General features: G+C 43.9%; 1 protein-coding gene and 1 long non-coding RNA gene across 5 annotated transcripts; both read left to right on the forward strand.

The window, feature by feature from the left end:
• The first annotated feature begins 30,448 nt into the window (after positions 1-30,448).
• LOC125534314 lies at positions 30,449-31,206 on the forward strand. The gene has a single exon (XM_048697570.1). It carries the CDS (start codon positions 30,639-30,641, stop codon positions 30,903-30,905), a length of 267 nt encoding a protein of 88 aa, XP_048553527.1. The 5' UTR covers positions 30,449-30,638; the 3' UTR covers positions 30,906-31,206.
• An 8,244-nt stretch (positions 31,207-39,450) lies between these two features.
• On the forward strand, positions 39,451-44,575 carry LOC125540076. 4 transcript variants are annotated; one of them, XR_007297182.1, is made up of 7 exons: positions 39,451-39,937; positions 41,450-41,697; positions 41,780-41,855; positions 41,984-42,055; positions 42,794-42,888; positions 43,443-43,517; positions 44,240-44,575. It is a non-coding gene; the product is annotated as an uncharacterized LOC125540076 (long non-coding RNA). The 4 variants fall into 4 exon arrangements; XR_007297185.1 differs by having other exon boundaries at positions 42,797-42,888; XR_007297183.1 differs by having other exon boundaries at positions 41,450-41,569.
• The last annotated feature ends 27,514 nt before the right edge of the window (positions 44,576-72,089 follow it).

Below are 72,089 nucleotides of genomic sequence, written 5' to 3' on the forward strand. Positions count from 1 at the left end.
ATTGTATACGGGATTGATTGAATCCTCGACATCGTGGTTCATCCGATGAGATCATCGTGGAACATGTGGGAGCCAACATGGGTATCCAGATCCCGCTGTTGGTTATTGACCCGAGAGTCGTCTCGGTCATGTCTACGTGTCTCCCGAACCCGTAGGGTCTGCACACTTACAAGTCTCCGAATACAATAGAAGATTAGTCTCCGAATACAATTCATCATATTAGTCTCCGAATTCAAAAGACTGAACAAAGATAAAACATTACAAGTCTCGAGACCGCGAGTATCGAGTTTGTCAGAAGTAATACTAATCCTAACAAGTCCTACTAATCATCATCATACAACTTCTACTCATTATTAATAACAAGTCATACGATCATCATCTTGATAGTCATCGAACCAACCCTACTTAATTGTTCTTAGAACATGATCATCAGTATTAGGCAGGACCTAAATACCCTATTTAAGCTAAAATAGCATAAAACAATATAGACCCTGAATCTCCATTATGGAGAATGGAGAACATCCTGTCTCCAATTCTTGCGCTTCGCTTCCTTTTGCTTCCAAGAACCTCCTTACGACTGTCCATACATTTTTTCCATCCTTTTATTTTCATGTCTCCACTTCTTTTTAGAAATCTCGTATGGACAGTTGAGATTCGTAGGATGACCTGGCTGTATGTTCAAAACATTAAGACTACCTTTCTTATACATCAAATGAGGCACACAATTCTCTGGGATTATCTGTTGAAAAACATAGTAATAACTTCATAGTTGGCAATGATGTACTAGTTTTAGAAGTATGCAAAAGATGCACGGATGTCGTAATAGTAAAAATCTTACCAGGGTATTTCCATGGTAGTTACCGTAGTTGAACACATGCACTAGTGGCACGTATTTACCATAATGTTGAGGAGTTTGATTGTGGATATTGTAATTCTCAATGTCAGTACAAAATCCGACCAGATGATTTTTCTCCTTGTAAGTTGTTAATTCGGAGCCATCGGTGTAGTGGGTTTTGTCTATCATCTCCCGCACATTCTTTGAACAATAAAAATAAGCTGTGAATGGAAATAAGCTGTCAACTATTTTGAAATAAACAATATTAATTAGTTAATAATTAACTATGTTTGAGAAACTCACATAGCGGTAGAACTGGAGGCGTATCAACAAGGACCCAAATGTCCATATTGTCTTGGTTGATGTCAGGATTACCAAGATCCATGGTGATAAGCATACCCTCATCAAAACCATACATCTTGCAAAATGCTTCCTAATGTTTGCAACCAAAATGGGTTACGCTCTCAGAATTATATAGATTTACTTCAAAGTCCACATCGTGATGAGTCCTTAGGTGAATTTTCTTTGTTTCAGAAATTTCATGGTCTTCAAAATCCATCCTCTCCAAGACATAGCGTCTTGCATGGCATGGGATAAGCTATACTCGAATTATAAAAGATGAAAATTACACGTTGAAATAGTTGAAGTCATGCTTAATCATGAAAATAACACTTGTCGTCGTTGTGTACCGTTTCAACTTCGAAGGTCTCCTCGAGCTTAATGCTGAAGCGCCGATCATCGTCCAGGTGAGGCATGTCGCACAGACCTCGATCGTCGTGGCACCAGTCGCACTCCCCCGGGAGACTGTCATCGTCCGATGACGACATATCCTACGTTCATAATTCAAAACTACATCATTTAGGGTTTGTCGACACCGAGGCATCCTAAAAGCTAAGCTTCTATCATTTAGGGTTTGTCGACGCCGAGGCACCCTAAAAGCCTAAGCTTTCATCATTTAGGTTCTTATCGACACCGAGGCACTCTAAAAGCCAAGGTTTTATCATTTAGGGTTTGTCGATGCCGAGGCACCCTAAAAGCCTAAGCTTTCATCATTTAGGTTCTTATCGACACTGAGGCACCCTAAAACCTATGGTTTAATGCAGCAAGAATAAAGGGGCAGTTGATCCTACTTAATTAAGTACTAAGATACCCCGGCCCATGCATTAGTCACAAGTACCCCATATGTCCTATTTTTAGCAAAGTCATGCTAAAATTCACGGAAAATTTCAGCATGACCTTTGCTGAAAATAGGACATATGGAGTACCCGAATTTGCCGGAACAGAAGTTAATTGACATTCCAGCAACCTCAAGGGCCTCTCGGGGTACCTGCAAATTCTTCACGACACGATGGTCGGAGACAAAACCCAGAAAACTAGCAAAGTTACTGACGTGTTTACAGAAATTGTTTTCTGTAAAAGATGATCATCATCTTTACAAGTCTTTCTCAATGTGATCACAAGTAATTCAGAGGCATCACAAGTAATTCCCTGTCCATTTGTCCCTCCTCAACTAGATACTAGAGTAGCACTGTTGATGCCCTGTTATTGCTGAACTTTATGACAGTATATACAACAACTTATCCTAAATGCGGCTAGAACTGCAGATTTACAAATTAAGGGACACAAACTCAAGCAAGCTTCCTGAACAATACCCTGATAGAAAACATAGGACAAGCAATGAATTTCTATAACCAGTAAGAACAAGGGGATGATTTTAGCAAGTTAAGTGCAGCTCTAGCACCCTGTGCATGAAATATATCATGTATCAAACCATCAATTAACTGCTGAACCTAATTGGCTACTACTCCCTAATGCACTCCAGTCTGTCAAAGTATAGCACAGGAGCAACGATATTAAACCTAGTAGCACTACTGAACCTAATTGAACCTAGGCAATACTCCAACTGAATGATGGACCATGCATGTTCTATCTCACTACTAAACCCCAAGAGAAAAATTCAGTAACAAATGGAGTAACAGATTAACAAATTACAATACACAAGAACTAAACTTTGGTTAACTGAATGCATTAGCTACTGAGTTGTCCAGATTAACAAACTACAGTGCACAAATCGCATGTCATCATCAGTAACAAAATTCAGATTAACAGATTACTTCCATATGTCAATTTTAGAAGAAAAGGAACGAATTACTAGCATTGCATCTCTACTGAACTGAACATGTGGCAAATGACAAATGTTGTCTGATGTTGAACAAATGGCATGAAAGACAATGTCTGTCTAAACCTAGAAACACAGTCATTACTGTCTGTCTATCTAAACCTAATTGAACCTAGGCATTACTATCTGTCTAAACCTAGTGCACAAACCTAATTGAACCTAATTGAACCTATGAACAAATGGCACTACTGAACCTAATTGAACCTAGGCATTACTGTCTGTCTAAACCTAGTGCACAAACCTAAAGTGTTGAGACACAAGACACGGTCGAGGGGAGGGAGGGATGGAATGGGGCGGAAGGGTGGAGAGGGAGGAAGGAGGAAGGAGGAGAGGTACCTGGGCGGGCGCGGTCGGTCGCCGGAGGGGTCGGGGTTGGGGTCGGGGTCGGCGGCGGCGGTGGCGTCGAAGGGATGGCTCGAGGGCGTCCGAGCTCGTCCGGGTCCTCGTAGTCGAAGAAGAAGACGGCGAGGGGCCGACGCGGGGAGGTTGTCAGTGATGGCGAGCTCGCGGAGGCGTCGGCGATGGCGGAGCTGCAGTGGTGGGGGGCGCGGGGGCGGCGGCGCACGTAGGGGCGGCGGCGTCGTGGGTCGGGGCAGCGCGCGGAGGGGGGGGACTGGATCTGGCGAGAGGGGAGGATGAAGGGGTCGGGCGAGTTGGAGCTAGGGGGAAGATTACTAATGGCGCACCCCCGAGCGGTGCGCCATTAGAATGTTTTTTTATTATTTTTTATTAGAATGTTTTTATTATTTTTATACTAATGGCGCACCGTGGCACAGTGCGCCATTACTAGTTTAAACTAGTAATGGCGCACTATGCAACGGTGCGCCATTAGTAGTTTTGCAAAAAAGTAAAAAAATACAGTAGTGGCGCACTCTATGGATGGTGCGCCATTAGTAGTACTAACTACTAATGGCGCACTCTGCCCGGATGCGCCATTAGTATGTTTGAAAAAATGAAAAAAAACATTTTGTTAATAGTGGCGCACCGTGTGCCTGGTGCGCCATTAGTGTCTTCCACACTAATGGCGCATCTCCACATGGTGCGCCATTAGTATATACTAATGGTGCACCACACGTCTGGTGTGCCATTAGTGTCATTTCCATCTATAGTCCTTTTCCTAGTAGTGCCTTGGCCGCCCCCCCCCCTTGAGATCCAATCTCTAGGGCCGGCGCCCCCCCTAGGGGCACTATATATAGTGGGGGGGAGGGAGGGCAGCGGTACCCAAGCCCCTGGCGCCTCCCTCTCCCTCCCGTGACACCTCTCCCTCTCGCTGAGCTTGGCGAAGCCTGCCGAGATCACCGTTGCTTCCACCACCACGCCGTCGTACTGCTGGATCTCCATCAACCTCTTCTTCCCCCTTGCTGGATCAAGAAGGAGGAGACGTCTTCCCAACCGTACATGCGTTGAACGCGGAGGTGCCGTCCATTCGGCGCTCGGTCATCGGTGATTTGGATCACGACGAGTACGACTCCATCAACCCCGTTCTCTTGAACGCTTCCGCTCACGATCTACAAGGGTATCTAGATGCACTCCCCTTTCCCTCATTGCTAGATAACTCCATAGATTGATCTTGGTGATGCGTAGAAAATTTGAAATTCTGCTACGTTCCCCAACAGTATGTATGTCTACCAACAGAAGAGGGTGCAGGCCCCCACACATCAGAAAAGATAAGTTGCAAAGGCATGATAGAGACACTAGTGGAAATTGGATACGGTAATTGATGACTTTTGGCCTTTTGACATGAATCACAAACAGTTTCAACATCAGGCTCACCAACATACGGGAGCTTATTTTTCCTAAGCAATCTTTCTACTAAAGAAAATGAAGCATGTCCTAATCGATCGTACCATCATGTTGAAGACACTTTGGTGGCACTGATAACTTGTTTATTCAATCTTCTAATCTCCAGAATCAAGAGGTAAAGCCCACGGACGCATCTACCTCGTGTTGGAAATATGCCCTAGAGGCAATAATAAAATGGTTATTATTATATTTCTTTGTTCATGATAATTGTCTATTGTTCATGCTATAATTGTGTTATCCGGAAATCGTAATACATGTGTGAATACATAGACCACAACACGTCCCTAGTGAGCCTCTAGTTGACTAGCTCGTTGATCAAAGAATAGTCATGGTTTCCTGGCTATGGACATTAGATGTCATTGATAACGGGATCACATCATTAGGAGAATGATGTGATGGACAAGACCCAATCCTAAGCTTAGCTCAAAGATCGTGTAGTTCGTTTGTTGTAGCTTTTCTGAATGTCAAGTATCATTTCCTTGGACCATGAGATTGTGCAACTCCCGGATACCGTAGGAGTACCTTGGGTGTGCCAAACGTCACAACGTAACTGGGTGACTATAAAGGTACATTTCAGGTATCTCCGAAAGTGTCTGTTGGGTTGGCACGAATCGAGACTGGGATTTGTCACTCCGTATGATGGAGAGGTATCTCTGGGCCCACTCGGTAATGCATCATCATAATGAGCTCAATGTGATCAAGTGGGGTATCACGGGATCATGCATCATGGTACGAGTAAAGTGACTTGCCGGTAACGAGACTGAACAAAGTATTGGAATACCGACGATCGAGTCTCGGGCAAGTAACGTACCGATTGACAAAGGGAATTGTATACGGATTGATTGAATCCTCGACACCGTGGTTCATCCGATGAGATCATCGTGGAGCATGTGGGAGCTAACATGGGTATCCAGATCCCGCTGTTGGTTATTGACCAGAGAGGCTTCTCGGTCATGTCTGCATGTCTCCCGAACCCGTAGGGTCTACACACTTAAGGTTCGGTGACGCTAGGGTTGTAGAGATATTAGCACACGGTAACCCGAAAGTTGTTCGGAGTCCTGGATGAGATCCTGGACGTCACGAGGAATTCTGGAATGGTCCGGAGGTAAATATTTATATATAGGAAGTCCAGTTTCGGCCATCGGGAAGGTTTCGGGGTCACCGGTATTGTACCGGGACCACTGGAAGGGTCACGGGGGTCCACCGGGTGGGGCCACCTATCCCGGAGGGCCCCATGGGCTGAAGTGGGAGGGGAACCAGCCCCTAGTGGGCTGGTGCGCCCCCCTTGGGCCTCCCCCTGCGCCTAGGGTTGGAAACCCTAGGGGTGGGGGGCGCCACCCTTACCTTGGGGGGCAAGGCACCCCCTTTGGCCGCCGCCCCCTAGGAGATTGGATCTCCTAGGGCCGGCGCCCCCCCTAGGCACCCTATATATAGTGGGGGGAGGGATGGCCGCGCACCCGAAGCCCCTGGCCTCTCCCTCTCCCTCCCGTGACACTCCTCCGTCTCCCAGCGCTTGGCGAAGCCCTGCCGAGATCACCGTTGCTTCCACCACCACGCCGTCGTGCTGCTGGATCTTCATCAACCTCTCCTTCCCCCTTGCTGGATCAAGTTGGAGGAGACGTCTTCCCAACCATACGTGTGTTGAACGCGGAGGTGCTGTCCGTTCGGCACTTGGTCATCGGTGATTTGAATCACGTCGAGTACGACTCCATCAACCCCGTTCTCTTGAACGCTTCCGCTCGTGATCTACAAGGGTATGTAGATGCACTCCTCTTTACCTCGTTGCTAGATAACTCCATAGATTGATCTTGGTGATGCGTAGAAAATTTTAAAATTCTGCTACGTTCCCCAACAGTGGCATCCTGAGCTAGGTCTATGCGTAGTTACTATGCACGAGTAGAACACAAAGTAGTTGTGGGAATCGATATTGTCAATTTGCTTGCCGTTACTAGTCTTATCTTGATTCGGCGGCATCGTGGGATGAAGCGGCCCGGACCAACCTTACACGTACGCTTACGTGAGACCGGTTCCGCCGACTGACATGCACTAGTTGCATAAGGTGGCTGGCGGGTGTCTGTCTCTCCCACTTTAGTCGGATCAGATTCGATGAACAGGGTCCTTATGAGGGGTAAATAGAAATTGGCAATTCACGTTGTGGATTTGGCATAGGTAAGAAACGTTCTTGCTAGAAACCTATAGCAGCCACAGAAAAAACTTGCAACAACAATTAGAGGACGTCTAACTTGTTTTTGCATCAAGTGTTTTGTGATGTGATATGGCCAAAGGATGTGATGAATGATACATGTGATGTATGAGATGATCATGTTCTTGTAATAGGAATCACGACTTGCATGTCGATGAGTATGACAACCTGCAGGAGCCATAGGAGTTGTCTTTATTTATTTATGACCTGCGTGTCAACATAAAAGTCATGTAATTACTTTACTTTATTGCTAAAGCGTTAGCCATAGTAGTAGAAGTAATAGATGACGAGACAACTTCAAGAAGGCACGATGATGGAGATCATGGTGTCATGCCGGTGACAACGATGATCATGGAGCCCCGAAGATGGAGATCAAAGGAGCAAATGATATTGGTCATATCATGTCACTATTTGATTGCATGTGATGTTTATCATGTTTTACATCTTATTTGCTTAGAACGACGGTAGCTTAAATAAGATGATCCCTCGTAAGAATTTCAAGAAAGTGTTCCCCCTAACTGTGCACCGTTGTGAAGGTTCGTTGTTTCGAAGCACCACGTGATGATCGGGTGTGATAGATTCTAATGTTTGAATACAATGGGTGTAAGCCAGATTTATACACACAATACACTTAGGTTGACTTGACGAGCCTAGCATGTACAGACATGGCCTCGGAACACAGAAGACCGAAAGGTTGAGCATGAGTCGTATAGAAGATACGATCAACATGAAGATGTTCACCGATGTTGACTAGTCCGTCTCACGTGATGATCGGACATGGCCTAGTTAACTCGGATCATGTTATACTTAGATGACTAGATGGATGTCTATCTGAGTGGGAGTTCATTGAATAATTTGATTAGATGAACTTAATTATCATGAACTTAGTCTAAATCTTTACAGTATGTCTTGTAGATCAAATGGCCAATGTTGTCCTCAACTTCAACGCGTTCCTAGAGAAAACCAAGTTGAAAGACGATGGCAGAAACTATACGGACTGGGTCCGGAACCTGAGGATCATCCTCATAGCTGCCAAGAAAGATTATGTCCTAGAAGCACCGCTAGGTGACGCACCCGTCCCACAGAACCAAGACGTTATGAACGCTTGGCAGACACGTGCTGATGATTACTCCCTCGTTCAGTGCGGCATGCTTTACAGCTTAGAACCGGGGCTCCAAAAGCGTTTTGAGAGACACGGAGCATATGAGATGTTCGAAGAGCTGAAAATGGTTTTTCAAGCTCATGCCCGGGTCGAGAGATATGAAGTCTCTGACAAGTTCTTCAGCTGTAAGATGGAGGAAAATAGTTCTGTCAGTGAGCACATACTCAAAATGCCTGGGTTGCATAACCGCTTGACTCAGCTGGGAGTTAATCTCCCGGATGACGCGGTCATTTACAGAATCCTTCAGTCTCTTCCACCGAGCTACAAGAGCTTTGTGATGAACTTCAATATGCACGGGATGGAAAAGACTATTCCTGAAGTATTTGCAATGCTAAAATCAGTAGAGGTAGAAGTCAAAAAGGAACATCAAGTGTTGATGGTGAATAAAACCACTAAGTTCAAGAAAGGCAAGGGTAAGAAGAACTTCAAGAAGGACGGCAAGGGAGTTGCTGCGCCCGGTAAGAAAGCTACCGGGAAGAAGCCAAAGAATGGACCCAAGCCCGAGACTGAGTGTTTTTTTGCAAGGGAAGTGGTCACTGGAAGCGGAACTGCCCCAAATACTTAGCGGACAAGAAGGCCGGCAACACGAAAGGTATATGTGATATACATGTAATTGATGTGTACCTTACCAGTACTCGTAGTAGCTCCTGGGTATTTGATACCGGTGCAGTTGCTCACATTTGTAACTCAAAGCAGGAGCTGCGGAATAAACGGAGACTGGCGAAGGACGAGGTGATGATGCGCGTCGGGAATGGTTCCAAGGTCGATGTGATCGCCATCGGCACGCTACCTCTACGTTTACCTACGGGGTTAGTTTTAAACCTCAATAATTGTTATTTAGTGCCAGCTTTGAGCATGAACATTGTATCAGGATCTCGTTTAATACGAGATGGCTACTCATTTAAATCCGAGAATAATGGTTGTTCTATTTATATGAGAGAGATGTTTTATGGTCATGCTCCGATGGTGAATGGTTTATTCTTAAGGAATCTCAAGCGTAATGCTACACATATTCATAGTGTGAATACCAAAAGATGTAAGGTTGATAATGATAGTCCCACATACTTGTGGCACTGCCGCCTTGGTCACATAGGTGTCAAACGCATGAAGAAGCTCCATGCAGATGGACTTTTAGAGTCTCTTGATTACGAATCATTTGACACGTGCGAACCATGCCTCATGGGTAAAATGACCAAGACTCTGTTCTCAGGAACAATGGAGCGAGCAACCAACTTATTGGAAATCATACATACTGATGTGTGCGGTCCAATGAGTGTTGAGGCTCGCGGTGGCTATCGTTATGTTCTCACCCTCACTGATGACTTGAGTAGATATGGGTATGTCTACTTAATGAAACACAAGTCTGAGACCTTTGAAAAGTTCAAGGAATTTTAGAGTGAGGTTGAGAATCAATGTGACAGGAAAATCAAGTTCTTGCGATCAGATCGTGGGGGAGAATACTTGAGTCACGAATTTGGCACACACTTAAGAAAATATGGAATAGTTTCACAACTCATGCCGCCTGGAACACCTCAGCGTAATGGTGTGTCCGAACGTCGTAATCGCACTCTATTGGATATGGTGCGATTTATGATGTCTCTTACTGATTTACCGCTGTCATTTTGGGCCTATGCTTTAGAGACTGCCGCATTCACTTTAAATAGGGCTCCGTCAAAATTCGTTGAGACGACACCATATGAATTATGGTTTGGGAAGAAACCTTAGCTGTCGTTTCTAAAAGTTTGGGGATGCGATGCTTATGTCAAGAAACTTCAACCTGAAAAGCTCGAACCCAAATCGGAAAAATGCGTCTTCATAGGATACCCTAAAGAAACTGTTGGGTATACCTTCTACCTCAGATCCGAAGGCAAGATCTTTGTTGCCAAGAATGGGTCCTTTCTAGAGAAAGAGTTTCTCTCGAAAGAAATAAGTGGGAGGAAAGTAGAACTTGATGAAGTATTGCCTCTTGAACCGGTAAGTGGCGCAGCTCAAGAAAATGTTCCTGAGGTGCCTGCACCGACTAGAGAGGAAGTTAATGATGATGATCATGAAACTTCAGATCAAGTTACTACTGAACTTCGTAGGTCCACGAGGACACGTTCCGCACCAGAGTGGTACGGTAACCCTGTCTTGGAAATCATGTTGTTAGATAATGGTGAACCTTCGAACTATGAAGAAGCGATGGCGGGCCTGGATTCCGACAAATGGCTGGAAGCCATGAAATCCGAGATAGGATCCACGTATGAAAACGAAGTATGGACTTTGACTGACTTGCGCGATGATCGGCGAGCCATAGAAAATAAATGGATCTTTAAGAAGAAGACAGACGCGGATGGTAATGTGACCATCCATAAAGCTCGGCTTGTCGCTAAGGGTTATCGACAAGTTCAAGGGGTTGAGTACGATGAGACTTTCTCACCCATAGCGAAGCTGAAGTCCGTCCGAATCATGTTAGCAATTGCCGCATTCTATGATTATGAGATATGGCAAATGGTCATCAAAACAGCATTCCTTAATGGTTTCCTTAAGGAAGAATTGTATATGATGCAGCCAGAAGGTTTTGTCGATCCTAAGAATGCTGACAAGGTGTGCAAGCTCCAACGCTCGATTTATGGGCTTGTGCAAGCATCTCGGAGTTGGAACATTCGTTTTGATGAGATGATCAAAGCGTTTGGGTTTATGCAGACTTATGGAGAAGCCTGCATTTACAAGAAAGTGAGTAGGAGCTCTGTAGCATTTCTCATATTGTATGTAGATGACATACTGTTGATGGGAAATGATATAGAATTCTTGGAAAGCATAAAGGCCTACTTGAACAAGTGTTTTTCAATGAAGGACCTTGGAGAAGCTGCTTATATATTAGGCATCAAGATCTATAGAGATAGATCAAGATGCCTCATTGGTCTTTCACAGAGTACGTACCTTGACAAGATATTGAAGAAGTTCAAAATGGATCAGTCAAAGAAGGGGTTCTTGCCTGTATTGCAAGGTATGAGATTGAGCATGGCTCAATGCCCAACCACGGCAAAAGATAGAGAAAAGATGAGTGTCGTCCCCTATGCCTCGGCCATAGGGTCTATCATGTATGCTATGCTGTGTACCAGACCTGATGTAAACCTTGCCGTAAGTTTGGTAGGAAGGTACCAAAGTAATCCCGGCATGGAACACTGGACAGCGGTCAAGAATATCCTGAAGTACCTGAAAAGGACTAAGGAAATGTTTCTCGTTTATGGAGGTGACGAAGAGCTCGTCGTAAAGGGTTACGTCGATGCTAGCTTCAACACAGATCTGGATGACTCTAAGTCACAAACCGGATACATGTATATTTTGAATGGTGGGGCAGTAAGCTGGTGCAGTTGCAAGCAAAGCGTTGTGGCGGGATCTACATGTGAAGCGGAGTACATGGCAGCCTCGGAGGCAGCACAAGAAGCAGTCTGGGTGAAGGAGTTCATTACCGACCTAGGAGTCATACCCAATGCGTCGGGCCCGATGACTCTCTTCCGTGACAACACTGGAGCTATTGCCCTTGCCAAGGAGCCCAGGTTTCACAGGAAGACCAGGCATATCAAGCGTCGCTTCAACTCCATTCGTGAAAGTGTTCAAAATGGAGACATAGAGATTTGTAAAGTACATACGGACCTGAATGTAGCAGATCCGTTGACTAAACCTCTCCCTAGAGCAAAACATGATCAACACCAGAACTGCATGGGTGTTCGATTCATCACAATGTAACTAGAATATTGACTCTAGTGCAAGTGGGAGACTATTGGAAATATGCCCTAGAGGCAATAATAAAATGGTTATTATTATATTTCTTTGTTCATGATAATTGTCTATTGTTCATGCTATAATTGTGTTATCCGGAAATCGTAATACATGTGTGAATACATAGACCACAACACGTCCCTAGTGAGCCTCTAGTTGACTAGCTCGTTGATCAAAGGATAGTCATGGTTTCCTGACTATGGACATTAGATGTCATTGATAACGGGATCACATCATTAGGAGAATGATGTGATGGACAAGACCCAATCCTAAGCTTAGCTCAAAGATCGTGTAGTTCGTTTGCTGTAGCTTTTCTGAATGTCAAGTATCATTTCCTTGGACCATGAGATTGTGCAACTCCCGGATACCGTAGGAGTACCTTGGGTGTGCCAAACGTCACAACGTAATTGGGTGACTATAAAGGTACATTACAGGTATCTCCGAAAGTGTCTGTTGGGTTGGCACGAATCGAGACTGGGATTTGTCACTCCGTATGACAGAGAGGTATCTCTGGGCCCACTCGGTAATGCATCATCATAATGAGCTCAATGTGATCAAGTGGTTGATCATGGGATCATCCATTACGGTACGAGTAAAGTCACTTGCCGGTAACGAGACTGAACAAAGTATTGGGATACCGACGATCGAGTCTCGGGCAAGTAACGTACCGATTAACAAAGGGAATTGTATACGGATTGATTGAATCCTCGACATCGTGGTTCATCCGATGAGATCATCGTGGAGCATGTGGGAGCCAACATGGGTATCCAGATCCCGTTGTTGGTTATTGACCAGAGAGGCTTCTTGGTCATGTCTGCATGTCTCCCGAACCCGTAGGGTCTACACACTTAAGGTTCGGTGACGCTAGGGTTGTAGAGATATTAGCACACGGTAACCCGAAAGTTGTTCAGAGTCCCGGATGAGATCCCGGATGTCACGAGGAGTTCCGGAATGGTCCGGAGGTAAAGATTTATATATAGGAAGTCCAGTTTCGGCCATCGGGAAGGTTTCGGGGTCATCGGTATTGTATCGAGACCACCGGAAGGGTCCCGGGGGTCCACCGGGTGGGGCCACCTGTCCCGGAGGGCCCCATGCGCTGAAGTGGGAGGGGAACCAGCCCCTAGTGGGCTGGTGCGCCCCCCTTGGGCCTCCCCCTGCGCCTAGGGTTGGAAACCCTAGGGATGGGGGGCGCCACCCTTGCCTTGGGGGGCAAGGCACCCCCTTTGGCTGCCCCCCCCCCCTAGGAGATTGGATCTCCTAGGGCCGGCGCCCCCCTAGGCACCCTATATATAGTGGGGGGGAGGGAGGGCTGCGCACCCCAAGCCCCTGGCCTCTCCCTCTCCCTCCCGTGACACTCCTCCGTCTTCCAGCGCTTGGCGAAGCCCTGCCGAGATCACCGTTGCTTCCACCACCACGCCGTCGTGCTGCTGGATCTTCATCAACCTCTCCTTCCCCCTTGCTGGATCAAGTTGGAGGAGACGTCTTCCCAACCGTACGTGTGTTGAACGCGGAGGTGTTGTCCGTTCGGCACTTGGTCATCGGTGATTTGAATCACGTCGAGTACGACTCCATCAACCCCATTCTCCTGAACGCTTCTGCTCGTGATCTACAAGGGTATGTAGATGCACTCCTCTTTCCCTCATTGCTAGATGACTCCATAGATTGATCTTGGTGATGCGTAGAAAATTTTAAAATTCTGCTACGTTCCCCAACACCTCGATATAGCACCTTCCTCGTGTAGGGGAACGTAGCAGAAATTCAAAATTTTCCTACGTATCACCAAGATCTATCTATGGAGAAACCAGCAACGAGGGGAAGGAGAGTGCATCTACATACCCTTGTAGATCGTTAAGCGGAAGCGTTCAAGTGAACGGGGTTGATGAAGTCGTACTCGTCGTGATTCAAATCACCGATGATCAAGTGCCGAACGCACGGCACCTCCGCGTTCAACACACATACGGAAAGGAGACGTCTCCCATGCCTTGATCCAGCAAGGAGGAGGGAGAGGTTGATGAAGATCCAGCAGCACGACGGCATGGTGGTGGATGCAGGGCGTCACAGTAGCAGGGCTTCGGCTATACTGCGAGAGAGAGACGTAACGGGGAGAGAGGGAGGCACCAGGGGCTGGTGTGTGAAGTTCCTCCTCTCCCCCACTATATATAGGAGGGCCAAGGGGGGTGGTGCGCCAGCCTAGGAGATCCAATCTCCTAGGTGCGGCTGCCCAAGGGAGGTTTCCCTCCCCCCCCCCAAGGCACCTAGAGGTGCCTTCCACTAGTGGGACTCCTCCCATATGGAAACCCTAGGCGCATGGGCCTATAGGGGCTGGTTCCCTTGGCCCATATAGGCCAAGGCGCACCCCTTACAGCCCATGTGGCCCCCCGGGACAGGTGGCCCCACCCGGTGGGCCCCCGGGACCCTTCCGGTGGTCCCGGTACAATATCGATAACCCCGAAACATGTCCCGATGGCCGAAACAGCACTTCCTATATATAATTCTTTACCTCCGGACCATTCCGGAACTCCTCGTGACGTCCGGGATCTCATCCGGGACTCCGAACAACATTTGGGTTACTGCATACACATATCTTCACAACCCTAGCGTCACCGAACCTTAAGTGTGTAGACCCTACGGGTTCGGGAGACATGCAGACATGACCGAGACATTCTCCGGTCAATAACCAACAGCGGGATCTAGATACCCATGATGGCTCCCACATGTTCCACGATGATCTCATCGGATGAACCACGATGTCGAGGACTCAATCAATCCCGTATACAATTCCCTTTGTCTAGCGGTATGTTACTTGCCCGAGATTCGATCGTCGGTATCCTTATACCTTGTTCAATCTCGTTACCGGCAAGTCTCTTTACTCGTTCCGTAACACATCATCCCATGATCAACTCCTTGGTCACATTGCGCATATGATGATGTCCTACCGAGTGGGCCCAGAGATACCTCTCCGCTTACACGGAGTGACAAATCCCAGTCTCGATTCGTGCCAACCCAACAGACACTTTCGGAGATACCTGTAATGCACCTTTATAGTCACCCAGTTACGTTGTGACGTTTGATACACCCAAAGCACTCCTATGGTATCCGGGAGTTGCACAATCTCATGGTCTAAGGAAATGATACTTGACATTAGAAAAGCTTTAGCATACGAACTGTACGATCTTTGTGCTAGGCTTAGGATTGGGTCTTGTCCATCACATCATTCTCCTAATGATGTGATCCCGTTATCAACGACATCCAATGTCCATGGTTAGGAAACCGTAACCATTTATTGATCAACGAGCTAGTCAACTAGAGGCTTACTAGGGACATATTATGGTCTATGTATTCACACGTGTATTACGATTTCCGGATAATACAGTTATAGCATGAATAAAGACAATTATCATGAACAAGGAAATATAATAATAACTAATTTATTATTGCCTCTAGGGCATATTTCCAACAGTCTCCCACTTGCACTAGAGTCAATAATCTAGTTCACATCGCCATGTGATTAACACTCACAGGTCACATCGCCATGTGACTAACACCCAAGAGTTTACTAGAGTCAGTAGTCTAGTTCACATCACTATGTGATTAACACTCAATGAGTTCTAGGTTTGATCATGTTGCTTGTGGGAGAGGTTTTAGTCAACGGGTCCGAACCTTTCAGATCCTTGTGTGCTTTACAAATCTCTATGTCATCTCCTAGATGTAGCTACCATGCTCTATTTGGAGCTATTCCAAACAACTGTTGTACTTGGAGCTATTCTAAATTGTTGCTCCATTATATGCATCCGGTATCTCTACTCAGAGCTATCCGGATAGGTGTTAATCTTGCATCGACGTAACTCTTTACGACGAACTCTTTTACCACCTCCATAATCGAGAAAATTCCTTAGTCCACTAGTTACTAAGGATAACTTTGACCGCTGTCCCATGATCCATTCTTGGATCACTCTTGTACCCCTTGACTGACTCATGGCAAGGCACACTTCAGGTGCGGTACACAGCATAGCATACTATAGAGCCTATGTCTTAAGCATAGGGGACGACCTTCGTCCTTTCTCTCTATTCTGCCGCGGTCGAGCTTTAAGTCTTAACTTCATACCTTACAACTCAGGCAAGAACTCCTTCTTTGACTGATCCATCTTGAACACCTTCAAGATCACGTCAAGGCATGTGCTCATTTGAAAGTACTATTAAGCGTTTTGATCTATCCTTATAGATCTGATGCTCAATGCTCAAGTAGCTTAATCCAGGCTTTCCATTGAAAAACACTTTCCAAATAACCCTATATGCTTTCCAGAAATTCTATGTCATTTCTGATCAACAATATGTCAACAACATATACTAATCAGAAATTCTATAGTGCTCCCACTCACTTCTTTGGAAATACAAGTTTCTCATAAACTTTGTATACACCCAAAATCTTTGATCATCTCATCAAAGCATACATTCCAACTCCGAGATGCTTACTCCAGTCCTCAGAAGGATTGCTGGAGCTTTGCATACTTATTAGCATTTTTCAGGATTGACAAAACCTTTTGGTTGTATCACATACAACCTTTCCTCAAGAAAATCATCGAGGAAACAATGTTTTGACATCCTATCTGCAAGACTTCATAAATAATGCATTAATCGCTAATATAATTCCAACAGACTCTTAGCATCGCTACGAGTGAGAAAGTCTCATCGTAGTCAACTCCTTGAACTTGTCGGAAAACATCTTAACGACAAGTCGAGCTTTCTTAACGGTGATACTTACCATCATTGTCCGTCTTCCTTTTAAAATCCATCTGCACTCAATAGCCTTACGACCATCGAGCCATTCTGCCAAAGTCTACACTTTGTTTTCATACATGGATCCTCTCTCGGATTATATGGCCTTGAGCCATTTATCGGAATCCGGGCCCACCATCGCTTCTCCATAGCTCGTAGGTTCATTGTTGTCTAGCAACATGACTTCCAAGACAGGATTACGTACCACTCTGAAGTAGTACGCATCCTTGTCATCCTTCGAGGTTTGGGAGTGACTTGATCCGAAATCTCATGATCAATATCATAAGCTTCCACTTCAATTGGTGTAGGTGCCACAGGAACAACTTCCTGTGCCCTGCCATACACTAGTTTAAGAGACGGTTCAATGACCTCATCAAGTCTCCACCATCCTCCCACTCAATTCGTTCGAGAGAAACTTTTCCTCGTGAAAGGACCCGATTCTAGAAACAATCCCTTATTGCTTTCGAATCTGAGACAGGAGGTATGCCCAACAGTTTTGGGTGTCCTATGAAGATGCATTTATCCGCTTTAGGTTCGAGCTTATCAGCCTGAAACTTTTTCACATAAGCGTCGCAGTCCCAAACTTTTAAGAAATGACAGCTTAGGTTTCTCTAAACCATAGTTCATACGGTGTCATCTCATCGGAATTACGTGGTGCCCTATTTAAAGTGAATGTGGTTGTCTCTAATGCCTAACCCATAAACTATCATGGTAATTCGATAAGAGACATCATGGTATGCATCATATCCAATAGGGTGCAGTTATGATGTTCGGACACACCATCACACTATGGTGTTCCAGGCTGTATTAGTTGTGAAACAATTTCCACAATGTCTTAATTCTGTGCCAAACTCGTAATTCAGATATTCATCTCTATGATCATATCATAGATATTTTATCCTCTTGTCACGAGATATTTCAACTTCACCCTGAACTTACTTGAACCTTTCAATAATTCAGACTCATGATTCATCAAGTAAATATACTCAACATCTACTCAAATCATCTGTGAAGTAAGAATATAACGATATCCACTACATGCCTCAGCACTCATTGGACTGCACACATCAAAATGTATTACTTCCAACAAGTTGCTTTCTAGTTCCATTTTACTGAAACCGAGGCTTTCAGTCATCTTGCCCATGTGGTATGATTTGCATGTCTCAAGTGATTTAAAATCAAGTGAGTCCAAACGGTCCATTTGCATGGAGTTTCTTCATGCATACACACCAATAGACATGGTTCGCATGTCTCAAACTTTTCAAAAACGAGTGAGTCCAAAGATTCATCTACATGGAGCTTCTTCATGCGTTTTATACCGATATGACTTACGTGGCTGTGCCGCAAGTAGGTGGTACTATCATTACTATCTTTTGTCATGAACATGTGTATCACTACGATCGAGATTCAATAAACCATTCATTTCAGGTGTAAGACCATTGAAGGTATTATTCAAATAAACAGAGTAACCATTATTCTCCTTAAATGAATAACCGTATTGCGATGGACATAATCCAATCATGTCTATGCTCAACGCAAACACCAATCTCGATGGTAGAGGGAGCGTATGATATTTGATCATATCAATATTGGAAACACTTCCAACACATATCATCAGCTCACCTTTAGCTAGTCTCCGTTTATTCCGTAGCTTTTATTTCGAGTTACTAACACTTAGCAACCGAACTGGTATCTAATACCCTGGTGCTACTAGGAGTACTAGTAAAGTACACATCAACACAATGTATATCCAATATACTTCTATCGACCTTGCCAGCCTTCTTATCTACCAAGTATCTAGGGTAAATCTGCTCCAGTGGCTGTTCCCCTTATTACAGAAGCACTCAGTCTCGGGTTTGGGTTCAACCTTGGGTTTCTTCACTAGAGCAGCAGCTGAATTGCCGTTTCACAAAGTATCCCTTCTTGCCCTTGCCCTTCTTGAAACTAGCGGTTTCACAAACCATCAACAATTGATGCTCCTTCTTGATTTCTACTTTTGTGGTGTCTAACATAGCGAATATCTCAAGGATCATCATATATGTCCCTGATATATTATAGTTCATCACGAAGCTCTAGCAGCTTGGTGGTAATGACTTCGGAGAAACATCACTATCTCATCTGGAAGATTAACTCCCACTTGATTCAAGTGATTGTTGTACTCAGACAATCTGAGCACAAGCTCAACAATTGAGCTTTTCTCCCTTAATTCGCAGGCTAAGAAAATCGTCGGAGGTCTTATACCTCTTGACGTGGGCACGAGCCTGAAATCCCAATTTCAGCCCTCAAAACATCTCATATGTTTCGTGACGTTTCAAAAAACGTCTGTGGTGCCTCAACTCTAAACTGTTTAACTGAACTATCACGTAGTTATCAAAACGTGTATGTCAGATGTTCGCAACATCCACAGACAACGTTCGAGGTTCAGCACACTGAGCGGTGCATTAAGGACATAAGCCTTCTAAGAAGCAATGAGGACAATCCTCAGTCTACGGACCTAGTCCGCATAATTGCTACTATCAACTTTCAACTAATTTTTCTCTAGGAACATAACTAAACAGTAGAACTAAAGCGTGAGATACGACATAATTTGCAAAATCCTTTTTGACTATGTTCAGGATAATTAAGTTCATCTTATGAACTCCCACTTAGATAGACATCCCTCTAGTCATCTAAGCGATTACATGATCCGAGTGAACTAGGCCGTGTCCGATTAACACGTGAGACGGACTAGTCAACGTCGGTGAACATCTTCACGTTGATCGTATCTTCTATACGACTCATGCTCGACCTTTCGGTCTCTGTGTTCCGAGGCCATGTCTTCACATGCTAGGCTCGTCAAGTTAACCCTAAGTGTTTTTGCATGTGTAAATCTTGCTTACACCCGTTGTATGTGAACGAAAGGATCTATCACACCCGATTAACACGTGATGCTTCGAAGCGACGAACTATAGCAACGGTGCACAGTTAGGGGAGAACACTTCTTGAAATTTTAATGAGGGATCATCTTATTTACTACCGTCGTACTAAGCAAATAAGATGTATAAATATGATAAACATCATATGCAATCAAATAATAGTGACATGATATGGCCAATATCATATAGCTCCTTTGATCTCCATCTTGGGGCTCCATGATCATCTTGTCACCGGTATGACACCATGATCTCCATCATCATGATCTCCATCATCGTGTCTTCTTGAAGTTGTCTCGTCATCGGCATGCAAGTCGTGATTCCCTTGACAAGAACATGATCAATCTCATACATTACATATAACATTCATCACATCCTTTTGGCCATATCACATCACATAGCATACCCTGCAAAAACAAGTTAGACGTCCTCTAATTGTTGTTTGCATGTTTTACGTGGCTGCTATGGGTTTCTAGTAAGAACGTTTCTTACCTATGCAAAGACCACAACGTGATATGCCAATTGCTATTTACCCCTCATAAGGACCCTGTTCATCGAATCCGATCCGACTAAAGTGGGAGAGACAGACACCCGCCAGCCACCTTATGCAACTAGTGCATGTTTGTCGGTGGAACCGGTCTCACGTAAGAGTACGTGTAAGGTTGGTCCGGACCGCTTCATCCCACGATGCCGCCGAATCAAGATAAGACTAGTAACGGCAAGCATATTGAACAAAATCAACGCCCACAACTTCTTTGTGTTCTACTCGTGCATAGAATCTACGCAATAGACCTAGCTCATGATGCCACTGTTGGGGAACGTAGCAGAAATTCAAAATTTTCCTACGTATCACCAAGATCTATCTATGGAGAAACCAGCAACGAGGGGAAGGAGAGTGCATCTACATACCCTTGTAGATCGTTAAGCGGAAGCGTTCAAGTGAACGGGGTTGATGAAGTCGTACTCGTCGTGATTCAAATCACCGATGATCAAGTGCCGAACGCACGGCACCTCCGCGTTCAACACACGTACGGAACGGAGACGTCTCCCATGCCTTGATCCAGCAAGGAGGAGGGAGAGGTTGATGAAGATCCAGCAGCACGACGGCGTGGTGGTGGATGCAGGACGTCACAGTAGCAGGGCTTCGGCTATACTGCGAGAGAGAGACGTAACGGGGAGAGAGGGAGGCGCCAGGGGCTGGTGTGTGAAGTTCCTCCTCTCCCCCACTATATATAGGAGGGCCAAGGGGGGTGGTGCGCCAGCCTAGGAGATCCAATCTCCTAGGTGCGGCTGCCCAAGGGAGGTTTCCCTCCCCCCCAAGGCACCTAGAGGTGCCTTCCACTAGTGGGACTCCTCCCATATGGAAACCCTAGGCGCATGGGCCTATAGGGGCTGGTGCCCTTGGCCCATATAGGCCAAGGCGCACCCCTTACAGCCCATGTGGCCCCCCGGGACAGGTGGCCCCACCCGGTGGGCCCCCGGGACCCTTCCGGTGGTCCCGGTACAATACCGATAACCCCGAAACTTGTCTCGATGGCCGAAACAGCACTTCCTATATATAATTCTTTACCTCCGGACCATTCCGGAACTCCTCATGACGTTCGGGATCTCATCCGGGACTCCGAACAACATTCGGGTTACTGCATACACATATCTTCACAACCCTAGCGTCACCGAACCTTAAGTGTGTAGACCCTACGGGTTCGGGAGACATGCAGACATGACCGAGACGTTCTCCGGTCAATAACCAACAGCGGGATCTGGATACCCATGATGGCTCCCACATGTTCCACGATGATCTCATCGGATGAACCACGATGTCAAGGACTCAATCAATCCCGTATACAATTCCCTTTGTCTAGCGGTATGTTACTTGCCCGAGATTCGATCGTCGGTATCCTTATACCTTGTTCAATCTCGTTACCGGCAAGTCTCTTTACTTGTTCCGTAACACATCATCCCGTGATCAACTCCTTGGTCACATTGCGCATATGATGATGTCCTACCGAGTGGGCCCAGAGATACCTCTCCGCTTACACGGAGTGACAAATCCCAGTCTCGATTCGTGCCAACCCAACAGACACTTTCGGAGATACCTGTAATGCACCTTTATAGTCACCCAGTTACATTGTGACGTTTGATACACCCAAAGCACTCCTACGGTATCCGGGAGTTGCACAATCTCATGGTCTAAGGAAATGATACTTGACATTAGAAAAGCTTTAGCATACGAACTGTACGATCTTTGTGCTAGGCTTAGGATTGGGTCTTGTCCATCACATCATTCTCCTAATGATGTGATCCCGTTATCAACGACATCCAATGTCCATGGTTAGGAAACCGTAACCATCTATTGATCAACGAGCTAGTCAACTAGAGGCTTACTAGGGACATATTATGGTCTATGTATTCACACGTGTATTACAATTTCCGGATAATACAGTTATAGCATGAATAAAGACAATTATCATGAACAAGGAAATATAATAATAACTAATTTATTATTGCCTCTAGGGCATATTTCCAACACCTCGTTGCCTGATCCTTGATCAAAAAGAAGAAGGGGTGAAACTCGAGAAAGACATGATTGTCAATGGCAATGCGATGAACGGAGAGAAGATTTTTAGACGCAGTAGGGACATGCAAAAAATTTCGGAGATGAATATTTCTATGAGGGGTTTTAACAACTGAATGACCAATGTGACTAATTTTCATACCTTCTCCACTTGCAGTGTGGATGTGATCTTTACCACGGTACTTCTCTCGCATAGTCACCTTGTCAAGCTCGCCGGTGATGTGGTTTGTGGCACCGCTGTCAACATACCACTTGGTGTCGACGCCGTAGGAACCATCAGCAGCCCCAGCCACCTTCTCATCTTGAGAGGAATCATCATCATCTTCATCAAAGCGATACTAGCAGTCCTTGGTAGAGTGTCCCGGCTTCCCACAGATTTGGCATCTGATCGTGTCAGACCGAGACCTGCTGTTGGAGGAGCTGCCGTTGAGCCGACCCTTGTTGTTGGTGTAGGAGGGCCGGCCGCCGCCGTTGCGTGCAGAGTTGCTGCTGCTGTTGTTTCCTCCGTCGCCGCTGCCCTTGCTGTTCCATGGAGGGCCTCTATGACGTGATCCCCTGCCACGGCCGCGGGTGGCAGCGTTGCAGAGGATTTGAAGCCGCCTCCTGCGCCTGCTCCTTGGTAGATGGCCACCCTTTGATCGAAGTTGCTCATCATAGAGAACAACTCATCAAGGGTGACCGGGATGACCCAAACATCGAGGGCGGAGACTAGCGGTTGGTACTCCATGTCCAACCCGTTGAGGATGTAGGAGATCAATTCGTCATCTTGCAGGGGCTTGCCTGCTGCAGCTAGTTCGTCGGTGAAACCCCGCATGCATGCGAAGTAGGAGGCCACCGACTGATGTTCCTTCTGCGTGTTCGTGAGCGACGCGCGGATGTTGTTGACGCGAGACAGCCATGTGGACAAGAACATGCTCGCCAACGCTACCCAGAGTTCCTGTGCGTGGGCGATCGAGGTCACCTGCACAAGCACTTCTTTGGAGAGGTTATTCAGAAGGTAACCAAGCACCTGCTGATCCTCTCGGATCCAAACCGAGTGAAGCGGGTTGGGGATGGTCTCCTCCTTGCCATCCTTGTCCTTGTTGACGACGACCTTGGCTGGCTCTGGCATGCTGCCGTCCACATAGCCGAAGAACCCTGCCCCCCGAAGCTGTGGTGTGATCTGGGTACGCCATAGGACGTAGTTGATTCGGGTGAGGCGCTCGGTGATCTGGCCAGAAAGGGTGGAGTTGGCGGCACTCGAAGACATGGCTGGGTTTCGGTGGTAGGAGGAGGTGATCGCTAGATGGGAAGAGTTAGGCTCTGATTACCATGTGGGCAATGTTGTACCCTAGCTCTGGGCGACGCCTGCGTGTTAAATAGCCAGGGGCGCGACTCCCTGGATATCGTACAAGAGGTTGAGATTACAATCTTGGGAGAGAGGGAAGAGATATCTAGTTAGACAAGATAACAGAGAATATAAAGTACCTATCTCTATCCCTGTCTCTAGTCTTCTGGTACAAGGAAAGGAGGCCGGCTAGGCCGGGTGACACGATGCATATGTGTGTCGTTTGACAGATCACATTAAATTGTCAAGGTAAACCATTTTCTGGCAATCAAGACCCTGACCTTTACCGACAGTTACAGGCTATCAATTTCATTGCCCTATGTTGCTTAGCAGATTTGTATCAGCACTTGGCGTCCCCAACAATTACTTTAATCAGGAGAGTAGCCGGAAACCTTTCCCTTACAGAAAGTTTTTTCTTTCAACTTTAAGCAAAAGATAGAAGTCGGTTTTTTTTTTTTTCGGGGCAGATAGAAGTCGATTTGAAGGTGAAATTAGGATAGAAGGAATTCAAGAATTTGTGTGTGACTGATGGAGGTGGGGAATCACGTTCAAGCAACAAAGATTAAGGGCTGGAAAATCTTTGGTTGAACGAAATTGGGCGATCAGGGAGGGAGTGTGTGAGCCGTTCGTGTGCAGAGGACAGGGGAGGAAACTACAGCTAGAGAAAGGGGAGCGGAAGGGATTAGGGGAAGGGGAAAACTAACAAAAGGACTAGATCGGGAAGGGAATCGACTAGTGGGGGAGAGATCAGGACGGAAGTGCTTACAACGATTCTGCAGATCGGAAGGGATTAGGAATCTACTCCGCGAGCTTGTTGCTGGGAAGAACGGATACGTTCGAGGACGAGGTGAAAGGTTGATGGAGCTAGGAGATTAGCCCAATATCGATTTTGAACTGGATGAAGAAGATCAGTGGGAGGGAGGTGTCGGCATCAACGCCACTGACTTCTGTACACCAGTCGCCGGACGATCGCCGAAAATTCTCCACACAGGCAGTCATTCTTTCTCGAAAGGCCAGGTCCGCCACTGACTTCTGTACACCAGTGTACAATACAAATAGAGAGATCCCGAAGTTCAGCACTCAAGCTAAAAACTGCAGAAAAAAGATACAAGCCAATATTGATGCAAAGGCACGTTAATTCCGTGAGACACTATCACATAGTAGCTCCCGTGGATCCACTAGTCGTCGACCGCCGGAGGAACTGCAGCCTTGCTGGTCAGCGACCCAGACCCATATGCGGAGGCTGGAGATGAACCTCTCAAGATGACGGTGCACCTGACGGCACTGCGGTTGACCGCTACTCGCTGCTACGTGTAGAACTGAAGCCTCTATGTTGCTCATTTGGTTAACCACTGCGCTACCAAATATATGCTGCGACTAGATTACCGATATCTCCCAATCCCAATACATTACTTATACCACAATATGCATGCATTGATGCTGATACATGTGACACTGGTCCATTGCTTTATACTGTGAATTCTGACTTATTTGTTTACTAAAGCTCGTGTGCTCTACTATATAGCCCCTCAAACTCTATTGATGTACAGATATTGTACTATGGCTAAGGTTTTGCCAATTATGTCTATCAATTGCCACGATTTAATTGTACCAGTTGATACGTAGCACATGGCATGCATCCTAGTACTATGGTAAGTTGTTCTAAAGCCACAAGCCCACAAGGCTTGCAGTACGCGCGCATATGTGTGTGCGTGATCTAAAGTAAACACGGTTAGGCTGCTTATAATGGGAGTATCATAGGTAGTATCATGCATGCCAATTAAGCAATTTTGATGAGGTGACATAGAAATAAATGAAGAAAGAGAGGCTTGAGTATCATATCATGATACCGTATCATATTAAATGATATGCTACTTTGTGTCATGCATAGCAATAAATATGATCCTCTATGATACCAACTTATGATACTATACATTAGGGATGTAGTATTATAAACTAGTATCATATGCATGATACTAATATATGATACTCCCCATTACAACCAGGATCCTGAATTAAAAATTAGGCAAAAAAATTGATGACGATGGACGATATAATTGCAAAATAGGCGTAATTGGTGATAGGGGGTCATTTGTACAGGATGCATCTATTAATTTCTCACATGCAAATAAGGAAGCCAGTGTGCACATTACGAAACAGTAAAACTGAACCATCTATGAGACATCACAACGTTTTTTTGGACATAAGTGACTTTGTCGAAGCAAGTCCCCGTCACCGAATCGTTTTTCTCTCGTGCTAGCGAGGCGAAGTCCCAGGCGACTCGTCTAGGGTTTCCTTAGCCTCTCGCAGGTGCCACCTTTGGTCCGCTTTGTCTCCTATGGTCCTAGGACCATGGAGGCGCGGTAGATCTCGGCACTTGCCGACGAAAGGGCTCCGTTTTTAGGTGTTTTTTTCCTGTTTTGTTCGGATTTGTGCCATGCTCAAGAAGATGAGACGGGGGCGACTTTTTGAAGATGAAATAAAGTTCTCCCCGTCTAGCCTTTGTCCCGGTGGTGCTTCTAGCGTCTTCAGGGGGCGTGTGGAGGTGTGTCTCCGACGGATCTCGTGGGATTCGGTCGGCGTTTGTCTTAGATATGGATCCGATCTTTGTTCGTCCATGTCAGTGTGTCTGCAGCTTAGATCCTTCCGATCTATGATTCTCTTCATCGGCGGCGGTTGCTGTTCTAGTGCGCTGGTCCTATTGGGCCTTAGCACGACGACTTCCCAATCGACTGTCTACTACAATAAGGTTTGCCCGGCTCCGATGAGGGAGTGGGGATGACGGCGGCGCGTCTTCTGCTCGGTCCAGTGATTGTAATCGTCGCTGGATGGTCTACGGACCTATATGTAATTTTTTTACTTCTGGTGTTCTTTGTACTACCTTCACTAGTAGAAAAATGACCTTACGTTCACCTCATTAGTCCCGGTTCAATTACGGCCCGGTACTAATGGTACCATTAGTCTTGATTCCAACGGCTATGCATTAGTCCCGGTTCATTTGTGACCTATAGTCCTGGTTTGTGTCACAAACCGGGACTAAAGGGGTGGTGGCAAGCTGGCGTCAGACCGGGGCCCCACAAGCCCCTTTAGTCCCAGTTTGTGACACAAACCGGGACTATGGGTTAGACCTTTAGTTCGGGTTGTAGCCACCAACCGAGACTATCCCGGTTGGTGGCTCTAACCCGGACTATGGGTTAGACCTTTAGTCCGGGTTGTAGCCACCAACCGAGACTATCCCGGTTGGTGGCTCTAAACCCCCCCCCCCCTTTTTTCCTTTTCAGTAAAAAAACAAAAGAAAATGATAAAATCTTCAAAAATTAAAATCCTTCGAGATGTAGTTATGTTACTACATCTACTAGTTAGGGAAATTCAAAAACATAAATTTCGACATGTTTTGCAAAAAAGTGTTATGAAAAAGTAAAAGTGTCGAAAAAACGTATAATATATCAAAATGTTCAGCACGAAAATGCAGTTCTGATTTCGACAGCCGTAGACCATTTTGCAAAATTTTAGAATCCTCAAATTTTGAAAGGAAACAAAGTTATGCTCAAATTTTAGTTTTTTTGAATTTTGGTTAACTGTGGTCAAACTACTTATTCAAAAAACATTAGTGTTGCTAAATAATTATTCAAGAATATTAGTGTTACTAAATAATTATTTCATTTTTTTTGAATTTTGGTCAAATCTGGTTAAACTATGGTCAAACTACTTATTCAAGAAATATTAGTGTTACTAAATAATTATTATTTTTTAGAATAATAGTTTCAAACTCAAACGGTGAAACGTGTGACTTCATGCTCAAGCTAAACTCCTGAGGGTTAATAGGATTGACAGCTTACTATTGTTAGAAAAACAACAAGTGCAGACTAAGAAACTAAGGGGAATAGAACTCGGAAGTTAAGCGTGCTCAGATTGGAGTAGTGAGAGGATGGGTGACCGGCCGGGAAGTTAGACGATTTGGAATGAGTGCTCCACACTTGAGCAGTGATGAGCGGTGATTAGAGATTAAATCATCAAATAATTTAGAAATTTGAAAATTGGGAAAAAATTGAAATTTGTTTTCAAAAAAATTCAAAAAAAAATCCTTTAGTCCCAACCGGGACTAAAGGTCCCCCAGCCCCCGGTACGGGCTCGTGCCACGTGGTGGGCCTTTGGTCCCGAGTCGTGTTGAACCAGGACTAAAGGAGGGGACCTTTAGTCTCCCCACCTTTTAGTGCCGGTTACAGAACCGGGACTAAAGCCCGATTCTGCACTAGTGCTTGACAGTTAATGAATAGATTGAAAGTATTTTCCAAAAAAAAAGAGACATCACAACGTTTTAGCATCATCAGCCGTCAGATCAACCATAGTAACGGAGAAATCGCTTCGTGTCACACCAAGCATCGCTTGTTGTTTTCATCTCGTCATGATCCATTCGTCATCTCGTCATGAAAAGAAAGTCACTCGACTTGAAGTATCTAGCCACTGGGAGCTTCTTTAACAGAAGGTTATTGTCCGACCTTAATTACAAGGCTTATACAGATTCGAGGTTCAGCGCATGGTCAAGTGACAACAAGGAAGCGGCGCAGTGCTCAAGCTAGAAACTACATACAGAAAGAAAGATAGAAGCCAGTGTTGTTGCAAAGGCGCGTATTCCGTACCGGAGCAGTGCTACACGGACGATGCTTGCGAGCCGAAATTTACACGACAGGCCATATCCACCATTCATGAGCAAGTCTGAACAGACGCTGGCGCGTATTCCGTTCCATGAATCTCTACCACGCAGTAGCTCGGGTGGCTCCACTACCGCTAGCCCCGCATGCCCCGAGCCCCCGAGGAACTGCTGCCGGTTGTTCCGTGGCTTGGGCGTCTTGGGCCCTTGGCGCGGAGGGTGGATATGCAACTCCCAAGATGCCACAGCTTCTGTCGTTATTGTGGTGAACCGCTTCGTGTACTCAAGAAGGCTCTACATGGGAAATTTGGTTAAGTAATGCGCTACCAAATATATGCTGGCACCAGATTACTGATGTCTCTCGGTCCTAATACATTACGTATACCACACCGTGCATCGATCGACGGCGATACATGCGACTGTGTTCACATTCCTCATGGTCTGAATTTTGGTTCTGTAATAATGCTCTCGTTGCTCTACTATATAGCCCCTCGATCTCTATTGATGTACATGTATTGTACTACCGGCTAAGTTTGTGCCAGCTATGAATATCAAATTTCCACGATTCGATTGTACCAGTTGACAGGTAGCACATGAGATGCATATTGTACGATCAGTCATTCTAAAGGCGCAAGATTCATGATACGTAGGCACATATGCGTGAACTAAGGTAAACATGGAGAGAGGATCTTGAATTAACAATTAGGTAATATAAATTTTGACTAAATGATGGACCGCATGACAGCAAAATGAGGGTAACCTATGAACAAATCTATAACTGGATGGTTAGGAGGATAGTGATATCCCCAACACATCAAAGTTCAAATTCTGGTGCTTGCATTTTCCTGGATTTCTCGCCGCCGGTAACTCCAATCTGTTGCCGCACTCCACCATGTGGCACGGGATGAGGAGCTCGGGCCGCCGCGCCGGGGGTCGGGATTACCCCGAGCGGCAGCGGTGCGTCCAAGCTAACGGCGCGAGTAAGTGAGCCACCCGGAGGTCAGGGCCGGCGAGGCGGGGCCGGCGGCGATGCTGGAACCCTAGCACGCGGCCCTGCTCGAGGTAAGCTGGGAGGTAAGCGATGCGAACATGCATCAACAGGGGCTCGTTCTCAATTTATGTTTGAATTGGAACCATTTTTATTTTAAAATCTAGATAAAAGAAAATATAGTGCACAGTGAATGTACGTAAATTCTTTTGGATATATCAACAACATTTAAGATAGATAAAGGAAAATATAGGTCAAAATGAACATACATAATTTTTTAGGACAAATCATAAAATTATCTCTTTGAATGTGATTATTTAGATAAAAGAAAATATTGTTCAGAATGAATGCGTACAAATTTCTTTCAGATTACGTCCTCGAGCCCGAGGTCTGAACTTTCTTCATAATACTAGTCCAACTGACTTCGGTTTTTGTAATGTAAAATTCGGGCAAATCAACGGAATTTTTCTAATTCAAATAATTTTAAACAAAAAATCTAAATAAGAGAAAATATAGTTTAGAACCTGTACTTTTACACTTGGATATATAACTTAGTAGTCTCAAATAAATATGAAGTAACATTAGGTGGTTGGTTAGGACGCCTACTTAATTGCAACAGGTCGCCGGTTTGAAGCGGGGTTTCCCTTTTTCCTGATTTGACTTTTACTTTAATTCGTATGGTCTATGTTAGTATAAAGCAAATTGTATACATTTAATGTCAAACTTCAGCTGGTCGAGTGGCTGTCTATTCTGGGCGAATCACGGCAGGTCATGGTTCAAATCTCTCAAACGTTCCACGTTTTTCATTTTATTTGAGAATTTTCTACATAAAAAAATAAAATGCAATGGTGCTATCTAAAAAACAGTGCACACGGATTACCACCATCTCAGCCACTGAGAATGGGCCCTGCCACGTGGCACGTATAGGGATATGGCTGGATACGGTAGAAAGCACTGTATATATCCTGAAAAAAAAGCACTGTATATGAAAGAGAGGACAGTTTAAATGACAAAAACACATATTTTACAAGTTTATGCACTAAACTAAACGTTGCGTGCAAGTTATATGACTTCTAGTGTATTTATCTCCCGTGAATTATACACCTAAAAGTAACTAGTAATTGCGTGTGAGCTGAGATCTCAGATCGACCGGCCGAGCCCACTCGCCACGGGTGTATTTCCCAATTCCGCCCTCGTCACAATCATAGCTCTTGCCCAGATCCAACCAAGATGCGTCCTCTCCGTCTTCACTCACAACGATGACGACGATAATAACAACTCATTCATTACATTTCGTTCGCGCTCGCACCCGGGGAAGGCCGCAACCGGCAACCCCGCCACCGGCAAAGCACCCACCCACCAGCGTCCAGGGCAGCATCTAAAGACAGAGCCTCACCGTGGCGAAAGAACAACAAAGGACCTGGAGTAGAGCTGTGGACTGAGCCGAGCTAGCTAGCCACCGATGGGGCTCCACCTGCTGGTGGCGTTCGCGGCGGCGAGGGGCTTCGCGCAGGTGCTCCACGTCTCGGTGCGGTTGCTGTGGCCGCTCAACACCTGGCTGCCGCTCGCCTGCCACATGCCAGAGGCCTGCGCAGTCGTCTGCGGCGCGCTCGCCGCCCACCTCGCCTGGCTGCGCCGCGCCTACGCGCGCGGCGGCACCGTCTGGGGCCTCCGAAGCCGCGACGACTACGACGTCCTCCGCCAGGCGCTGCTGGACGTCTTCTACTGACCGAGTGCAGGCAGAGCGCCGCCCGGTGGTGGCGCTCGCTGCTTCCATTGCTGTGGCGTAGGAAATTCATGGTTTAGACGCTGTTTCAGCTTATTCTATTGGTTTCTTGTTCACTTGTATTTACCGAGATGCGTGGTTTATAAATAATCTGCAATTGTAAAACTGATCTGTAAAAAGAGATGAATTCTGCTAGAACTGGCGGGTCCTCTGTTTCGGGATGCTGCAATCAGCGATTTCTTCTTATGAGATTATATTTTTTTTTCTTCTAAAGATTAATTCGCGACAGAGTTGTGGGCTTGGAGTAGCAACACCGACAATCAACACTAGTTTAAAGATTGGAAAACGTTTAAAGCCGGTCGACCAGCTGAAACTCCGCCGGTCAAGTCCACGCTGACAACAAGCCCACCCACTACCGCTTAAGCCTGTCTCTATTATCCCGCATGAATCAGCGATTTATTCTTATGGGATTATATTTTTTTCTAAAGATTAATTCACTGTCGGCTTGGAGTAGCAACACCGACAATCGACACTGGTTTAAAGATTAGGAAACGTTTAAAGCCGGTTGACCGGCTGAAACTCCGCCAGTCAAGTCCATGCTGGCAACAAGCCCACCCACCACCGCTTAGACTAGCCACAATGGGAGTAACTTCAGAAGTAACATCGAGTCCAACTCAGCAAATTTGCTTATGTGGCAATGAGTTAATGAGGAGAGAGGTAGTAGTAGTAACTTAGCTAGTTACCGTAACCTCACATGTCCCAATGCAATATGAGTCTATAACCTAATAAATGAAGCTATGCATGTTATCACACTTATGTTACTACCCACTATGAAGATAGTAACATGGTCTAGGAATACGTGTATGTTACTCTTCATTATGGCTAGTCTTAAGCCTGTTTCTATTATCCCGCACGAATCACTCCACCATTTATTCCTTTCCCTTATCCTCTCGCCCGTCTTCTCCCTGTTCCTCCCCAAATAAACTCTTGCCGGTGATGACCACCGTCGATGTCACGAGCAGCCGTCATCCACATGCCCCCGCTGCTCCGGCGAGCGGACGCCATCCACTCACCCCCGCGCTACTCCGGCGAGCGGCCGCCATCCACCCGCTCTGTGCTACTCCGGCGAGCGGCCGCCCATCCATCAGCACGGCTGTGCGGCAACCCAGCTTGCGGTGTGGGATAGGGTGCTTCAAACGGCGGCGACCATGCTACAACGGCGACGAGCAGGAGTGGCAACCGGTGGCGCGCGACGGCAGTGACCAAGGATGACCGCATGCTTCCACAGGTGCTGCAAACCACAAGCAATTTTGCTGGAACCTGCCGTTAGAGAAGCTGGAAGCGACAACGCAATGAGCTACAACCAACATCGGCAGCGACTCCAACATGCTACAACCGGCATTTATTCTTGCTTGTACTGGCATCACAATTTGCTGGAACCAGTGTCTTTTTTTGCTGGAACCGGAAACATTTTGTGCTACCATCTTTTTGATTTGCTAGATCAGACCGAGTTTTGCTACTACCGTATTTAATTTTGCTGGAAGTAGCCTGGTTTTTTGCTACAACCGTCTTCTGGTTTTGCAACGACGGCCATTTTCTGCGACCGGCGACGGCGACGGTGGCCATTTTTGATACAACCGTGTCAAATTTTTGGTATTACTGTCTGTGTGTTTTGCTACATCCATTCATGATGCTGTGGTGCTTTTTTACGACTGAGATATGAGCGGCAACTACGAAGATGACATTTTTATTGCAACAACCTTGTTTTTTGCTACTACTGGAGACGTGTTTTGCTACATCCATTCACGAGGCCATGGTGCTTCAAGCGCGGCGGCCAATTCCAGCAGCGTTTTTGCTACAACTGTCTTTGAATTTTGCTACATCCATTCACGGATTAGTTGCAACCGCGGCGAGTGTTGCATGTGTCAATGGCCGGCGGCGACGGAGTTGTGACGGCTTCATCGCCCAGTTGCGGCCGACGGCGGAGGTGGCTAGCTGCCATCTGTGGGGAGGCTGGGGCGGCGAGGTGCAGCCTACTGCGAGGTGAACGACCGGCGGGGGGGGGGGGGGCCCCCCCGGGGGGGGGGGGGGGGGGGGGGGGGGGGGGGGCGTCCCGCGGTGCAGTGCGGCGAGGGGGCGGGTGTTGTGCGGGAGGATTTTCTCGAAGCACTAGTAGAAAAAGGGGCTTTGGTCCAGCCAGAAAAGAGCATTAATCCCGGTTGCATTACGAACCTGGACTAATGTGAGCATTAGTCCCGGTTCAAGCGGCAAGGGCACCATACAAGCATTACTCCCGGTTCAAATGGGACCTTTAGTCCCGGTTTGTGGCACGAACCGGTACTAAAGGGTGCGATGAGACCTTCAGTACCGGTTCGTGCCACGAACCGGTACTAATGGTGCAATTTTCAAATCCTACCCCCCTGCCCCCTTGGTGCATCGCCTTTTCAGTTTTGTAAAAAGCAAAAGAAAATGATAGAAACTTCAAAATTTAAAATCCTTCGAGAGGTAGTTATGTTGGTAGTTATGTTACTACATCTACTAGTTAGGAAAATTTAAAAACTTAAATTTGGACATGTTTTGCAAAAAATATAGGGAAAATGTAAAACGGCTATAACTTTTGCATACGATGTCGGAAAAAAACGTATAATATATCAAAATGTTCGGAACGAAAATCCGCATCCGATGGAGACCGCCTATGGCCTGTTTGCAAATTTTTAGAATCCTCAAATTCTAAAAGGAAAAAAAGTTATGCTCAAATTTCAGTTTTTTTTGAATTTTTGTTAAATCTGGTCAAACTACTTATTCAAGAAGTATTAGTGTTACTAAATAATTATTCAAGAATATTAGTGTTACTAAATAATTATTTCAGTTTTTTAAATTTTGGTCAACTATGGTCAAACTGTGGTCAACCTACTTATTCAAGAAATATTAGTGTTACTAAATAATTATTGATTTTTAGAACAATAGTTTCAAATTCAAACAGTGAAATGTGTGACTTCATGCTCAAGCTAAATTCCTGAGGGTTAATAGGATTGTCATCTTACTATTATCAGGAAAACAACAAGTGCAGACTTGGAAACGAGGGAGAATAGAACCCGGAAGTTAAGCGTGCTCAGACTGGAGTAGTGAGAGGATGGGTGACCGTTCGGGAAGTTTGATGATTTGGAATGATGAGGGGTGATTAGAGATTAAAGGTTAAATTGAGCAGTGATGAGGGGTGATTAGAGATTAGAGATTAAAATAATTCAAAATTTTGAATTTCAAAAAAAAATTTCAAAAAAAATCATAAAATATCCTTTAGTACCGGTTGGTGTTACCAACCGGGACTAAAGATGGACCTCCAGGCAACGGCCACGTGGAGGGCCTTTAGGGCCCTTATGAACCGGGACTAAAGGCCCTTTTTCTATTAGTGAAGGGACCTCGCGTAGATCTGACGGCCCTGGCTCCCGCATCGGACGACTGGTGCTCAACCGGTCCAACAGTTGAGCCAGTGCGCTGATGCGGATCAGCGCCCTTAAAGATTTACAGTCATAGGAAAAATCAAGTTAACTCCATTCATGAGTACACTGAGCCAGTTCGGCGGCTCCTTCACTCAGATCCACTTTTTGGATCATCCTACTATCATCATTAACTAAATGATAACCGAGGAAGGGCATAAAGCCTTTATTTGTCAATTTGTCATGCTACGCAGAGTAATATGAATTATGACCGTGGCCGCATCCGCATTTCATTCTGGTCAATTAGTCAATCAAATGCACCCCTCAACAAAAATAAAAAATAATAATCAATCAAATGCAAGGAAAGTCCACGACCGCTGATCAAATTCATAAACGCAACGGTCCTAGGTCTGACTTTTGTGCTCTTTGTGGCGCTCGGGAATATTCTAACCATATTTTCTCCTCCTGCGATTTGGCAAAGTTAATGTGGAGTTGTATCCAGTCGTGGCTCGATGTCAACTGCCCCCCCCTCTTCTTTTGTCGAGCTTCATTTCGTTGTGGATCAGTTGGTGGGACTGAAAATATGTTTTTTGGTTTGGCTTTTCTAAGATGCATTGGGTTCTTTGTTCTTTGGACTATTAGAAACAAGTTTACTATTGATTATATCTTCCCTACCAAAACTGCTAACTGCTTGTTGAAATTGTTATCCTTTCTTCAGCAATGGAAATGATCGACTAAGGAGACTGATCGTGATGCAACGGAGCTGTTGATCTCTAAAGTTCGAACCATGGCTTCATCCCTTTCTCAGCATGATCAAGCTGCTCCTACATGATGCCGAGTCTGCTTTTATGTCGTTGCTAGTCTTCCTTCTGGCTGTTGGTAGTAGGTAGCTGGCCCGCGTGCCACTTATTTCTGTAAATTGTTTCTGTTGGTCCTTCCTAGTGGCGATGTCTGAACTTCGGTTATGTCTGTTGCTTGCCTGAATTCTGCCTAGTGACTTTATTTATAAAGTTGGGTTAATGCCTTTTTAAAAAGGAACACATTTGGTTTACACACAAATAAGACTTAGACTTGCACAACCACACATTCAATTCAATTCAAGAAGCCAAAAGTGCTTTAGAAAGATCATGTGATTATTTGTTATGGCATAGAAACAAATGGCAGACTCGCCAGCCAGAATCTTATGCCTTCCATGTGTATTGCAAAGTACGTGTAAAATGGTGTAGTATTGAGCCTAGTTTGGTCCAATATCTCAAATACTACATTAGAGTTTTTTCCTCAGAAGATTCATCTATTTTGCTGTGGCAAGAACTACATATACTTTCTTATGAGATTATATAGAGGGAGCAAGCATAACAAAACCAGTAAGTTCCATTCATGTGCATAGCCTTCAGCTTCCTTTACTCACACAACTACTTATGGTTCAGCCCACTGTCATGATTAACTGGTGTTTGGTCCTAATCATGTTAAATGTACTATAGAGGATCATGCTTATTGTGTTAATACAAATGTTTTTGAACTGTCGGTGTGTGTGTGTGGGGGGGGGGGGGGGGGGGGATGGGGGGCACAAAATAAGGTTACCACTGATATTTTGTATGTATTGTATTCACCCCATATTAGTTCCTGGTAGTATATATTTTTGTAATTCTTTTTGAGGTTTATGTATTCATTTCCGTTTCCATAAACAAAAATAAAAAAATTGTCATAGCACTTTGTTTTGCTCATTACCGCTTCGTTTTCATCTCCATCTCAAGATAAATACGTAGCTTCATTGCTAATAAACACAATAAAAATAAAAAATAAGTACGCTTCACGCTTCACGGTTCACGGCTCATGGATTATATTCAACTATACCCGGCAATTCTGTTGCGAGTGGAGAGATCATAAAATATGTTTGGTTTATTAGTTGTTTCTTTTGATTTGATTTAAATCACTAATTACACCATACACAAGAGGATTAAATGAATCCTATGTGTCTAAAAGGAATTGTGCCTCTCCACTTAATTAGGCCGCTTCTAATGCTCCACCTTGTGTTGATGCTAAGCTAAACCAGATAGGCAGAAAGTGAAGTGGCAGGGTAACTAAAGAGGAGAGGGATGGTTTTGGTGTCTCAAAGAAGAAACAATGCCAGCCACCAGGCACTATGTATATTTGGATCCCTTCCTGATCTTCTAGTCCATATTCTCTTTTCCCCCTGCTTCTTGAGTGTCCACATAATATCCTACAACTAACTACTTGAAAGAACCTTACCTACAACAGACTAAGCCCATATGCATTGGAGAGTTTAATTTCTTAGGCCCCTTCATACAGTTAGAACTTACTCTAAGCAGATATGCATTTGGGAGAGTCTTTATACTTCTTGCGGGATCCAATGTTGGAACTAACATTAGGGCGAGCCATCCCTTTTCATGGTAGAGTGTGTTACTTCCATATTCAGACAACATTAGAAATACTAGCAAATTTATGTTTTGGGAACAGTAAGTTCTACTTGGGGTCATTCAACTTGCATAACATCTACATGATAAAATTGACAATGTCAACAAAAGTCTAAACAACTTGCTATTGTCAACAAGTCAACGAGAAAAATACACTGAAGGGAAAATTCAAAGGATGAATCCCGATGTGAAATAAGATCAAGATGGTGGAGAGATGAGTGAGCTGGTCCAGTATGGACCATACTCCATCATCCCTAGCCCATCATGGACTAGTGGACGAGATTATCGTAGTTGTCCCTCCTACCGACCACCTTAAGGGAAACATTGACAATTTGTCAAGTCCACTAGCCTAATCTACCATGTGCATGTCCCGTCACTCTCATTTGAACCAAATCAAGGGTAGAGGCACATAGGTCCTAGACTCATGTGAGAACCTAGGGTCGAGTTTGAGGTTTCCGTTGAATCGGGACGACTTCAAGGAAGAGAAGTTTGGAGCTGACCTCACAAAGTCTCTGAAGACCCCAAGTCTTGGAACAATCTTCCCTCGATACTGCTCCTAATATAGGATTAAGCTGCGATAAAAAAGACGACCTCACATATTAAAAACAGTCAAAGTATCACTTTGATGAGTGTATGGTGATCTTTGGTATAAGACCGTCGTACACACCCCATACTGAATTTGTATCACAACAACACTAAACTAGAGATGTCGCCTAGTAAACATTTTAAATTTGAAAAATTGAAACTGAGAATTCGATAATAAAGAATTAGCATTATTCAAAGAGTTTGAAAGTGGAACACGAGAAAGAAAGAAAGGTTATTGTCACTTCTGAGGCACGAGAGGAGCGAAGAAAGGAGGGAGCACCTCATGGTGGTGGACATGCGATGATTGAGGTTTAATCTTCCCCTAGGAGGATGAAGCTGGTCCTCATGCACACATGTATGATAGGTAGTTTGTTTGGTGTAGGGAATGTTAACATTTGCTCCGGTATTCTTCACTTTGGCTAGGCCGTCAAAATGTAGATAAAGTTTCATAGATTTTCTGATTTATTGAATGTCGTCACCTCTTTCGCCAGAGAAAAACTAAATGAGGTATGTATTTTTTGTAACTTGAACAAAACAAGGACTGTATTATATCAACGCAAGTTACATGCAAGTCTTAACACCACGACTTCACAAAAAGAAAAGATTCAAGTCGCAACACTACCATAGAACAAACAAGTTTGTACAATTCTACATGCAAGAACACCAGGGAACTAGCTAGGGTGCGTGTTCTTGTGCTGTTTCCTCCTCTCCTCCATCGGAAACTACTAGAGCACGGGGTGCTGGTAGCATATGGCCTTTCTTGATGAAGAGAACATAAAGAGGGCTCTCCTGGTACCCCTCCTCGTAGATATCCACGCCGAACAAACGCATGGCTTTCTGCTTGAAAGCCCATATCTCCACCACGTCACCCACACTGAAGCCGCAGTTGTTGATGAAGTCCATGTACCCCTCTCCTTTGATGATGCAGACGCCGCTGCTCTCCCACCGCGTCAGTTGCAGCTCCCTGATGCCGCCGTCGCGCTCGATCACGAGCACGGGAAGGCCGCCGTGCTCCCTTCCCCTTCTCTTCTTCGTCTTCTCCCCAGGAACCTTGGGTAGCTTCGGCAGCCTTGGTCTCGGGGGTTCCACGTGCACCAGGTTGGCGGCCTGGCGATCTAGGTGGGAGAGGACCGGGCGGAGGTTGCGCATCACGCCGTCGATCGGGAGGCGGAACCGGTTCTGCTGCGGATCCACGTCGGTGGCGGTCACGGTCTTCTCGTCGATGAAGTGCACGGGCAGGTCGACGCGGAGCCTCAGGTACGGAAGCAGGCCATTGGGTGCGCGTATCCCCGGCGGCTCAGCTCTGACCTTAGGAGCGCTGGCAGCGAGCGGCACGGCCTTGATGGGCTCACCGGCCACGCCCACGAGTGATGGCACCAGTGCACCCGCGTCCGCCGAGAGTCTGGCCGCATCGGCCCGTTGCTGTGCCGCTGCAGGGTCGTACACAGCCAGCGTCCGCTTGGAGCCTGCGTAGCTCGGCGCTGCCCTAGGAAGAACGATATGGCTCTTTCCGGTGCCGGGACACATCGTGAATGTGTTCGTCCTGTGTCGCGGGCTCCCGGCAAGCAGTTTACGCTGGTATGCGGTTGTCCCGGCGGTATCGACGTGTATCGTATGCGGTTGTCTCGACGACAATGGATGATGGATGGATGCAGAGGAGGAGACCGCCGACGTCCCCGTATATATGGATCCATCGGCCGATCAGCTACGCCCTACGGTATCTGATTCCGACTCTAATACCAGATGAATAGATGATGATAGTAGGTCCGAATCCAGCTCAAATCCGGTTCCGTGTCGTTTTACAGATGCAGTTTTTTCTTTTCTGTGAGAGATAAGCCAAATGCATTTGGATGGTCGATCGTTTTGCTAATTCTTGCGCCCTGAAAAGAAAAAACCTAAATCCTAAAAAGTGGTCGGGTGCTCGTTTGCCGTCGCGAGCACTCGCGTGGACAGCCGTCCGATGCGAGGCGTAGGCGCGCAAACGAGCACTCGCGTGGACAGCCGTCCGATGCGAGGCGTAGGCGCGCGATCACGACCAGGTGTTTTGTTGTCGGGACCGTTCGTCGTTCGCCCACGACACGATATCGCCTGGGTGGGGCCGCCACTTCTCGCCCGTTCGGCGGACATCTCGAAACTGCCCTGGAGAGCGCCGCTGTCTCTCCCAATCCTCTCTCGCCCTCCTCGCTCTCTCCCTAATCCCCTCCACATCCTCTCCTCCTTGCTCGCCGCATCTGCACTCTACCGGAGAAAGCGGAGGTCGTGGTGCGGGCCTCGTGTGCGCGCGACGGAGGAGGGCGGGTGCTTCGGTGGTGCGCGCACGCTAGGTTGAGGAGGGACTGGCTTTCGGCTGTCTGCACGTGCACGGCTGAAGGAGCGCCGAGCTGCGGTGTACGCGCGACTGAAGGAGTGCTGGGCTGCAGTGGTCCGCGCGTCGGAGGAGCGCGAGGCTGCGGTGGTCCGCGCGTCGGAGGAGCGCGAGGCTGCGGTGGTGCGTGCGGCGTGTCTGCGGAAGGCGGAGCTTGGTGTGGAACGCAGGTCGCCGGTGACGCTGCGGTGGACTTGTTGCTGAAATCGCGAGGTAATGTCCAACTGCACCCTCTGTCTCCATTTCCTTTCAGATCCACGGGTGAGGTTGGTGGTTAGGGATTCAACATCCCCAGTGTATGGTTTTGTTTTGCCAGATCCGTAGTTCTTCGAGGTTGGGAATATCCTCACAATACTGTACGAGTTGGCAGAATCATACTATTTGAGTTGCCTGGCTCTAATCTATGAGTTGCCTGGAATTCATGTGCTGTGAGATTTGGGGACGTAGAGGGGGGGGGGGGGATTTTTGGGCAAGTTGATTGAATAGTGTATTTTTGTTGCAGTTGCCTGAAACTAATGTGCTGTGAGATTTGGCAGGGAATCAATCCAACATTCAGGTGTAGCTTTTTGCGATGTTATGAATTGCCTCACAATACTGTAGGATTTGTCTGATTCATACTACGTGAGTTGCTTCGACCATGTGAGCAGTTTTTTTTAGGGGTGGGGGTGGAGGGGGGTTTTTTGGAAAAGTTGATTCAATAGTGTAGTTATTTGTTGCTTGACATCTCAATTCTTGATTTGTGCTGGAATAAGGAAGCTCACAGATCGATCTGCCTGCTGACCGTTCGTTGTGTGCGGCCTTGCTGACGTGTCGTGATCCTGGCCGCTCGGTGGCTCCGGTTCTGGATCGTTTCGCCTCTCCTGTCGTTCGCCCATTTCATCTACAGGTGGGCTAGCACACGCCATCGCGGGTGGTTCTCCTCTCTGTGGGTGACCGCTTGGGTGTGAGCGGTTTCTGCGCCGGGGCGAGGAGGCGCGGGGTGGGTGCGCTTCATCGACGTGCCCGGTTGTCGTTCGTCGGCGGGTACACGTTGTGGCCCGCCGGGTAAGCTGCCCGGCTGTGATTCGTTCGCACGGCACGTCGGCACCGCACTGTTTGACGGCGCGGAGGGTGGTGGGTGGGTGGACTGTCCTTATCCTGTGTTGCCGCCTGCCTTTTCTCCTCCCCTCTTTCTTTCGTTTTGTTTCGGTGCTCTCTCCTCTTCATCGTCTTGCTTCTGGTCCGCGAGTCGTCGCTAGGGTTGTCCTTTTTCATTGTTCACTGCCTCACCACCATGAGCAGGAGGTTGTGTGCAGGACATGAGATCACCATTTTCCACTCCAACATTAGGTGGCAATTCATCATTAACATCATCGGGCAATTCATTAAGGTCGATCATCCCCTGCTATTAGGTGGCAATTCATCATTAACATCATCGGGCAATTCATTAAGGTCGATCATCCCCTGCTGCATAAATTTGCTCAAAAATTGAAAAAGGCACACAACTTACAAACATTTTTTGGCAAAGTTAACTTGTTGTAGTGTCAAATAAAGGATAATCCACATAATAGCGGCAGGGGAAGCAACCAGTGAACAAAAGAATGAAAGAAATCCAGTCACATGAAACAACAAATTTTTTGATTTCTTTTTCCATAGATTCATTCATCAATCAACATAGTTTTCTTGTTCCAAGCTAGAAATCTACATAGTCTATAACATCATGGTTTTCTTTTTTACATTTTGCAGGATACAAATCAGAGTCAGAAAAGAGCAGTTGCAGATGATGTATGCAGACTTTTTGTTCTGAATTTGGAGGCGGTTTTTGAACATATGTGAAACTTTGTAGTACTACTTTTAAAAGACATGGTGATTTGTTTTAGTTCAATGTTTTACTTTGCGTTGAAACTATGTTTCTTGTTTAGGGACAAGTTTCTTTATTGATATGTGCCACTTGCACAACATTTGCAACAATGTGTGGTGGGGGTATTAAAAAAGTTGGTTCACACCCCACAATCTGTCATTGGTATAAACCATCTTTGGTTTTTTGTTACTGTTTTTTATTTTTTATTTATGCAGGGGTATGTGTGATCTGGTGCAGTCCAGCAAGGTATTAACTAACAACAACTTAATAGGAATCAACCACAGTATTAAGGTAATTTTCTTTGACAATCTGTTATTTACAACATGTTTCATTTTTGTTAGGATGTAGTTGCCTAACAATTTCAAACAGTTGCTTAACAAGTTGACATAGAGTTGCTACAATTTCATATACATAAACAGAACCAGTGTTGGGGAGGGGACTCCTTTTTCTTAGCAAGCATGCATATAGTCATGCAAGTTCAGGGATCAAAAGTAAGTAGTACTTGCCTGCAATATTGCCAACAGTTGCCTAATTTTTTCCTACATTTCTAGTGTGCCAACAGTTCCCAACATTTTTTCCTTTGTTTTTTGTTGTCCAAAGTTGCCTAACATAAACACACAATTTGTCTGACACGTAACCTAGAACCGGCACACCTAAAATCACGGGTGCACTAACTTGTTTAGCTAAAGTTTTATCAACACACACAGTATATATTGTTGTAGAAGGGCACCTTTTCTCGCAAGTACGTGTAGAGTCATGCATGTTTAAGTTCACTTCTCCACACTAGTTGCCTACAAATCCCCTGCAATTGCTTACTATTTCAAAGTTAGTTGCTTACAATCTTGGCATCAGTTGCTACACAACTTTTACAAATAGCACCACACACATACATACACAATAGTTGCCTACAAATTACATACTGTCTGCTTACTATTCAGCATATTAGTTGCTCGCAATCATGGGAACAGTTGCTGCAAAACTTCCATAAACAACACCAAACACATACACACACACACTAGTTGCCTACCAATTGCCTGAAGTTGCCTACTTTTTCCCAGTTAGTTGCCCACAATACTGATAACAATTGCTACCAAAACTTTTATGAACAACATCATATACATACACATACACTAGTTGCTTGCAAACTGAACTCTTCTTGCTCAAACCAAGCTCCCCAGTTGCTTAACAGGTTTTTTCCCCATCTAATTACGTTTTGTTTGCCCTTGCAGTAGATGTGCCGGAATCTAACCAAATGGTGCCCAAGATCTCAAGAAAGGAGGAAATAGGGGAACTAATTGTTGTCTTAAACAGGGGATAAAAAAAGGTATGACTTGTACCTTCGTCCCCCAGGGACCTGTGATTGTTTTCCCCACAAAACCATCAGTTGCCTGCAAAGCATTCTGTACTTGCCTACATCTCAACACAACTTGCCTTACAAAATCAAAATACCTACAACACCAACTCAGCTGTTCATGCACCCTACAACCTACAAACCCAAAACACAAACTAGCCCCCAAACCGCCAAGGAAAAACAGCCTAAGACATGTTCTCCAAGGGCTTCTTTATTTTTCTTTCTAGCTTACCACAAACTTGCTAATGTTAAGCATGTGACTTGCCTGTGTTTTTATGTTGGCTGCACTTTTTAAGAATTTAGGTTCTATTCTTACCCAAAAACCATCAGTTGCCTGTAGAACATTTATGTACTTGCCCAAATCTCAACACAAACTTGCTTGGGAACACCCACGCAGTTTCTAGTTGAATACATATTACACAGCTTTTGGATTACTTTTTTTTTCCAACGCACATGAAGTTGCATGCATTGCCCCTGGATGTTTTTCTTGTTCATTCATACCTAAGACTTGTGTTATCTCTATCCAGAAAAAGAGGTAGATCTGAAGAGACCGAACAGGAGAAAAAGAGGTAGATCATGCTGAAGGATATCCTATAATCAAGGTAAATTAAACTGCACAACAGTCTCTCTTGTTTTTTAGTTGCACATTTACTTATATTCTTCTCATATTTTCACTGTTGAACCAAAGAACAATGGAAACAAATGCCCAAGAGGAATGTTTTTCTAGCTTCTTCAGGAGTTGCTTGGACAATATTATGTTTTTGCTTAATCTTATAATGCAAGTTGCTCCAACCAGCCATTGTTTTGCTCCACATATAGCAAATGATCCGCTAGGAGAAAGCCTTGTTTTTGCCCTTCTTTTCCATATTGAGCTCACTGTTCGTCCTCTTATAAGGTACAAAAAGGTTCATGTTTTGCCATGTCATAAGATACCAAAGTTGTGTGTATATCCTATACTTAGTTGCTTCATGATAACACTGTTTTTGCTCAAACAGAATGTGTAATTTGCCAAGGACAAATTCATAAGCAAGTAACAGAATTGTAACACGTTGTAAACAGAGCATGATAGCACTGTTTTCATCCTTTTCAGTAGCACTCTTGAAAAAGAAGTTGCAGGACAATTTAGATGAGTGTGCAGTTTGTAAAAAACTGCACAAAAGAGTCCAAAAATTCCAGGAAGAATCAATAAGACAGAGGAGTAGGTGTTTGGAAAATTAAATGGAAGAGATGGGCAAAGCTGATCTCCCTGTGTATTTTTGCTTAGTTTCCTTTCAGTTTTTGTCAATTTCCTTTGGATGACAACCTCCCTATGCCGCCATTACAGGGTGAACCAAGGTTTCCAGATCAGGGCAAGGAGGCACACCTCTTTTTCGTAGCTTGGGGGAGAAGAAGATGGGGATGCGTGGGTGGGTATGGTCAGAAGAAGGGAACGGCTTGGAACCACGTGACGGGGGGACCAAGCGGAGTTGGGTTGTGGGAGGGTGGACATGCAATTCGCGTGATACAGTGGTGGACCGGCCGGTTTCCTTTTTGCCCGGCGGACCAAAACATTCCTTTTGTGGCCTGCTGCCAGGGATCGCTAGGGAGCAAACGGCTGCTCCCTAGACGCGTCCAAGAAAAAATAACCCTGGACCAAATTTCAAGGGGCAGTTAAAAATAATTGCTGTTTTTTAGCACAATACAATTAAAGTCGCTCACATATATGAGCATAAACTCGCCCCTATGAATGCACACACGCATACCCTACCCCTATGAGCATTTTCAAGAGACTGAACCGGTATAGCATCTTGAGATTTTACGAAGTCACCACATAAACCTCGAAGTCGACGGGAACATATCCTATCACTGAATGAACATAGCCGAAACCGTAGCCCGTGTCACTGTGTAAGGACACTAGAAACTCCACATGTTGTTAATTTGGGTTTTATTATAGCTGACTAGATCTCTGGGGTCTCGGACTTTTTTTAATTCTATCTCACATGGTATAGGTGACTGCTCGCTTTACTTTTGTACGGGAATATTAGAATAACTAATTGCGAGTTTAGCGACGGGGGCTTGAAAAAGTCAGTCAAGCAGAGTCGTCGTACCTGCCTCGGCCTTGAATAACTTTTGAAGCACACTGTATTTCAAACCAATGAGCCGTATTTGGAGTCAGGGGACACTGATATGGAGCGTGATTCAAACCCAACCACCTAAGAAGTGCGAAATTTCTGGCCGATTTCTTCCCCCGCACCCACTCGTGTCAGTGGCACAGCTGTTCGTACGACTGTCACTTCCATTCATGCTAATGGCGCAACCACTTTCCATCGGGAAGTTTTCATATTAATGGTCGTTGCCACATTTTCCACCAATTTCTCACTTGTGCGTGAAAATTCCATCACAATTTTAGCCGGACACGATGTTTGCGGTATATAAACCGGCCCACTTCCTCTGGGTGGCACCCATCTTCCCTTCGTGGGCGCTACTCCACCTTCCCCTTCACCGATGCCACTCCATCCCTCCCTTCATTTGCGTTGCTGATGACCCACAAGTATAGTGGATCAATTGTAGTTGTTTTCGATAAGTAAGAGTGTTGAACCCAACGAGGAGCAGAAGGAAATGACAAGTGGTTTTCAGCAAGGTAATGTCTGCAAGTACTAAAATTGTAAGTAGCGGAGTAGTTTGATAGCAAGATAATTTATAATGAGCAAGTAACAATAGTAGTAGCAAAAGTGCAACAAGGTAGCCCAATCCTTTTGGGGCAAATGACAGGCCAAAACAGTCTCTTATGATAAGCAAAGTATTCTTGAGGGTACACGGGTATTTCATCTAGTCACTTTCATCATGTTGGTTCGATTTGTGTTCGCTACTTTGATAATTTGATATGTGGGTGGACCGGTGCTTATGTGCTGTTCTTACTTGAACAAACCTCCTACTTATGATTAACCTTCCCGCAAGCATCCGCAACTACGAGAAAAGTATTAAGAATAAATTCTAACCATAACATTAAACTTTTGGATCCAATCGGTCCCTTGCGGAATAGCGCATAAACTAGGGTTTAAGCTTCTGTCACTTTCACAACCCATCATCTAATTGCTACTCCACAATGCATTCTCTTAGGCCCAAATATGGTGAACTGTCATGTAGTCGACGTTCACATGACACCACTAAGGGAATCACAACATACATACTATCAAAATATCGAACACATATCAAGTTCACATGATTACTTGCAACATGATTTCTCTCGTGACCTCAAGAATAAAAGTAACTACTCACAAATGATAAACATGCTCATGATCATAGAAGTATTAAATAGCATATTGGATCTGAACATATAATCTTCCATCAAATAAACCATATAGTAATCAACTACAAGATGTAATCAACACTACTAGTCACCCACAAGCACCAATCTATAGTTTCGGTAACAAGATTGAACACAAGAGATGAACTATGGTTTAAGATGAGATGGTGTTGTTGAAGATGTTGACGGAGATTGTCGTCCCCAAGATGGAAGAGTTGTTGGTGATGATGATGACGATGATTTCCCCCTCTGGGGGGGGGGAGTTTCCCCGGTGGAATCGCTCCGACGAAGGGCAAAAGTGCTCCTGCTCAAGTTCCGCCTCGAGGCGGCGGTGCTCCATCCCGGAAGTCCTCTCCTTATTTTTTCTATGTCAAAATGACTTATATATCATATATCAGAAGATGGGCACCGGAGGTGGGCCTGGGTGAGCACAGCCCACCAGGGCGCGCCTGGGCTCCCTAGCGCGCTTAGGTGGGTTGTGCCCACCTGGTGGGCCCCCTCTGGTAGTTATTTGCTTCAATAATTCTTAAATAATCCATAAACAATCCTCGTGAAGTTTCAGCTCCTTTGGAGTTGTGCAGAATAGGTAGTCTGACGTAGCTTTTTCAGGTCCAGATTTCCAGCTGCCGGAATTCTCCCTCTTTGTGTATACCTTGCATATTATGAGAGAAAAGGCATTAGAGTTACTCGAAAAAGCATTATTATGAATAAAAACATTTTAAATAATAGCAAGAAAACATGATGCAAAATGGACGTATCAACTCCCCCAAGCTTAGACCTCAAGAGAAAACCGAAAATGAAAAATATGTCCACGTGCTTTGAGAGAGAGATGTCGATAAAAACAAAATACGAACATAGAAGCATCATGTTGAATATTATAACAGGAGCAAAATTAAACATAAGACTTTTATCATGGAACTTTTATCATATACTTCCCATGAATAAGTAACAATTGATCACACAATCGAAGTATAAAGCAAAAACTCTATTAAAAAACAACAAACTATGTTCTCAGTCAAGTTTGCAACTACAATTCATCATCTTTTCGAGAAGGGTCACGTATCGGGGCCTTTAGGCAAGTCCACATACTAAACCATCATATAGTCTTCTATGATTGCTAACACTCACCGCATACACATGAGCAAAACGTTTCAACCAGACACATAGAAAGATAGGGGCTTATAGTTTCACCTCCCAACGTATTCACCTCAAGGGTGATGTCAACAATAATAACTCATGCTATCTATTTTCAACTGGACATATGTGCCTAGATCTTTCCTCACCACATGATGCTTTCCAAAGGAGAAAAATAAAAAGGAATAGAAGGAAAACTTTGACTCTTTGCATAAAAGTAAATACTTAAAAGTAAAAGATAGGCCCTTCGCAGAGGGAAGCAGAGGTTGCCATGCGCTTATTTGTTTGTATGCTCAACCCCTTAATGCAAAACAACGTCACGTTGCATTGTCCCTTGTGGTAGCGGCCTTTATTATGCATTCTGTCGCTTTTATTCTTCACCATCATAAGTTCGTGCAACGCTCAATTTTCTCTTACACTAAATGATCTCACTCTTTTAGAAGCAATTTTTATTGCCTTTTTGCACCGATGACAACTTACTTGAGAGATCTTGCTCAATCCCTAGGTAGGTATGGTGGACACTTGAAAATAAGATTTGGGTTTAAGGGTTTTTGGATGCACAAGTAGTATCTTTACTTAGTGCAGAATTTTTGGCTAGCAAAGATAGGGGGCAAGTACCACATGTTAAAGGATCTATGACAATATGACTTCTATGTGAATATAAACAAACATAAACCATTAAGTTGTCTTCCTTGTCCAACGTCGACAATTTTGACATATAATATTTTGATGAGGGCTCACAATCACAAAAGATTTTTAGGATAGTATATTTATATGTGAATCTTCTCTTCCCTTATTAATTCTTTCATGAGTTGCATCATTGACTAATGCTATGTTTCTCAATCTCTAATAAAATATTCTACTTATACTTTTCCTTATGTGGTGTCATCACCTACCATAGGATTAGTATATGATCTTTTCTTTTAATTTTTTCCTTCTCCTTTCTTTCTTATTTCTTTTCTTTAATTTGCAACAAGAAAGTAAAGAAAGAAAAAACTTAAACTAACTTTATTATATAACTTACACACGATTACAAGGATAGATCACTAAGCAAACTCTCAAAGAAGAAAGGATCGAACCAAACTTTTATTCATCAAAAGAAAAAAAATCGAACTAAAATAAGTAAAAGGAAAAAGATAGTGGGATGATACGATACCGGGGAACCTCCCCCAAGCTTGGTGGAAGCCAAGGGGAGTGCCCATACCCGATACTCAGTTCTCTTTTGGTGGTGAAGAAGATGATGGTGGTGATGAAGTAGTATGTTCCAATATAACCATGAGTAAATCCTTCAAACCTTGAATCTCTCGAAGGGCTTGATGAATTAATTCACTGTTTTTCTTCACCTCAGCCATTATGTGTTTATTCTCAAGGCCCCACGATTTTGTTCCTGCACTATTTTCTCTTGGCCGGGATATGTCCTAGTTGGACCGTATGTGCCTACGAGGAGTGTTCTCAAACCCATAATTATGAATCAAATTATGAAAATTGTTATGATGTCACCTGTGTAAGGGCCTCCTCGGTGGGACCTCTTCTTCCGCTTCCAGGCTCGCTTGATTGTTCGATGATCCCATGGCTTGATGAGGGTCAGGGTGAGTAGAGATGCCAGCTAGTGTACCCCTCTCGGAGGCCGGGGGGTGAATCCCGGAGGGACTTTCCTCTTCTTCCTCCATAACAACCTCTTCAGCTTCATCCCTCCTTAGATCTTCCTGAACCAACCTTATGTATCCTTCTACATTGTTGAAGGGTGAGGAAGACATGACGTTGATCTAGTTGAATCTGTCAAAAAACAGCAAGAAAAGAGAACATAGGATTTCTCCGCGATACGGTGATCAACAGGCTTGGGAAGTATATATAGATTTTTTTTATCTTGGAGGACAAGCATACGGAAGAAAAACGGAGTACGGAAGGTGTCCCAGGTGGGCACAACCCACCTGGGCACGCCAGGCAGGCTTGCCTGGCGCGCCTTGGTGTCTTATGCCCACCAGGGTACGCTTCATGGAAGTTTCTTTATTTCCAAAATTTCTAAATATTCCAAAACTGATAGAAAGTATTTTTGCGTATTTTTCAGAGTCCGATTACTTACCGTATGATACGTCTCCAACGTATTTATAATCCTATATACTTAAGAAGTTCACCCCCACTACTTGATTTATCTTGACATGTAGCCTATCCACCTCAACAGCCTTGCCACATCAGTAACTCGATTTTTTTTCTAGCTAATGCCATGTGTTGCATTTAGTTATACAAGTGGGATTTAATTTTCATTAGTACGCAACCAGCCTTGGTCATTGAAGCGACCTGCCGTTTCCTCTTTGTAACATAAGCCCACTGGAACAGAACAGCCCACATCCATCCTATCCTCCATGCAGATCTCATCCTCTCCCACAACCAGCGTTATTTCCCCTTTATCTTCTTCTCCTCTGTACGGCTCCACTCAGGAAACAAATCACCATCTTCCGTTGCACAGCTACGGGAAGATCCTCACCTTCAGAAGCGCCAGGGGTGCTGATGGCGTCGTCCCGCTGCTGGACTAGCCTTCGTTGGTCGTCGCCGGCAGAGCCGCACGCGGCTGCCGATTCAACTTGACTGCCGATCGGTCCATGTGATCACTGCCCTTAAATTGATTCTTGCTGCACATGAGTCAAGCCCCGCAAGCTACGCTGGACCAAGCCTCGCGCCCCGATGTCCACCAAAGCTCTCGATGAGTCACATGCGCCACCATCGGCGTCCTCCTCCAACATCACCTGCACCAAAAGGTAGATGGATCTCCTTCCTCTTATATGTCCTCCGATCTGAGCAATTATTTTGATTTATAGCTTTGTTTGGGTGCTCTGATTTGGGTGTTGTAGGAAGCCTTTTTCTGAAGAACATCCCTCCCGCTCCTTCCTTGGCGATGGTCTCATGGTTGTCACCGGAGAGACAGACGCTGCTGCCGGTGCGGTGGGTTCCTGACTTCCAGGTGGGTACCATCGCCTCCATTGACTCCCTGCTCTCCTTGTAGTATATTTATGGTGACTATTGATTTTCATAGAACAATTTTGGCATTTTTAGTACTATGCATTCTCTTTTGATGTGCTAAAATATTATGCAGCTACTAGATTTGACTGATTCTGATAACATTGTGAATATATTCATTGTTTCATTGAAATTTTTTTAACTTCGATGTGCCCTCATATGGCACCTGCTGTAAGTATTTCAATCTATTTTTGCTCGAGATCTTGATGTGTACACACAAAAAGGGGAACTAAAGACACTGAAACCATTGGCAAGAAAAAAGCAGTGGCTGAAATTTTGCAACTATTTTTGTTTCTTCATGCTTCCGGTGGACAGATTATAAAACATCACGTGTTACCTGGTAAACGAAGTAAATCAACCAATTTTGAAGTGACATGATACTTAGTGGTGTCTAACTCTGAACCATTTTCTAATTTTCCTTTTCTTCCCGAAGATTACATCCCACACGTGCAACAGTTTGAAGGTATCTGTAAGTTTATGTTTCTAAGGCAAGTCATATACATGTTTTACCGGTAATCATCATGGCTCGCTTCCTTTCTTCGCCGGAATTCCACAATAATTAATTCCTCTATACAAGTGCTCCATGTAGATTTAAGTAAAGAGGATATACCATGGATGTATAAAATTTATTATTCTGGAGTTTCATCATTTGCATGGTCGAGGGCAGATCTCTGAAACTGAGAACATTGTTCCAGAAATCATGTACTTATTTTGTGAGAACTGAAAATATGATAATTATGGCCTCTTAAGACAAAGATTCAAGTTTCTTGACACTCATGTGCTATTTTTGCTCATTTTATTTGCTTAGTCACACTCAAGAGTTCCCTGCAGGTGTCACAAGCTCACTTAAAGTTCACAAAATTTAGGTTGTATGATTCACAAGATGACAAATAAAAGAGGTATGGGGTTATGATTCTTCTGCAAACTATATTTCTCCCTATTGGTATTTCATTTGCTTAATTTGTATTTTGACTATGATTCTCATGTAGGACTCTCACCATCCGATGATCGCTCTGCATGATAAGTCTAGCAGTTGTAACAGCTGGTTGAAGCATCGGCTTGGTTAAGAGAAGGAGCACTATTATGGCAATGGGATTCACACATCTACAATGCAGTCAGCTACTACAGAAAAGATATTGGTGTAACGACTATTTAGGTAACACCAGAGATCCCAAAACAATTAAGACCTGCAAACATTCTATCGATGCTCTAATTTTCCCTGGTGCATTGTGTTTGCACAGAACATAAAATTTTATTAACCATGTTACCAGACCATTCATGAAGACAATGCTATCATCCTGTTGATGCAACTTCTGTTCTTGCGTTCCCTTTTTGGGTTCACATTTGCACATATTTTACTATCGTGCATTGCTGAAGATGTCCATTGAATTTACTTTGTAAATGTGCAGAAGTGTTCTTTGATGAATGATGTTGTATGGAAATAGTTACACATACTAAGAAATTTGACTTTTTAGAGAAAAATATCTACCCTTACTATGTTACTATGCAATATTTTAATTATGTTCTCTCTTTCTCACTCTGGCTCAAGTGTCGACTACAAATTCTGCTATTGAAGAATTGTTGGGAAGTGCACTTCACTACACATTTGATGTGGTATGTTTAGAAGGATAAACCTTACGATTCTGTCATGACTAATAACATTTGTTTACCCCCTGTTTTTGGATGGATCAAAGTAAATGTACATGGAAGTTCTGATGGAGAGTTTGCACAATCAAGACTCGAGTTATAGCTAGGTGGTGATGTTTTAGTTGAAGCTTGAAAGTTTGGTCTGCGGGTAAATGACCATATAGTCCTCTAATTTGATTGTTCGTCTATTCTTCAAACTTTGAATGATAGATGGTACGAGGATCGATCTTGCCTAAGTGCATATGTACCACTACAACCATATCATTCTGAAGTATGGTTGTCAACAGAGAATCATTTATTCATTATTGTGATGGTCCTTTTAGCAGAGTTGTTTTTGCGGAGTAAACTATCTATTTAGGCAATAATTCCCGCAGCAACGCGCGGGGAATCATCTAGTTTATGAAGTATTCATGCCGGTATATTATCATTCTTGGATGTTTTACAATCATTTTATAGCAACTTATATCATTTTTTGGGACTAACCTATTGACCCAGTTCCCAGTGTCAGTTGCTGTTTTTTGCTTGTTTTTTACATCGCAAAAAATCAATATCAAACAGAGTACAAACATCGCGAAACTTTTTGGAGTATTTTTATGCACCAGAACACCCAGGATGGGCCAGAGCAGCACCTAGGGGGTGCCCCAAAGGGGGCACAACCCACCAGGGCGCGCCTGGGGGCCCAGGTGGGTTGTGCCCTCCTTAGTGGCCTCCCGCACCCCCTCTTTACCCTATAAATTCCCAGATATTTTAAAACCCTTCGGGGTATTAACCTAGATGAAAGTTCCGCTGCCGCAAGGTTCTGTAGCCACCGAAAACAAATCTAGACCCCATTTCAGCACCCTGCCGGAGGGGGGAATCATCTTTGGTGGCCATCTTCATCATCCCGGCGGCCACCACAATGATGAGGGAGTAGTCCACCCTCGGTACTGAGGGTTTGTCCACATTGTAGGGTTTCGTAGTAATTTCAAAAAAATTCCTACGCACACGCAAGATCATGTGATGCATAGCAACGAGAGGGGAGAGTGTTGTCTACGTACCAACGCAGACCGACTGCGGAAGCGATCACACAAGTAGAGGAAGTAGTTGTACGTCTTCACGATCCAACCGATCAAGCACCGAAACTACGGCACCTCCGAGTTCGAGCACACGTTCAGCTCGATGACGATCCCCGGACTCCGATCCAGCAAAGTGTCGGGGAAGAGTTCCGTCAGCACGACGGCGTGGTGACGATCTTGATGAACTACAGCAGCAGGGCTTCGCCTAAACTCCGCTACAGTATTATCGAGGTATATGGTGGCAGGGGGCACCGCACACGGCTAAGGAATAGATCACGTGGATCAACTTGTGTGTTCTAGGGTGCCTCTACCTCAGTATATAAAGGAGCCAAGGGGGGAGGGGGGCGCCGGCCAGGGAGAGAGGCGCAGGAGGAGTCCTACTCCTTCCGGGAGTAGGACTCCCCTCCAATCCTATTCCGACTAGGATTCCCCAAAGGGGAAAGAGGGAGAGGGGGGCCGGCCACCTTATCCTAGTCCTAATAGGACTAGGGGAGGGGGAAGTGGCGCAGCCACCTTGGGCTGCCCCTTTCTCCTTTCCACTAAGGCCCATGAAGGCCCATATGGCTCCCGGGGGGTTCCGGTAACCTCCCGGTAACCCGGTAAAATCCCGATTTTACCCGGAACACTTCTGATGTCCAAACATAGGCTTCCAATATATCAATCTTTACGTCTCGACCATTTCGAGACTCCTTGTCATGTCCGTGATCACATCCGGGACTCCGAACAACCTTCGGTATATCAAAATGCATAAACTCATAATATAACTGTCATCGTAACCTTAAGCGTGCGGACCCTACGGGTTCGAGAACAATGTAGACATGACCGAGACACGTCTCCGGTCAATAACCAATAGCGGGACCTGGATGCCCATATTGGCTCCTACATATTCTACGAAGATCTTTATCGGTCAGACCGCATAACAACATACGTTGTTCCCTTTGTCATCGGTATGTTACTTGCCCGAGATTCGATCGTCGGTATCCAATACCTAGTTCAATCTTGTTACCGGCAAGTCTCTTTACTCGTTCCGTAATACATCATCTCACAACTAACATATTAGTTGTAATGCTTGCAAGGCTTATGTGATGTGTATTACCGAGAGGGCCCAGAGATACCTCTCCGACAATCGGAGTGACAAATCCTAATCTCGAAATACGCCAACCCAACATCTACCTTTGGAGACACCTGTAATGCTCCTTTATAATCACCCAGTTACGTTGTGACGTTTGGTAGCACCCAAAGTGTTCCTCCGGCAAACGGGAGTTGCATAATCTCATAGTCATAGGAACATGTATAAGTCATGAAGAAAGCAATAGCAACATACTAAACGATCGGGTGCTAAGCTAATGGAATGGGTCATGTCAATCAGATCATTCAACTAATGATATACCTCGTTAATCAAATAACAACTCATTGTTCATGGTTAGGAAACATAACCATCTTTGATTAACGAGCTAGTCAAGTAGAGGCATACTAGTGACACTTTGTTTGTCTATGTATTCACACATGTATTATGTTTCCGGTTAATACAATTCTAGCATGAATAATAAACATTTATCATGATATAAGGAAATAAATAATAACTTTATTATTGCCTCTAGGGCATATTTCCTTCAGTCTCCCACTTGCACTAGAGTCAATAATCTAGATTACACTGTAATGATTCTAACACCCATGGAGCCTTGGTGCTGATCATGTTTTGCTCGTGGAAGAGGCTTAGTCAACGGGTCTGCAACATTCAGATCTGTATGTATCTTGCAAATTTCTATGTCTCCCACCTGGACTAAATCCCGGATGGAATTGAAGCGTCTCTTGATGTGCTTCGTTCTCTTGTGAAATCTGGATTCCTTCACCAAAGCAATTGCACTAGTATTATCACAAAAGATTTTCATTGGACCCGATGCACTAGGTATGACACCTAGATCGGATATGAATTCCTTCATCCAGACTCCTTCATTTGCTGCTTCCGAAGCAGCTATGTACTCCGCTTCACACGTAGATCCCACCCTGATGCTTTGTTTAGAACTGCACCAACTGACAGCTCCACCGTTTAATGTAAACACGTATCCGGTTTGCGATTTAGAATCGTCCGGATCAGTGTCAAAGCTTGCATCAACGTAACCTTTTACGGTGAGCTCTTTGTCACCTCCATATACGAGAAACATATCCTTAGTCCTTTTCAGGTATTTCAGGATGTTCTTGACCGCTGTCCAGTGATCCACTCCTGGATTACTTTGGTACCTCCCTGCTAGACTTATAGCAAGGCACACATCAGGTCTGGTAACACAGCATTGCATACATGATAGAGCCTATGGCTGAAGCATAGGGAACATCTTTCATTTTCTCTCTATCTTCTGCAGTGGTCGGGCATTGAGTCTTACTCAACTTCACACCTTGTAACACAGGCAAGAACCCTTTCTTTGCTTGATCCATTTTGAACTTCTTCAAAACTTTGTCAAGGTATGTGCTTTGTGAAAGTCCAATTAAGCGTCTTGATCTATCTCTATAGATCTTAATGCCTAATATGTAAGCAGCTTCACCGAGGTCTTTCATTGAAAAACTTTTATTCAAGTATCCCTTTATGCTATCCAGAAATTCTATATCATTTCCAATTAGCAATATGTCATCCACATATAATATTAGAAATGCTACAGAGCTCCCACTCACTTTCTTGTAAATACAGGCTTCTCCGAAAGTCTGTATAAAACCAAATGCTTTGATCACACTATCAAAGCGTTTATTCCAACTCCGAGAGGCTTGCACCAGTCCATAAATGGATCGCTGGAGCTTGCACACTTTGTTAGCTCCCTTTGGATCGACAAAACCTTCCGGTTGCATCATATACAACTCTTCTTCCAGAAATCCATTCAGGAATGCAGTTTTGACATCCATTTGCCAAATTTCATAATCATAAAATGCGCAATTGCTAACATGATTCGGACAGACTTAAGCATCGCTACGGGTGAGAAGGTCTCATCGTAGTCAATCCCTTGAACTTGTCGAAAACCTTTTGCAACAAGTCGAGCTTTATAGACAGTAACATTACCGTCAGTGTCAGTCTTCTTCTTGAAGATCCATTTATTCTCAATTGCTTGCCGATCATCGGGCAAGTCAACCAAAGTCCACACTTTGTTCTCATACATGGATCCCATCTCAGATTTCATGGCCTCAAGCCATTTTGCGGAATCTGGGCTCACCATCGCTTCTTCATAGTTCGTAGGTTCATCATGGTCTAGTAACATAACTTCCAGAACAGGATTACCGTACCACTCTGGTGCGGATCTTACTCTGGTTGACCTACGAGGTTCAGTAACAACTTGATCTGAAGTTTCATGATCATCATCATTAACTTCCTCACTAATTGGTGTAGGTGTGCAGAACCGGTTTCTGTGATGAACTACTTTCCAATAAGGGAGCAGGTACAGTTACCTCATCAAGTTCTACTTTCCTCCCACTCACTTCTTTCGAGAGAAACTCCTTCTCTAGAAAGTTCCAAATTTAGCAACAAAAGTCTTGCCTTCGATCTGTGATAGAAGGTGTACCCAACAGTCTCCTTTGGGTATCCTATGAAGACACATTTCTTCGATTTGGGTTCGAGCTTATCAGGTTGAAGCTTTTTCACATAAGCATCGCAGCCCCAAACTTTAAGAAACGACAACTTTGGTTTCTTACCAAACCACAGTTCATAAGGCGTCGTCTCAAGGATTTCGATGGTGCCCTATTTAACGTGAATGCGGCCGTCTCTAAAGCATAACCCCAAAACGATAGCGGTAAATCAGTAAGAGACATCATAGATCGCACCATATCTAGTAAAGTACGATTAACGACGTTCGGACACACCATTACGCTGTGGTGTTCCGGGTGTGAGTTGCGAAACTATTCCACATTTGTTTCAAATGTAGACCAAACTCGTAACTCAAATATTCTCCTCCACGATCAGATCGTAGAAACTTTATTTTCTTGTTACATGATTTTCAACTTCACTCTGAAATTCTTTGAACTTTTCAAATGTTTTCAGACTTATGTTTCATTAAGTAGATATACCCATATCTGCTTAAATCATCTGTGAAGGTGAGAAAATAACGATATCCGCCACGAGCCTCAACATTCATCGGACCACATACATCGGTATGTATGATTTCCAAAAAATCTGTTGCTCTCTCCATAGTACCGGAGAACGGTGTTTTAGTCATCTTGCCCATGAGGCACGGTTCGCAAGTACCAAGTGATTCATAATCAAGTGGTTCCAAAAGTCCATCAGTATGGAGTTTCTTCATGCGCTTTACACTGATATGACCTAAACGACAGTGCCACAAATAAGTTGCACTTTCATTATCAACTCTGCATCTTTTGGCTTCAACATTATGAATATGTGTATTACTACTATCGAGATTCAATAAAAATAGACCACTCTTCGAGGGTGCATGACCATAAAAGATATTACTCATATAAATAGAACAACCATTATTCTCTGATTTAAATGAATAACCGTCTCGCATTAAACAAGATCCAGATATAATGTTCATGCTCAACGCTGGCACCAAATAACAATTATTTAGGTCTAATATTAATCCCGAAGGTAGATGTAGAGGTAGCGTGCCGACCGCGATCACATCGACTTTGGAACCGTTTCCCACGCGCATCGTCACCTCGTCCTTAGCCAATCTTTGCTTAATCCGTAGCCCCTGTTTCGAGTTGCAAATATTAGCAACAGAACAGTATCAAATACCCAGGTGCTACTGCTGAGCATTAGTTAAGGTACACATCAATAACATGTATATCACATATACCTTTGTTCACCTTGCCATCCTTCTTATCGCAAATACTTGGGGCAGTTCCGCTTCCAGTGACCAGTCTGCTTGCAGTAGAGCACTCAGTTTCAGGCTTAGGTCCAGACTTGGGTTTCTTCTCTTGAGCAGCAACTTGCTGCCGTTCTTCTTGAAGTTCCCCTTCTTCTTCCCTTTGCCCTTTTTCTTGAAACTAGTGGTCTTGTTAACCATCAACACTTGATGCTCCTTCTTGATTTCTACCTCCGCAGCTTTCAGCATTGCGAAGAGCTCGGGAATAGTCTTGTTCATCCCTTGCATATTATAGTTCATCACGAAGCTCTTGTAGCTTGGTGGCAGTGATTGGAGAATTCTGTCAATGACGCAATCATCTGGAAGATTAACTCCCAATTGAATCAAGTGATTATTATACCCAGACATTTTGAGTATATGCTCACTGAACAGAACTGTTCTCCTCCATCTTGCAGCTATAGAACTTATTGGAGACTTCATATCTCTCAATTCAGGCATTTGCTTGAAATATTAACTTCAACTCCTGGAACATCTCATATGCTCCATGACGTTCAAAACGTCGTTGAAGTCCCGATTCTAAGCCGTAAAGCATGGCACACTGAACTATCGAGTAGTCATCAGCTTTGCTCTGCCAGACGTTCATAACATCTGGTGTTGCTCCAGCAGCAGGCCTGGCACCCAGCGGTGCTTCCAGGACGTAATTCTTCTGTGCAGCAATGAGGATAATCCTCAAGTTACGGACCCAGTCCGTGTAATTGCTACCATCATCTTTCAACTTTGCTTTCTCAAGGAACGCATTAAAATTCAACGGAACAACAGCACGAGCCATCTATCTACAATAAACATAAACAAGCAAGATACTATCAGGTACTAAGTTCATGATAAATTTAAGTTCAATTAATCATATTACTGAAGAACTCCCACTTAGATAGACATCCCTCCAATCCTCTAAGTGATCACGTGATCCAAATCAACTAAACCATGTCCGATCATCACGTGAGATGGAGTAGTTTCATCGGTGAACATCATTATGTTGATCATATCTACTATATGATTCACGCTCGACCTTTCAGTCTCCGTGTTCCGAGGCCATATCTGTATATGCTTGGCTCGTCAAGTATAACCTGAGTATTCCGTGTGTGCAACTGTTTTGCACCCGTTGTATTTGAACGTAGAGCCTATCATACCCGATCATCACGTGGTGTCTCAGCACGAAGAACTTTCGCAACGGTGCATACTCAGGGAGAACACTTCTTGATAATTTAGTGAGAGATCATCTTATAATGCTACCGTCAATCAAAGCAAGATAAGATGCATAAAAAGATAAACATCACATGCAATCAATATAAGTGATATGATATGGCCATCATCATCTTGTGCTTGTGATCTCCATCTTTGAAGCACCGTCATGATCACCATCGTCACCGGCGCGACACCTTGATCTCCATCGTAGCATCGTTGTCGTCTCGCCAATCTTATGCTTCCACGACTATCACTACCGTTTAGTAATAAAGTAAAGCATTACATCGCGATTGCATTGCATACAATAAAGCGACAACCATATGGCTCCTGCCAGTTGCCGATAACTCGGTTACAAAACATGATCATCTCATACAATAAAATTCAGCATCATGCCTTGACCATATCACATCACAACATGCCCTGCAAAAACAAGTTAGACGTCCTCTACTTTGTTGTTGCAAGTTTTACGTGGCTGCTACGGGCTTAAGCAAGAACCAATCTTACCTACGCATCAAAACCACAACGATAGTTTGTCAAATAGACTCCGTTTTAACCTTCGCAAGGACCGGGCGTAGCCATACTTGGTTCAACTAAAGTTGGAGAGACAGTCGCCCGCAAGCCACCTGTGTGCAAAGCACGTCGGGAGAACCGGTCTCGCGTAAGCGTACGCGTAATGTTGGTCCGGGTCGTCTCGTCCAACAATACCGCCGAACCAAAGTATGAGATGCTGGTAGGAAGTATGACTTGTATCGTCCACAACTCACTTGTGTTCTACTCGTGCATATAACATCAACATAAATAACCTGGCTCTGATACCACTGTAGGGTTTCGTAGTAATTTCAAAAATTTTCCTACGCACACGCAAGATCATGTGATGCATAGCAACGAGAGGGGAGAGTGTTGTCTACGTACCAACGCAGACCGACTGCGGAAGCGATCACACAACGTAGAGGAAGTAGTTGTACGTCTTCACGATCCAACCGATCAAGCACCGAAACTACGGCACCTCCGAGTTCGAGCACACGTTCAGCTCGATGACGATCCCCGGACTCCGATCCAGCAAAGTGTCGGGGAAGAGTTCCGTCAGCACGACGGCGTGGTGACGATCTTGATGAACTACAGCAGCAGGGCTTCGCCTAAACTCCGCTATAGTATTATCGAGGTATATGGTGGCAGGGGGCACCGCACACGGCTAAGGAATAGATCACATGGATCAACTTGTGTGTTCTAGGGTGCCTCTACCTCAGTATATAAAGGAGCCAAGGGGGGAGGGGGGCGCCGGCCAGGGAGAGAGGCGCAGGAGGAGTCCTACTCCTTCCGGGAGTAGGACTCCCCTCCAATCCTATTCCAACTAGGATTCCCCAAAGGGGAAAGAGGGAGAGGGGGGCCGGCCACCTTATCCTAGTCCTAATAGGACTAGGGGAGGTGGAAGTGGCGCAGCCACCTTGGGCTGCCCCTTTCTCCTTTCCACTAAGGCCCATGAAGGCCCATATGGCTCCCGGGGGGTTCCGGTAACCTCCCGGTAACCCGGTAAAATCCCGATTTTACCCGGAACACTTCTGATGTCCAAACATAGGCTTCCAATATATCAATCTTTACGTCTCGACCATTTCGAGACTCCTCGTCATGTCCGTGATCACATCCGGGACTCCGAACAACCTTCGGTATATCAAAATGCATAAACTCATAATATAACTGTCATCGTAACCTTAAGCGTGCGGACCCTATGGGTTCGAGAACAATGTAGACATGACCGAGACACGTCTCCGGTCAATAACCAATAGCGGGACCTGGATGCCCATATTGGCTCCTACATATTCTACGAAGATCTTTATCGGTCAGACCGCATAACAACATACGTTGTTCCCTTTGTCATCGGTATGTTACTTGCCCAAGATTCGATCGTCGGTATCCAATACCTAGTTCAATCTTGTTACCGGCAAGTCTCTTTACTCGTTCCGTAATACATCATCTCACAACTAACATATTAGTTGTAATGCTTGCAAGGCTTATGTGATGTGTATTACCGAGAGGGCCCAGAGATACCTCTCCGACAATCGGAGTGACAAATCCTAATCTCGAAATACGCCAACCCAACATCTACCTTTGGAGACACCTGTAATGCTCCTTTATAATCACCCAGTTACGTTGTGACGTTTGGTAGCACCCAAAGTGTTCCTCCGGCAAACGGGAGTTGCATAATCTCATAGTCATAGGAACATGCATAAGTCATGAAGAAAAGCAATAGCAACATACTAAACGATCGGGTGCTAAGATAATGGAATGGGTCATGTCAATCAGATCATTCAACTAATGATGTGACCTCGTTAATCAAATAACAACTCATTGTTTATGGTTAGGAAACATAACCATCTTTGATTAACGAGCTAGTCAAGTAGAGGAATACTAGTGACACTTTGTTTGTCTATGTATTCACACATGTATTATGTTTCCGGTTAATACAATTCTAGCATGAATAATAAACATTTATCATGATTATAAGGAAATAAATAATAACTTTATTATTGCCTCTAGGGCATATTTCCTTCACACATCGTGTTCTTGAGACGCCATGATCTTGATGTATCGCGGGCTTTGTTAATATAGTTGGATCATATGGTGTTTTTCCCTCTCTATCTTGTGATGAATTGAGTTTTCCCTTTGAGATTTTTTTATCGGATTGAATACTTTTAAGGATTTGAGAGCACTTGATATATGTCTTGCATACGAATACTCGTGGTGATAATGGGGTATCGTATTGATTCACTTGATATATGTTTTGGCACTCAACTCGCGGATTCCCGAGGTGACATTGGGGTAATCTACGCATAGGGGTTGATGCACGTTCTTGTCTTTGTTTCTCGGATAGAAATCTTGGGGCACTCTTTGAGGTTCTTTGTGTTGGATTGAGTATTATGAATCTGAAATTATTTGGTGTTATTTTAGTACGAACTCTTGGATAGATCGATCGGAAAGAATAGCTTCGAGGTGATTTCGTACCCTACAAATAATTTCTTCTTATGTTCTCTGCTAGATAAGAACTTTGAAGTGATTCTTCGTTCCACGTTAAGGGATGGTTATGTGATCCAATTATATTAGCATTGTTGAGAGATTGCACTAGCGAAAGTGCGGATCCTAGGCCTCTTTTTCAAGCATTGCAATACCGTTTGTGCTCAGTTTCATGAATTGTTACCTTGCTATTTTTTTATTGTTCTTATTGCAAATATCAATATCTAGTATCTGTATTGCACTTGTATCAACATCTCTTCGCCGAACTAGTGCACCTATACAAATTACCATTGTATTTCGTGTGTTGGGGACACAAGAGACTCTTTGCTATTTGGTTGCAGGGTTGCTTGAGAGAGACCATCTTCATCCTACACCTCCCACGGATTGATAAACCTTAGGTCATCCACTTGAGGGGAAATTTCTACTGTCCTACAAAACTCTGCGCTTGGAGGCCCAACACGAGTCTACAAGAATAAAGTTGTGTAGTAGACATCAAGCTCTTTTCTGGCGCCGTTGCCGGGGAGGTGAGTGCATGAAGGTATATCTTTAGATCTTGCAATTTAATCTTTTAGTTTCTTGTTTTATGACTAGTTTAGTTTATAAAAAGAAAACTACGTAAAAAATGGAATTGAGGTTGCATCATATTATTGATCATCTTTTATAATATCCTTCTTGAAAATGATGGTTCGGAAAATTGTGCTCAATTGTTAGAAGAAGAAGTCAATAAAATGTTTGGCACAAAATATTTGAAAGATGAGCATGATTGCAATGTTGTTAGTATGAATTCTTTTAATATCCAAAATGCTAATGGTTATTGCACTAGTCATGAGAAAAATATTTCTTATAAGCATGTCAATTTTTGTGGTGTGAATTTGGAGTGCATTTGCACACCAAAAAGGAAAGATAGATTTTGTAAGAAGCATAAATATTTAGAAACGAGAAAGTTGCAAGAGAGGCTAGATGATTGTGCTGAAAGATGTAATTTTTTCACCATCCTTGTGAACTTTGCAATGAACGTGGGCATTTAAATCTCCAATGCAAATTGTTTCATGATCAAATCGTGTCCAAAAATTGTGATAACTTGATTTTCCTTGAGCATCATAAAGAGCTTAGTCTTCTTTTGGGGTATGAAGAAATGAAACATATAACTAAGGGTTTTCTAAATCCTGAGAGATTTCTTGATTTTGATCTGTAGGAAATTTATATGTTTTGTGCGGTAAATTGCATTGAGAATCCTTATATTGCCAACTATCTAAAGACAAGAAAACAAATAGGATATGAAAAGAGTACTAATGAAAGGGAAAATATTTCCCAATACCCTCCTAGTGTTTATTATGATGAATTAGGTAACGAGGAGGAGCTTGCTATCCAATCAATCTCTTCAACAAGAAGCTTGAAAGAATTAATTAAACTCACACATGATGTGGTGAAGAATAAGAAAAGAATAAAGAATAAAGGTAAAAAGGTATCTCTCCCAAATAATGTTTCTCCTATCACCATTGTGCCTCATGAAAGCGAATCAAATATGTTGATGGAGGATGATGATATTGAGTATGGTTTTGTGATACCTACCACTTGTTGTAATGATTATGATTGGGAAGGCAACGATATCCCTAATGATCTTGAAAATCTTTTTAGCACTTGCTTGGAAGAATATGATAATAATGTTTGTTATACAATTGGTGCCATTCATGCTATTGATAAGAATGATTGTGATGATATGCAAAAGCACAAGCTTGGGGATGTTATGTTTATTGAGTATGATATTTATCAAGATTTATTTGCTGGAAATAATGCTTGTCCTAAGCTTGGGGATGCTTTGCTTAATGAATATGATCCTTTGATTCCTTCTACATTCGATAAGAAAATTTATTATGATGATAGCATGCCTCCTATTTATGATGATTACAATGATGAAAGTGGGCTTGGAAGAGTGTCAACTCTAGGTAGTAGTGATCCCACTATTTTGGAGGGTGTTGAATTTTATTACAGTATTGATGAAAGTGGATTTGGAGAGGTCGTGACTTTATTTAGTGATACATCCACTATTTTGGTAGAGGTTTCAATTGACTATGATAATAAAGTTGCTGTCTATGATGCTTATTATGATGACAGGTATCCCATAAAGAGGCTTCTATGCTTGTGCATCATGAAAGAGTGTTGTATATGATAGTTATATTGTTGAATCCATTCGTGATGTTTCTGAAAATTATTATGAGGAAGGAACTTATGCTCTTAGATATCTTAATAATATCAAGTTTCTTCTCTATGTGTTGATTGTTTTGAAGTTGCACTTGTTTTGCCTTCCTATGCTAGTTGATTCTTGTTCCCATAAGTTGTTTGCTCACAAAATCCCTATGCATAGGAAGTGGTTTAAACCTAAATGTGCTAGTCATATGCTTCATGATGCTCTCTTCATGTTTCAATTCTTATCTTTTATGCGAGCATCATTGAAATCATCATGCCTAGCTAAAAGGTATTAAAGAAAAGCGCATGTTCGGAGACAACCCAAAACTTTTACCTACTATTTTTGTGTGTTAACATGATTAGGCTACTGTAGTAATCATGTTTTATTGCTTTCGTTTCATTAAAGTGCCAAGTAAATCCTTTGGGATGGTCTATGGTGATAGTTGATTTGATCTTGCTGAAAAACAGAAACTTTTGCGCTCAGGAAAATAATTCTCATTTTTAACAGAAGCGCGATAAAAATGCTGATTCTTTCTGAAGAAGATCGATAGAGAAATTTCCCAGGTTGTCCTAATTTTTCAGAATTTTTGAAGTAGCAGAATAAGGTTTGAGTACAGATTCCTATAGACTATTCTGTTTTTGACAGATTCTGTTTTGAATGCTTAGTTTGCTTGTTTTCTAGTTTCTATGGCTTATATTGCTCAATATAAATTGTAGAAATGATATGCTACAGTAGGCATTGTGTGGAAAAAATTATGAATCTTGTCTTTGACAATACCAAAAGTGAAATGGTTTGTTGTTTATCATACTAACCTATCTCACAAAGTTTCGTTAAATTTTGTGTGATTGAAGTTTTCAAGTTTTGGGTGAGACATCGATATGAGGAGAATAAGGAGTGACAAGACCCTAAGCCTGGGGATGACCAAGGCACCCCAAGTTAATATTAAAGGAAGATCCAAGCAAGTAAGCTTGGGGATGCCCCGGAAGGCATCCCCTCTTTCGTCTCCAACATTATCGGTAACTTCACTTGGAGTTATGTTTTCATTCGTCACATGATATGAGTTTTACTTGGAGCGTCATTTTCTTTTGTTATAATTTTCTTGTTGTTAATTAGAATAATGTTTTTCATCTTTTATTTCAATAAAACTGGCAATGATAGCCTTTGCCATGCTTATTTTACAAGTCTACATGTTGCTGTTTGAAAACAGAAAGTTTACCGCTGTTGCAAAAATTCTCTAGAAAAGTCAGAATGTGATAAAATTCTGAAACTTTTTGCATATTAAGATCTGATAAATTTTCTATAGTTTGGCAAATTTTCATAATGTTTGGAGTTAGGGAAGTATTGATACTCTTGCATTCTTTATAGACTGTATTGTTTTGGCAGATTGCTGTTATGTTTGCATATCTTTGCTTGTTTAATGATTCTATTTGAGGATAGGAATTAAATATGTAGACGCATTTAGTATGCAATGTTGAATAATAATTTTAGTGATTTTCTACAGTAGAGAATGACAAGGTTTTTGCATTGGTTTATACTAACTTATCTCACGAGTCCTTGTTGAGTTTTGTGTGGATGAAGCTTTTGAGATTTAGGAAAACCGTGATATGAGAAGAATTAAGGAGACACAAAAGCTCAAGCTTGAGGATGATCAAGGCATCCCAAGATAATATTTGAAGAAGAGGCATCCCACCTTTCTTCTTCAACAATTATCGGTTAGTATCGGTCGAGCCTAAGTTTTTGCTTCTTCACATGAGTTGTGCTATTCTTAGAATGTCATTTTATTTTTATTTTGCTTGATTTTTTAATAAAATACTTAGATCTGAAAGTTTTTAAATAAAATAGAGTCCTCAAATAGTTACCAGGGAGGCTAGGTAAGCGGCATTCACATACCGTCAACGAAGCTCTTTTCCATGTCATTTACTCTTGTGCTTCACTTATATCCTATGAGTAAATTGCTGAATAAATTGAATGCCATGAAGTTGAAATCATATCATGCCTAGTAGTAGCTTCACATTGGGTTTAGAAAGTGAAATATTTTAAGGCTTGATAATCACAATATTGGTCATACAAGCAATTCATGAATAATTAGTATAAGGAAGAGAACTTTCACATATATGAACACTATCATGGAAATATTTTGTGATTGTGAGCCCCCAACAAAATATTATATGCCAAAAAAAATTGACCTTGAAGACTGCAGGGTTTACACCCCACAGCAATTTATTAAAACTTGAAATAGCAAATACATCAAAGAGTTCCTTAAGAGAAGGGACTGGGCAGAAAAGGAAGGAAAATAAAACTGTACAAACTATTCTAGACAGAGAAAGAAAGATCTAACTAGAAAAGGAGAAAAAGATTACAAATGCAGGGCCCCTCAAGGAGGCAGGAAATCAATCCATTTGATCAAAGCATCTCTGTGTTTTGACTTGATTCTGTGAGCCAAGAGAGAGATGTCTTGGACAAAGCCATTCCTCCACTGCCTGAAAGTAGGTCTGAGATACCTGAAGACTTTGTCATTCCTGACTTTCCATATATTCCACCAAGTGAGGAAGACCACCTCAAAGAAGAAAGGCTTGTTGAAATCCCTCCTGACATGATGTGCAATCTGTACCATATCTTGACTGTTGAGCCATGTAATTTGTAGATAGTTCCACACTCTCATGCTGAAGTTGCACTGGAAGAATAAATGATTCCTGTCTTCAAGTGCTCCTGTGGGACAAAGTACACATTCAGGCCCATCATTAATCTTCCACTTCCTGCGCTGAATCATATCCTTTGTGTTTACTCTGTCCATAATGACAAGCCAGGCAAACATTTTAATTGTCATAGTACAACAGGATTTCCATATCCAACTGAGAAGAGGGTTCGCAGGAATTGGCTCATGAACAAAGTCATAGTATTTCTTTGCTGTAAACCCAGCTTTCTTCCCATGTTTCCATTGCCAGGAGTCATTAGAATCAACATCAAGGGAAATCCCAGTCATAATTCTAGACAGTTGATTGAACTCCCTATAGGCCAATTCAGATAAGGGCAATGAGAACATGCTCTGCAACTCACCAGTCTACAACACTTCCATAACAGAGGAATTCTTTTGTAAGCAGAAGGAAAAAAGCCTGGGGAATCTATCTTGGAGTGGGATGCATGAGTTATCTATTTCCCAAGAATCAGACCAAAAAAGCAAAGAGTCCCCTCTTCCAACAGTGACTGAAGAGACAACCCTGAACTTATCCATTAGTTTACAGATGTCCCTCCACCAAAAGGACCACACAAAACAGTGTCATGAGGAACTCTCTGATAATAGTAACTGTCCCAGATCAAATGAACCCATGGCACATCCACTTTGTTATAGAATTTATTGAGGAATTTCATTAACAAAGCTTCATTTTGTAGACCCAGGTTGAGTATGCCAAGCCCACCCTTAAGTTTGGGCCTACAGACCAAAGGCCAAGCAGCCAGAGAATTCCCCTTCCCCTGACCATATTTTCTCCAGAGGCATTGTCTCTGAATTCTTTCTAGTTGTTTTAAAATCCCTTGTGGTATTGATAAACTACAAAGGAAAAAGATTGGCAATGAAGACATAACAGAGTTTACTAGTTGCAACCTGCTACCTTGGGGCAGAAACCATGAACTAGCAGTTAATCTTCTTTCCATACAATCAACTAGTGGAAGCAGATCCACAATTTTGGGCCTAGTTGTGCCCACTGGCAAACCCAAATATGTGAATGGCATAACCCCCAGTTGGCACCCAAATTGTGCAGCTAGAGCATTGGCAGTAGTAGCATCCACATTGATTGGGTACATTGATGATTTGTGGTAGTTAATCTGCAAACCAGTTGCCAGGGAGAAAGAGTTTAGAACAGACTTAAGCACCTCCAATTGAGCAGAGTCAGCAGTCACAAACATCAGTGTGCCATCGGCATACTGAACCACTGGGTAGTCAGGGTCATGAGTTACTAGAGGCAAGGAAAGAAGACCTTTACTGAGATGATCATTAATCATCGTCTGCAACAGATCAGCAGCAATCACAAACATCAAAGGTGAAATAGGATCACCTTGCTTTACCCCACACTTGCACTTAAAATGGTTTCCTCGTACCCCATTGAGTAAGATTGAGGAGGTTGCTGAGGACAAAAATTGTTGTATCCAGGAGATCCATTTATTATCAAAGCCCTTTGCCACCAAGATCTTTATAATTGCCTCATGTTGAATGGAATTGAAGGCTTTTTCAAAATCAAGCTTGAGTAACATGATTGGCTTTTTTGACTGATTGCACTGGTGAATGTACTCAAAAGTCCATGCTATACAATCCTGAATGGTTCTTGACTTGATAAAGCCATATTGATTCTTATGCACACATTTGGTTATTTCATCTTGGAACCTGTTAGCAGCAAGCTTAGTGAGAAATTTCAACCCCACACTTGTCAAAGAAATTGGCCGAAAATCTCCAGCAGTTTCAGGTGACAACTTCTTAGGGATGAGAGTTATGAAGGCCTCACTGAGATTTTCAAGCTGAGTAGTTCCAGCATGGAATTCATTGACCTATGTTACAAAATCACATGAAATAATCGGCCAACACTTCATAAAAATGCCATTAAATCCATCTGGTCCAGGAGCCTTGTCAGTAGGCAATTCCTTAATAACCTGTTCAATTTCTTTGGCCTCAAAAGGCCTAGTGAGCACAGCTAGCCCCTGCACCCTAGGGATAATAGAGAGGATGTCATTGCCCAGAAAGATTGGCTTCACTGTTCCCATTCTTCCCTTAAAAATCTCCAGAAATTCCTTTGCAATTATGTCATGGTCTGAAGAGACTGTTCCATCAGACAACTGTAGGGTGGCAATTGAATTTTTTCTATATCTCTCAGTTGCCATGGCTTGGAAGAATTTTGAGTTTTCCTCACCCACTTTGATATATCTAATAGTGCATCTCTTCTTCCAGTATAAAAATTGCAGGTGAAGAAGATGTTCATGGTGCAACTTCACCAGTTTTCTGAAATTGGATTCAGATATGAATAGAGGCCTAGAGTCTTCCAATTCATCTAGCCAAAAGATCACCCAGTTACACTTCTCAATCAGAGTTTTAATATGTGATAAACCCTTCTGCCATTTCTAAAGAGCAAACCTCAAAGATTTGAGTTTGTCCATAATAACTACTGATATGTGTGTTTTATGAGAATGTTTTTACCAAACCTCTTGAACACACTCCATGAAACCAGGTTGATGGACCCAATAATTTTCAAATCTGAATATGCGAGCTTTTGGGATGTTAGTACATATTGCAACCACACAAGGAACATAATCTGATGCAGTTTTGGCAAGAGGTGTGACTTGAGTATTTGGGTATTGATCGATCCAGCTGGCAGAGGTAAAAAACCAATCCAACTGCTCAAGAAGAGGGAAATCCTGCATATTAGACCATGTGAACCTTCTTCCCTTAAAAGGCAGTTCAAGCAGGCCCAAATGGCCTATGACCTCATTGAAGATGAAAGTATCATTGACATCACCACCAGGAAGATTTCTATTATCCAGAGATCTTATGAAGTTAAAATCTCCCAACAACAGCCAATTTTGCTCAGGTTGCACATTTAAATTATAAAGCCAACTGACAAATTCATCCCTTAGGACACCTTGCCAGGGTCCATAAACATTGACCAGGTACCATTTGTCATCGTTATGCACAGACTTGAAACTGATCACAACCCCGTAGGGCTTAACTTCAATTAAAGTGCCTAAGAAAACATCTGATTGCCACACAGTTAAAATACCACCAGAAGCTCCCCTTGAAGGAGATTCAATAAACTGGTCAAAACCCACATGACAAATGCTCTTAATTAAATTTCGAGGGCACTCCGAGAGCTTAGTCTCCTGCAGGCACACAACCGCACATTGACTTTCAGCTACTTTCTGCCTAACCGCACGCTGCCTTGTTTCAGAATTCAATCCATGGACATTCCAACAAAGAACCTTCCAGCTACGCATTGACATTTGATTCATAGGATAATATATAAAAACATAGCAGAAACAGTATGACACCTAGTGCCACACAACCCAGATCATAGAAAACCAAAAGTGCCAAGTCTCGACCGTAGTGCATAAGTTCAGATAGGACATAACAGACAACAAATTTGACAAGCTCGCTACACCTAGACAAAACATGAAACTTTAACATTTAAGCACTGCTGGAGGAGGAGGAGTCCTTAGGATTAGCCATAAGCTTCTCCCGAGACAGCAGCTTGGAATCAATTTCCAGCTCAGCACCAATTGCCTGTAGCACCCCGAGCGGCGTCTGCGGAGGGACATCTTCAGAGTTGTCATTGCCCACATCTTCAGTATTGTCCATGCCAGCATCAGCTTCCGGATTGGGCCGGGCCTTCTCTTCCATGGGCTTGGACCTAGGGCGTCTTTTAGCAGGCTGGAGTGAAAGTTGCTCGAAAACCACAGATTTGAAACCATCCAACTTTGTCGCGCTTCTCGTATACCTTCTAACTGAAGTGTCCACCAAAGGAGCAGATGTCTTCCGTTGACCACGCTGGTTTTTCTGTTGAGGCTTGGACTCCATAGCGAAAACCACAGGATAGGAAATCTCCTCCTGACTAGAAAGCCCCACTATCCCAGAATCAGTAGCTGTCAAAGATTCAGAATTCTGCCCTTGAGACCCAACAACAGCAGAGAGCCCCTCACTTGACACAGAAGAACTAACAGCAGATAAGTCACCAAACAAGCATCGAGCAACTGGGCGCCCAGTGACAATTGAAATATTGCTAGGCAAAGTACTGGGCAAGCTAGAGACCAACATAGACATCCTCTGAGAATCATCAAAGGCAATTGACCACTTACGCTTGGAATAGGTGACTGTCCCCAGGGGCTTGAAGAAAATGGACCTGGGCACCTCTTTCACTGAAAAATCAAACATCCAATTCTCAAAAGAACGCTTCCAAAGCATTTCAGGCGGAAGAGGGGGTCCAGCCACAATCCGGGCCATCCCAACGAAGATCTGGTGGTGCTGAATTACTGGTGGTTGATATGGCACAATCGCCAGAGGATTTTGCACCACATCTGCAGGTTGATCTTGAACTTGAGCAATCAGAGGCGGATGCTGTGGCTCAAAGACCTGCAGGAGCTGCTCAACAGACTCAGATTCCTCAGGTTGATCAATGACAATGGAGACTTGATCTTGTTCTGGCACGGCGGGCTGAGGAAGCTGATTGTTGTCCTCTTCCTCTCCCCAATGAGCATTGCCCCAGCTAGCCTCCACAGAGTTATCAAGAGGGTGAGGGGGTGCAAGTGGCGCGTCATTCCATCCAATCATTGGGTAGGGCGGGAGAACAAATGGTAGGTTGTCAGTAATTAGGTGTCCAGGCATTGGATGAGGATTACCATCCTATGACGCCCCCGATTCAATCGTACACTAATCATACACGCAAACGTGTACGATCAAGATCAGGGACTCACGGGAAGATATCACAACACAACTCTACAAATAAAATAAGTCATACAAGCATCATATTACAAGCCAGGGGCCTCGAAGGCTCGAATACAAGAGCTCGATCATAGACGAGTCAGCGGAAGCAACAATATCTGAGTACAGACATAAGTTAAACAAGTTTTCCTTAAGAAGGCTAGCACAAACCGGGATACAAATCGAAAGAGGCGCATGCCTCCTGCCTGGGGTCCTCCTAAACTACTCCTCGTCGTCGTCAGCGGGCTGCACGTAGTAGTAGGCACCTCCCGAGTAGTAGGAGTCATCATCAACGGTGGCGTCTGGCTCCTGGACTCCAACGTCTGTTCGCAGCAATCGGGTA

This window comes from Triticum urartu, chromosome 2, assembly GCF_003073215.2.
Source record: "Triticum urartu cultivar G1812 chromosome 2, Tu2.1, whole genome shotgun sequence".
NCBI lineage: Eukaryota > Viridiplantae > Streptophyta > Magnoliopsida > Poales > Poaceae > Triticum > Triticum urartu.

What these genes read in the sequence shown, in the direction of transcription:
- LOC125534314 (XM_048697570.1), top strand. Translation starts at nt 30,639, where the DNA reads ATGGGGCTCCACCTGCTGGTGGCGTTCGCGGCGGCGAGGGGCTTCGCG.